The sequence below is a fragment of the Anolis carolinensis genome, chromosome 3 (assembly GCF_035594765.1).
Source record: "Anolis carolinensis isolate JA03-04 chromosome 3, rAnoCar3.1.pri, whole genome shotgun sequence".
In the NCBI taxonomy this organism is placed as follows: domain Eukaryota; kingdom Metazoa; phylum Chordata; class Lepidosauria; order Squamata; family Dactyloidae; genus Anolis; species Anolis carolinensis.
This window is the reverse complement of record NC_085843.1, coordinates 72,727,204-72,797,481: the sequence shown is the minus strand read 5'-3', so window position 1 is coordinate 72,797,481 and position 70,278 is coordinate 72,727,204. Positions and strand designations below refer to the sequence as shown.

The 70,278-nt window shown below is 40.2% G+C and overlaps 1 protein-coding gene across 1 annotated transcript; it reads left to right on the top strand.

Annotated features, from left to right (window-relative positions):
- Nucleotides 1-11,381: 11,381 nt before the first annotated feature.
- On the top strand, nucleotides 11,382-30,149 carry adamts1 (ADAM metallopeptidase with thrombospondin type 1 motif 1). The gene is made up of 9 exons (XM_003219047.4): nucleotides 11,382-12,525; nucleotides 19,427-19,773; nucleotides 21,357-21,489; nucleotides 22,742-22,909; nucleotides 24,539-24,825; nucleotides 26,197-26,383; nucleotides 26,489-26,664; nucleotides 27,441-27,616; nucleotides 27,992-30,149. Exons 1-9 carry the CDS (start codon nucleotides 11,943-11,945, stop codon nucleotides 28,731-28,733), a joined length of 2,799 nt encoding a protein of 932 aa, XP_003219095.1. The 5' UTR covers nucleotides 11,382-11,942; the 3' UTR covers nucleotides 28,734-30,149.
- The last annotated feature ends 40,129 nt before the right edge of the window (nucleotides 30,150-70,278 follow it).

Genomic DNA, 70,278 nt, shown 5'->3' with positions numbered 1-70,278 from the left:
AAGGCCTTACATGGTCTAGGGCCGATGTACCTGAGGGACCGCCTCACTCCCTACAAACCCCAGAGATCCCTCCGTTCTGAGGACCAAGACCTACTGGAAGTCCCCAGTTTTAAGACTTTGCATCTAACTGCAACTAGACGCAGAGCCTTTTCAGTAGTGGCGCCATCTCTCTGGAACACCTTGCCACCTGAAGTTCGTGCCTTGAGGGACTTGTTGGCCTTCCACAGGGCATGTAAGACACACCTGTTTCAACAGGCTTTTGAGTTCTGTTGTTGATGTTTTAAAAGGTGCTTTTAGGATGTTTTAAGATGTTTTTAAAGCTGTTTTTAAGATGTTTTTTAAATTATTGATTTTAGCCGGTTCTTGTAAGCTGCTCCTAGCCCTAGGGGAGTGGCGGCATATAAGTTTGGAAAATAAATAAATAAATAAAAATTAACCATGAAAGTTAGATTTTCTTGTCTCTTCCACATAGGGACTTGATCTTGTACATTTTCTTTATTATGATGATAATAATAAAATAGAAAAGCAACAATATTTAAAAGTTACTTTTCAAATGCATTTGATTTGGAATATCTTCTAATTTCTATGAAGATGGCTTGCTCATTAAGCTAACTAACATTTTTGTTGCCAGTCTATTTAAAGTAAATACCTTTTTTTCTTTGAAAAAAGGTTAAGAGAGAAGCTTTCCTTTTTGGGGCAATACATTGAATGAGGATATTTTAAAATGGCTTCTCTGTTGTGGCACCATATTTATAGAATGCATTTCACTTAAAGCACATTTGTCACTAACTGGCTTCATTTCTATGCCAAGTTAAAACAGCAGGTGCAAAGGCTATAGTAGGAAGAGAAACAGTGCAACTCCTGTGCAGTAAACAGGGGCAATAAAAAAAGAAAAGAAGCATCCTGTGCACAAGGCATCCATGGATTTCTCTCTTTTCACCACTCTTAAAACCACTCTCTTCATCAGTGGCTTTAAAATGCCACAGGTTTTTTTCCTACTTTACTATGTTTAACAGAGGGCCTTTGCCAGTCACATGGCAAGAAAGCAGAAAGGGGGCAGTCTAGCAGCAGGGAAGAAGGTGTGTTGGCTGTAGCTGGCAGTAATATGGGTGGAATAGGGTTGGCTTTTGAACTCTACCTGCTGAACCAGCTTCAACACTCCTGGTAATGGGTTTGTCCTGCTGCTGCCAAGGCATTTCAGGGTGCCCGTTGGGCTACAATGCAGGGCGGAACTGGCATTTAGGACACTGGTTCTGGTCCACATTATATGTTAGTGTAGAATCATCCACAGTTACCCCTTTTGGCATTGTTACTGTTACCTATTTGTTCTCTCCCCATGATAATCCCTCTACTTAAGCACTTTCCTTCCAGTCACACTAAAACTCCAGTCACAATCCACTTTAAAATGGCTCAGGAAAAAAACATTTGTCAGTGCCAAGAGTGCAGTTGTTTTCTCCTTTTCCTCCTTCTCCAACCTAGGCAGATGAAAGAACCCCACTGCAGCCAGCTATTCTTATGCCAAAAACCCCTTGCTCTCTTTTCTCATTTAACTGGGACAGTCATGAATTTGTGGTAAGATTTTCATTTTTAAAAATTTATTTCTAGAGAAATGTTCTAAATTTGAAATGTCGTAAATTAGAGCATATTTAATTGAGAGCTGCATGTATAATAAAAGGTGTGCAAAATACCAAAAATCTGCTTCATTTCTAATAACAAAGTTCAGCCCCCCCCCCAATTTGTTTCAAAAATATTTTGAAATATTCTTAAGGAAGCCATTTTGTATCTAATATGCAGTTCCAAACGTTTTGTTAGTTTTTCATTTTGTTATTTGCCCTTTCATGCCAATGGGGACACATCTGGGGCTCCTTTCTCCCTCGTTTTTAGGGCTATTGGGATAAACGAACTACAGTTGTAGCACACGTTTACCATTGTAAGCTCCCAAGTTTCAGAAAGTTTTGCTCATCCGCTGATTTTGGGAAAAAAATTGAAGTTTTTACAAACATTTTTTAAAAGATTACAAGGCCTATCCCCTGAAATTTCTTTACAATGGTATAACATAACTAGGGCATCACTACCCCTAAGTTTCAGAAAAAATTGCAGTCTAGAGTATTTTAAAAGTTTTGTTCTCTCTCTCCTAACTCCACAAAACACAGACACTGGGGGGGGGGGGGGGGGAGACACTTTACAAATCTTGAGCTTATACTCCTACATGGTTTTTCTCCTGTACGGCATATCTCCCAGAAAACAGAAAATAAAACAAGCACAGTACTTTGCACAACTGAATTACACTTTTTAATCAATAGAAAGGAAAGCAAGTTGGTATTTGGCAGTACTACAATTTGTCCTCAATATGGCAAAGGAAAGGAACAGGTTGGTTGGTCTTGATACTAGACTAGAATTCTCAGTTGACCTCAAAATGTTTATTTCTATTAATACTGGCCCTGCAGCAGCAGCAGCACCCTGGCAATTTGGAGTTTTAGAAAATAAAACAAGAACTGCACTTTGCAGAATTGAATCATACTTTTAAAACCAATAGAAAAGATAGCAAGTTGGTACATGGCAGTACTACCATTTGCCCACAATATGGCAAAGGAAAGGAACAAGGTTAGTTGGTCTTGGTACTAGACTAGAAATCTTCTCACTTGTCCCCAAAATGTATCTTTGTTTGCATTAATATTGGCCTTGCAGAAACAGCACCTTGGCAACTTGGGATTTTAGAAAATAAAGCAAGCTCTGCACTTTCCAGAATTGAATTATACTTTTGAACCAATAGAAAGGAAACAAGAAGACTAGACTAGAATTAAAATAGAATGAAAATATAATTTAAATAGACTAGAAAATAAAGAAAGCAGTTTATGGAATGAATTAGTTTTAAAATAAAGAAATCCAAAGGGGAAAAATGGGGGGGGGGGGGAACCAAAATGAATCCTAAACAGAAACACCACCACCACCACCACCACCCCCCCCACACACACATACACACACGCTCAAAGTAAATGGACCCTAAAAGGATCCTAAGCTCAGCTGTGCTGACAGCAGAAAAATGCGGTCTGGCTGCTGCTAAAAGGATCCTAAATGGAACTAAGCTACTGCATGGCACATGCAAAAGCATTTGAGAATGAACAAATTCAGCTCACTGCGACTTACAAAAAGTAATAAACTTCTTACGAAAACTCTGTAAATGGCTATTTGTGTTTGGGAAGGGGGCAGCTCTAACTTTGTAAATCAGGTTGTAAGTATGGATTTTCTGAAACACACCTTATGACCCACATCCTAATTTTTGTACAGCCCTAATGTACATGTTATTAGCTTTGCCCGACCACACATTGCTGTGGCTTATGGGAATCATTTATTGGCCAGGTGAAATAGCAGTGAATAGCCTTGTAGCCTCAAAGCCTGGATTTTTTTCTGAGGTAGCTGGAGTAGCACCCTCAATCAAAGAGCCGCTGTGAAGCCTGGCTACTTCCTTTGTAGGGGAATCATTGTTTGGCCAGCTTCAATTGCACTGAATAGTCTTGCAGTTTAAAAGCCTGGCTGCTATCTACATAGGGCATCCTTGCTAGTCCAATTGTATGGGATGGAGTAGTCTCATGCCTTCAAAGCCTGGAGGTTTTCCATCTAGGGGAAATCTTAGTTGGCCAGGTTGAATAGCACTGAATAGCCTTGCTGCTTGCAAGCCTGGCCGCTTTCTACCTTGCAGAATCCTTGGTTGGCCAGTTTGAATGGCAGGTGTGAATGCTGCAATTAGCTACCTTGATTAGCATGTAATGGCCTTGCAGCTTCAAAGCCTGGCTGCTTCCTGCCTGGGGGAATTCTTTGTTGGGAGATGTTAGCTGGCCCCGATTTTTTCCTTTCTGGAATTCCCAATTTCCCTGCTTTCAGAGTGTTGCTTTTTATTTACTGTCCTGATTTTAGAGATTATATTGTTCTGTATTATTATACCACATATTTATAATCTTATATATTATTAGAACTGGATTATATGAAGCCCCTTCTACACAGCTGTATAAAATCCACACTGAACTGGATTATATGGCAGTATGGACTCAAGATAATCCAGTTCAAAGCAGATACTTTGGATTATCTGCTTTGGCATTCTGGGTAAAATAGCTGTGTGGAAGAGCCTTGAGTCTACACTGCCATATAATCCAGTTCAAATCGGATAATCTGTATTTTATAGGCAGTGTGGATGAGGCCTAAGTGCACTCTGCCTCTGCCTTGGGCGCCATTTTGGCTGAGGGAGTTGCTAGGATACGAAGGGTGGGGCCTAAAGGCAGCGGGGAGGGGACCTAAAGGCAGCAGAGCCTACCTTTCTAACTGGCAGTTAGGGGGAGAAAGGCTCTTCCTCATCCTCTGTAATTTGGACTGTTTTTCTAGGTTTGTTTGATTGAAAGACATATCTTGGATGAGTGGCTAAATGTGGTGTGATTGGGTTCAGTGGTTTTGCTGTTTACTCCATAATATAGGGTCACATTACATTTTATATAGATAAATTGATCATTCTACACACACACACACACACACAATTGTATTTTCTTTTTTTTTTCAGGCTTTCATAAGCTCAGTACCTACATTTCAAAATCTCTTTGCTTATGATAGTAACGTTTTGTGTTCTACCCCATTTTAATAATTTTTGCCTTCTTGTAGCCTGGACACATTCTTTGGACCACACGAGTCCCATTCTTCATCTGTGAAGTGTTGGAGGCTATTAAGTGATGTCCACACATTATAGTATATCAAGATAAAGCTTTGTCACTGTAATTTTATATAACCCATTTTGCAAGCGGGCATTTCTTTCTTCCCTCTTTTATTAGATCCAGAAGGGTCTTAATGCATACTTCAACTTAGCAGTTGTTTGAATGGTTCTTTAGATCCAAGTCAGCTGTCCTTCTATTTACACAATGGCTAAAATCCATCTTTGAAGATTATTCTGTTAACAGATACAATATCATATATGTGATTCCTGCCTCCTTAGTGAGCCTACAAATTGTATTCTTAGTTGTACCATTTGTCTGGGGATTAATGTGTGATAATACTGGCATGAAAGGCCTCAGCTATCTAGGATATGTTCATATTAGACTTGGAGACATTCTAAGGTGCTATTTAATCAAAGGTACATTAATTTGGAAAGGGAGGCAGGGAAGAAAAAAAATCTACACAAAAAAGATAGCTATACTAATTTTTAAAACCCATTCTGGCCTTTTCATCTGAAATTGACTTCGTTTGGTGAATGCTGTTATTTCCTTTTATCTGTATAATGTTAATTTGTTTTCACAATTTTAGTTTATTCAGTCTTATAATCTTTAGCTGCCCCTGACTACTATTCTTTTTGGAAAGAGAGGATATAACTCTTAAATATTCTATGTAATGCACAGCAGAGCATACAAAGGAGGATCAAACATGTAAGATAGGAAATGAGAGGAAATGTGATAAGAGTGCCACATTTTAATGTTAATTTAATTTTATAAGTGAAAATGAAGCAACATAGGAAAAGACGGATACAGTTCAGCCATTTGTGGAGGAGTTAGCCGTGGATTCTAACAAACTCTACTGAAATGAATGACTTCTGACCCAAGAATAACATGGAGACACATTGGAGAACCTAGAAAATGCCTAGAGATTACACATTTTCTTAGACATTGATGAATGAAACTGTGGATACCAGTTCTGCAGTTCTGGAGACTGTAATGTAGAATCAGAAAATATATAGTGAAGTTTCCATATCCACAGAATCTAAGGGTTACCATTTTACAATGCCCTTGTATGTAATGGACATAATCCATGGATGCTTATGTCCATTACATACAAGGGCATTGTATGTAATGGACATAAGCATCCATGGATTATGTCCATGGGGGTGGGGTACTGGAACTGAACCCCAGCAGACACCAGAAGCACACTTTGAATTTAGAAAGTGGCTCTGATATAATAGTAAAAATAGTTGTGTCTTCATGTTGATCCGAGCTTATGGCTCAACATTCCCTTCCTCTAAGGCTGGCAAAGTGTGACCTGCCCAAGGTCAGCCAGTAGCTGTCCATGACTTGAGTTGGGATTTGTACCCTAGTCTCCCTGTATCATAGTACAACATTCCAATCATTACACCACACTATCTCTTGGTTTGGATACACAGTTCCCCCTTCTGAACACATTCAACATCAGGGAGATTGTGAGCATGAGACAATGGCACTCTATGCAGATCATTTCTGATATTTATTCCTAAATTTCAGGCAGTTCAATCTACTTGGGAAGTGACTGGCATGAAGCTATAAGTAGTATCAGTTCACACTGATGGCTGGAAAAGTTTTTTGAACACAGCAGTGTGAACTGACACTAATTTGATTATAAATATTTATATGGATTGAGATTCTAGCCTATCAAATTTAAGTGGATTAGCTTGTTCTGCAATCATTGTTTCTTTAACACTTCCAACTGAACTTTGAATTACTTGTAAATTCCAAAATTTTATCATTCAATCAATGTTGTCCTGTCAATGCACAGTCATATTGGCAAATACATTGCCCTGGATAAAAACAGCAAACATAAAAGAAGCATCAAATGTTTTAAAGTATTTCTTCACCAAGTGATTACCTGATATAAGTGAGCCATCTGGTGGTTTGCATTATTCATTTGCTTTCTACTTTCAGTGTTCTTTCAGTAGCTCCTCCCCACTAAAATAGCCATTGCCAGCTGTTTAGATGTTCCACAACACTTCTTCCAAAATGGTACACAGCTGGTAAAGTAAGAATGTAATAGCAGCAACCACTTCAATCATTGCCTCCATATTTCTTCTTTGTGGTTTTGTCTCATCAGGAAAACTAGTTTTGGACACTCAGTACTAGAACTAGCATGTATTAATAGGGGAGGAAGAGAATGCACAATGTTCTAAATTTATACCAGACTGTTTTACAAAATCTTACTTACCTTGTAAAATAACCTCAGAACATTATGGATACAGGGCTAACTTGTAAAGCAATCCTCCCCATCCCTGTGGTTTTACAATCAATGTCATATTACCGCTTGATAAAAACCCAATACTTCTGAGTTTATCACATAGATATCAAGAAGCAAATACAGTAGAGTCTCACTTATCCAACATAAACAGACTGGCAGAACGTTGAATAAGCGAATATGTTGGATAATGAGGAGGCATTAAGGAAAAGCCTATTAAACATCAAATTAGTTTATGATTTTACAAATTAAACACCAAAACATCATGTTATACATCAAATTTGACAGAAAATGTAGCTCAATGCGCAGTAATGCTATGTAGTAATTACTGTATTTATGTATTTAGCACCAAAATATCACGATATATTGAAAACATTGACTACAAAAATGCGTTCGATAATCCAGAACGTTGGATAAGCGAGTGTTCGATAAGTGAGACTCTACTGTACTGCTAATAGGTCAAATGTATAACCTCCTTTATTTTGGACACAGGTGAACGAACCAGGTCCAGGGTCTCTAACCAAAATGCATGATAGCTCCAGACCAGTGTCCCAATGCTAGTTACATCACCCTGAACCTAAATCCCATTAAGCATGATGTAACATACTTTGCCATAAATGTTGTGTGCCTTCAAGTTGTTACCAACTTATGGTGACCCTAAGGTGAATCTTTCACAGGGTTTTTCTGGGTTGAGAAAGTAAGACTCACCCAAGGACACCCAGTGGATTTCTGTGGCCAACCAGAGAATCAAACTTGATCTCGAGTTGTAGTCCAACAATTAAACCGTCACATCATGCTTGCTCCAAACTAGAGAATTACACTACAAGTTAATTAGTTGATCTTTATTCCCACTGAAAGCCATAGACTAGATTCAGATTTAGCTTTTTTTAAGCAAATCAATCTAAATGTAGCCCTAGCTACGTTGTCTCACCAAATTCAATGATCTGATCCAAGAATGGCTGAGTCTGCATCCACCTCAATGGGACTGAATCCATATCCATCACAATGGGTAATATTTCCACAGATTTCAGACTTAATCTGGATCCAAGAAATATGAAGAACTAAGGTTGAGATCATAGAATCATAGAGCTGGAAGAGACCACATGCATCATCAATCCCAACCTCTGCCATGCAGGAAAAGCACAATCAAAGAACCTCCCAACAAATGGCCATCCAGCCTCTGTTTAAAAGCCTCCAAAGGAGCCTCCACCACACTCTTAGGCAGAGGACTCTACTGCTGAACAGCTCTTAGTCAGGAAGCTCTTCCTAAAGTTCGGGTAGAATCTCCTTTCCTATAATTTGAACCCATTGCTCTGAGTCCTAGTCTCCGGGGCAGCAAAAAACAAGCCTGCTGTCTCTTCCTTGTAATCAATGGAACAATCCCTGTAGTGTATTTAGAGACAAAGCATAGGTTTATGAGATCCTTTTATAGCAGCCACCTACTTTAAGAGACAGATCAACCACAGTCTGAGAATGTTTACTAGTCTGAGGAATAACTAGGTTACCTCTTACACCAAAATCTAAATGTCTGTGAGCCATGTTCACATGAATTCATGTTCTGACTACTCCTTCTCATTTCTGTCCAATCTTATTTATGCAGAAGTAAACATCCACTTATTTCAGGGGATTACTCTCATGTAATGATGTATAGGATTCAGCTTTAAAATAGCTAAACTTAAACCAAACAAGAATATCTCTGAATTTTTTTCCTTTGCTTTTTAAGAGTTCTCATACAACATGCAAAAAAAGGGCTCTGTTAGGGGAAGTGATAATAAAATACAAATTATAGCAAATATCTTACAGCTTCCAACAGGTTTTCTTAAAACTTCCAGTATACTGCCAGAAAATGATTTTTAATAGAAGAGTGCCATCTGGTGGTGAAATTGTTAGCTTTTTAACTGTAAAGTATTTTTAAGGTGGTCTGTTATCTTTAAAAACATGAACAAGAGAAAATGATGAAGTCAGGATTGTAAGCATTGGGGTCATGTCACTACTAACAAGTGTGAGGTTTTAGTATACTATACTAATTAAGACCTAAATAGAAAAATGCCCCATTTATAGCTAGGAGCTTTGGTATGTGGATAAATACATGGATTTTGTACTCCTGAAATCATAAGTAGTTTGAAGTTTGTTTACATATTCCCTTTCCCTTAAAACACAGAGCTATCTTCCTAAGAGCTGGGACATATGTGCACAAAAAGGTTTGTCTTCTAGTATAAAGATGCCATGAGTAATAGCCTAAAGCTGTTGATAAATTAATTTCCAAGGAAACATGTTAATGCCAAGGAAAATATGTGCTATTTCTAAGGCATGTTTCCATGCATCCAAGAAAACATGCAGACACGAACAGGACAAATCTATGTGACAAATAATTCTGAGGCTGTGTGTGTCGATCAGAATTTATCAGTATTTTTGCGAGTGAGATTAAAGAGTAACACCTATTTTGAAATCACTTATTTTCACATAAAAAATCTGTAAGATATAAATTTATATGAGAGATTTCTATGGGAGAAAAAAAAAACAAAGCCAGGTACTGCCCTGGTGTCATTCAAGGCTGATACTTTGAGAACTATTCTTTTCAATCCGGGTACAGATAAATTGACTCAAGATTCCCCAGCTTTCAACCAAGTTGGTTCAGTAGATGAAAAGTTAGTGCTGCTCTGCTCACTTAAAAATAAATATACTTGAATCTATTACTGAGACTGAATTGATGCAATTTTATCTTATCAGATGTAATAGTGCAGAATGTACACCGGAACAAAACCTTCAAAAGCTACCTGAAACAACACTTTATAAAAATATATAGGCTATACATATACTGAATAGGCAAAGTATGTCAAAATGTCTTATCTGTAATGAAAGAGCAGCATGCTTTGTGGCATGGCTTTTGGATTTGGGGAGCAAAGTTTTTAAGTGTTGAAATGTTGTCATTGTGTAAAGGCCAAGTGAAAGAGAAATCCTCTGCTGTTTAATCTCAACGTGCAGCTGACGTAACTGAGAACTTTGGATTCAGAAGCAGCATTACTTATTCCAGACCTGTGTGTGTTTATTCTTAACTCTGGGTCTCCAAGAGGCCCCGTCTCCCTAGGGAACGTGAAGCTGAACCAGTGGACCACACAAATAGGTGGGATTAGCTGTACTGCTAAAGTTTAGCTGGGATTTTGAGATACATTTAGTGGCAGAATCCATGCAAATGTAGTTTGAAAGGAATATGAATTTCTCAAAAGGTACAAGTGTACGAGATATTGAACATGGGAAGGAGGAGGAGAAGCAGGCATGACCACACAGTAACTACAGATACTGTTGTCCTGAATAGTCTTATTTCTGAAGATGTTTGCTGCCTCATTAAACTGTAAAGTAGTTAGTCTGCTGTTCTGTGTCCTTCTGGTTTTCTTGTTCCAAAATTCTCTTGTTTTGTGGTCAAGGAGGGTAAAATAATACATTTCTCAGACCTAGAACTAAACAAGAAAAAAGGATTGCCCATATTAAGGAAGGAAGGGGAAAAATGATTAAATTGGTTGTGCTTTTCTGCCCTAGTGCTCCAAGAACTGATAAGTGTTCAGCAAAGTGAGAAAGAATACATATCATAGAATCATAGAGTTGGAAGAGATCTTGTGGGCCATCCAGTCCAACCCCCTGCCAAGAAGCAGGAAAATCATTCAAAGCACCCCAACAGATGACCATCCAGCTTCTGCTTAAAAGCCTCCAAACAAGGAGCCTCCACTGTTAGGGAACAACCACACTCTGGGGCACAGTTAGGAAGTTCTTCCAAATGTTCAGGTGGAATCTCCTTTCCTGTAGTTTGAAGCCCTTGTTCCGTGTCCCAGTCTCCAGGACAGCAGAAAACAAGCCTGCTCTCTCCTTCCTATGACTTCCCCTCATATTGATAGCAGCAGGTGGAGGAGGAGGCCAGCTCCATGTCTTGAGGAACTGCCTGCCCAGCAGGAGCCCCCAAGGCGGAGGGGTCCACTCAACCTTCTCTTCTGGGGGCTAAACATGCCCAGCTCTTTAAGCTGCTCCACATAGGGCGTGTTCTCCAGACCCTTGATCATTTTAGTCAACAAAAATAGGTTGTCAGGGATGATGGGCAAGGAGGTTAGTCCCTGGACAAGATTTGGGGGGGGGGGGGGTAATCTAGTCTGTGTGTCTAAATCAGAGCCTTTAGGAACCCTCCCAGTAGAGGCACCAACCTCCTCTCCCATCATGCCCTACTGAAGCTTAGCTCAGAACACAAGACCTGGAAAATCCTGTTCTAGAACCCCCGATTGTGGAGGGCGCCTTTGTGCCCCTGATTCAGAAACCCACCCAGGCAGGGGGAGAGGAGAAGAGAGAGGAGAGTGGGGGCGCTTGCCAGGAAGACGCACGCGCCCTGGCTCTCTCTTTTGTCCTCAAAGCCTTGGCTCCCGGAGAGAGAGAGAGAGAGGGGGGGCTTGGAAGACCGCGGGGCTCGAGGAGGAAAGGCCCTGGCAGGGAGCGAAGGGGAAAGATCCCTCTCCTCCTCCTCCGCCTCCCTTCCTCTGGAACACGGCGCGACCGCACCAGGCGCCTCCTACGTGGAAAACCTGAGCTCCTGGCAGAGGCGCGAGGGGGGGGGCGCGCGAGCGGGAGCTGGATGGCGCCCCGGGGGCTTTCCTGAGAAGTTCCTGCGCAAGGCGAAGGCAGGCGAGCCCTGGCCCTCTCCCTTCCCTCCTTCAAAGGAGGAGGAGGGCGCGGCGGGCGGCCAAGAGCAGGCGGCAGGATGCCAAAGCAGGACCTGGAGCCGCAAGCGAGAAAGAGGGAGAGACCGAGCGCGCGTTACGCAGGCAGTGAGCTCAAAGCCGGGCTCCGGGGGTCCCGCCTACCAGGCAAGGGGGCGGGGGCGCCGCCCGGAGAGCGCTATAAGAGCCGCGCGGGTTGCCCCGCTCCTCGCAGTCAAGGCGAGAGAGAGGCCTCGCAGTAGCAGGCAGGCACTGGCAGGACTTTGCTCCCACCGACAACCCCAGTCTCGGCGCAGCATGAAAGCGGTCCACGCCACCCACTTGGTGCTGCTGCTGCTGAGCGCGCGGTCTCTCTGCCTGGCGGCGCTCGGAGGACACGAAGAGGCGCTGGTGCTGCCCTTAAGGCTCGGCCCCGCCCTCTACCGCCTGGACGCCTTCGGGCAGCGCCTCCGCTTGGAGCTGCAGCCCGACAGCAGCTTCTTGGCGCCGGACCTGAGGCTGCAAGAGGTGGGCGGCCGGCCCCGCGGCTCAGCCCAGGAGCAAGAGGCTCCCCCAGCTCCACTCTACAGCTGCTTCTACTCCGGCACCGTCAACGGGGAGCCCGGCTCGGTGGCGGCGCTCAGCCTCTGCGGAGGGCTCCGCGGCGCCTTCTACCTGCGCGGGGCAGAGTACCTCATCCAGCCCGCCAACGCCTCCGCCTCCCGCCCCGCAAGAGGAGGAGGAGGAGGAGGGGGAGAAGGCCAGCTCCACGTCCTGAGGCGACTCCTGCCGAGCAGGAACCCTCGAGGCGCCAAGTGCGGGGTGGCCGAACCCAGCGAGCCCTCGCCCGCCCAAGAAGAAGGGCAGCCGCAGCAGGAGACCGAGGAGCCGTCTCGCCCAGGTATTGCCTCGCTGCGCTTCTCCAGCCAGGGGGGCGTCAGCGCTGCTGCCTCTGCTGCGTGGCACGCATGCGCCCAGCTCAGCGCTTTTTGCCTCCCCTTTCCCCTCCGAGGGCTTGGAAGGGTCCAGGGTCAACGTTTGGACGTGCAGTGGTTTGTTGGTCAGACTGGAAACGGCGCAGGAGGGTTGGGAGGGACTATAATCAGTTAAAGGAATTGGGCATCACTTTAGTCGGAGCCCACGGTGGCGCAATGGGGTGAACCTTTGTGCCAGTAGGACTGCTGACCGATAGGTCGGCGGTTCGAATCCCGGGAGCGGGGTGAGCTCACTGTCAGTTCCAGCTCTCCGTGCGGGGACATGAGAGAAGCCTCCCACAAGAATGGTAAAACATCAAACATCCGGGCGTCCCCAGGGTAATGTCTTTGCAGACGGCCAATTCTCTCACACCAGAAGCGACTTGAAGTTTTTCAAGTTGCTCCTGACACGGAAAAAAAAACCCTTTGGACGTGCAGTGCACGTGGTCAGACTGGTAACTGGGTGCAGGAGGGTTGGGGGGAGTATATGCAGTTCGAGCACTTAGGCACCACTTGAACCCAGGGCCAATGCCAGAAAAAAATTTCAGGGAGGGGGGTGGTTGAAACTTTTTTTAGCAAATCATGAAGAGTAGTTCCATAACGCAAAATAATTTAGAAATCAGGCTCCATCAATAAACTTCAGTGGACACCCAAGACAGATAAATTTCAGTGGACATTCATGGGGATTTGGTTAACCAGTTAAAATTTAAAAAAAAAACTGAAAAAAATTAGGGGGGGGTTGAACCCCTAACCCTACCCCCCCCCCCCCCCGCTACAGCCCTACTTGAGCCTCTGGGGTTTTGACATTTGCGAAGGACTTGGGGTTGGTTCATCAACACTTGAATGAATGCAGTTTGGCACCGCTTGAACTGCCATGGCTTAGTGCTATGGGCTCACGGGAGTTGTAGTTCTGCAAAGTCTTCTCTGCCAAAGAGGGCCTCGCTAAACTGCACATCCCAGGATTGCATAGTATTGAATCCTGGCAGTTAAGAGTTGTCAAACTAAGAGTTGCACAAAGCTTAGAGACAAAGTGTTGTCAAAGGCTTTCATGGCTGGAATCATAGCTTCAAAGCCTGGCTGCTTCCTGCCTGGGGGAATCCTTTGTTGGGAGGTGTTAGTTGGCCCTGATTGTTTCATGTCTAGAATTCCCCTGTTTTCAGAGCGTTGTTCTTTATTTACTGTCTTGATTTTAGAGTTTTTAAATACTGGTAGCCAGATTTTATTCATTTTCATGGTTTCCTCCTTTCTGTTGGAATTGTCCACCTGCTTGTGGGTTTCAATGGCTTCTAATATTAATAAAATCTGGCTACCAGTATTAAAAAAACTCTAGAATCAGGACAGTAAATAAAGAACAACACCCTGAAAACAGGGGAATTCCAGACATGAAACAATCAGGGCCAACTAACATCTCTCAACAAAGGATTTCCCCAGGCATGAATCAGTCAGGCTTTGAAACTGCAATGCTCTTAATGCTATTCAAGGTGCTTAATTTCAACATTAACACTTGCTTCCAACAGACAGGTTTTTTCTCCCACCCTGGACCTTCCACAGATATATAAACCTCAATGAACTAGTTTCCAACAGACCTCACAACCTCTTGGGGATGTCTGCCATAGATGTGGGCAAAATATTAGGAGATAATGCTTCTGGAACATGACCATACAACCCAGAAAACTCACAGCAACCCATTTGTATTTTCTATGAACCAGCAGAGACCTCTGCCCTGCCAAACCACTGTAGGATAGAGCTATTTTAGTCAAAGTGGGATCAAAGTGGTAGTTTGTGTTGACTGGGGGGTGTCCACTTTCAGACTTTTGGCACTTCACTTCTCATGATGTTCAACTTCTCAAACTAAACCCCAAAGAGAGTAAGAGCCTCTCTTGGTTTGTGATCCCCTAAGGATGTTGGTTTCAAGAAAGTCCCACCGGTTGCTGGAAATACCCTTTCCAAGCAGCTTTAGGACCAGTTTCAAGACAGACAGGCAAAGTACTTATTTGCACCTTTATAATTCATGTCATCTATAACAGAAGAACCCAAATGGACTCTGTATGCTGTACTTGAGAAAATTATTATGATGTTCAAAAGAAAATTATTGGCAGGAGAAATATAGAAACTAACTCATGGTCACCTATTCTAATGTAATTTTTCAGAGTTTATAGATTGGGATTTGCAGTCAAAATACTTATTCCATAAATATCTTTGCTGCCCTTTACCTGGTGAGAAAAGCATTATCAGGGTGCTCAAGTATGAATGGAAATAGCAGGCATGACATTCCTAATGACAGTTAACACACATAATCTCAGATCAAATGGTTGAGAGCGCTCTAACATTCAGCAGCCCGAAGGGAACAGCCAATTGGAATGTAACAAGAATTACACGCTAGAACACAGTCTGATTCTGTATATATTTCTTTGGAGATAAATTCCACCAAGTTAAACAAGGTCTTTCCTCCAAAGAAATATGCAGAAGATTGTAGCTTTAATACAGAGTTTTCAGGCTAAAGGTAGAAGTCTAGTTAAGTAAAACATAGTTTGCACACTTAATACCTTTTGAAAAACAAGGGGTAGGGATCATGTAGCATTCCGTATGTTGTTGGACTACAGTTCCCATTAGCCCTAGTCTGCATAGCTGGTAGGGAAGAATGAAAGGAATTACAGCCCAGCAAGACCCTGAAGGCTGTATGAAAATCTCTCTCACACACACACACACAGATCTTCAGAGTAAACAGAAATGTGCTGTAAGCATCTTCATTGCAATGTGATCAGGTCTCTTTTTAGTTAAAATGGGCGGGAACTTGAATCTGCCAATGAAGTTGCAGTCTTTTGCATATTTAAAGAAGCAAAACAGAAATTCATTTCTGTTTAATTTCTGTTTAAAAGTAGACAGTAACTCATAGATCAAGGCCAAATTCTATTGAAATGCACTGAGGTCTAAATCCAGTGTTAATCTTGCTTTGCAAACAATCCATTGATATCAATGATTCTTAAATTAGTGGTGGCTACATAGTATCAGTCATTTCAGATGGGTTTTCTAGAATGGATTAACACTGTATGTAGTCCTTTGAATTCTAAAGAGTGAAAGGAATTTCTTTTGGACAGTTTTGCAGACCATGTCACATTAAAAGAATTTGATTTTTTAAAATATGTAAATGAGTCATTAAAAAAAAAGCCAAGAAAATGTGCTCATTATAGGACTGTAGCCAGAATCTTTGCAGGCTTATTCAGAAATCTCAAGCCCCTTTTACACTGCCATATAAAATCCAGATTGTCTACTTTGAGCTGGATTATATGGCAGTGTGGACTCATATAATCAAGTTAAAGCAGATAATGTGGATTATCTGTTTTGATAATTTGGATTGTATGTCGGACTGACTGAGCAGCATATATTTTTGTCCAATGAATAAGTGAAAAGAGGCAGTTTAACAAATACTTTTCATTTCCACCAATGGAGCTTGAAAAGTGACTCCATTTTATCAGTCTCGCAGAATATTCATTTTTTTTCTGAAACTCTAGCAATAAGAGCTTCATTAAACAAAATTTCTTCTCTTCCTACAGTCTAAATCAAAACTTTTTTTTAGTTCTGGGCTTGGAGGGGGAGGTACAACATCTAAACCAAGATAAATAACTCTACCTTTTTCCAATGATTTGCATGGCATTTATGATGAAAAAAATCATTGCAAGTTACTCTCGGTGAAAAAAAGTACTGAATCAACTTTACTGTATCCTTAAGTGTGTGCTGAGGAAGAGGGAAGCTGTTGTTTGTTGACAGCCAAGTATCTGAAATGCTGGCAGTTGCATTACACTATGATTATTCATTGGGAAGAATATCCACAGCCAGCAGCCTTGATGCAGGTGCAGAAAAGGAGAAGGAAATTACAGTCTGAGCGGGGCTTGTGAGTGGAGGCTGTTTAATGTCATGCAGCCAATGAGAACACACAGGAAAAGATAGTTAAAGTAAGACAAGGGAACATTATTTGAAGTATAGAGCGCAGTGCAGTGAGGTCACAAGAAGTAGGTCACATATGCAATCAGCGGCTTGGCAAAGACTTTTATTCTTGCACTCTGGTTTCCACGTGGAGCCCCAACAATCTTAGTCAAGGGCTTTGAATATCCCGTGCCAGCATGACATAATCTATAAGGTTTTATGGCGGGTAGACAAGCCAGAGAGAAGAACTAAAACTAAGTCTTGCGAGTTTTATCAGTTTAATCCTAGGGCAAATTCTTTATGGAATGTTTGTTCCTGGTTCCAACCACATTCTTGTTCCTTTAATTTGATTCCAGTATGTTTGTTTTAAAAAAAAACACGTGGAAACCAAATTCTAGGATAAAGGGGGAGGAGTGCTTTTTCCTCAGTGGGTGGGACCGGGCTCCCACATAGACTGCTACTTATTGAATAGAAGATTAACCTTTCTTCTGAAATGTCTTTGTTGTAATGGGAACCAGAATCTGAAAAACATTGCTTTCTTGGACCAACTCCAGAATCGCCAAGCGAGCATCGCCACTGGGATTTGTAATCTAAAATAATAACACTTCAAATCTCTGAAGAAAAGAAGAGAATGGGCAATGTAAGTACATTGCAGAGCCCCTGGTGGTGCAGTGGATTAAACCGCTGAGCTGCTGAACTTGCTGACCAAAAGGTCAGCAGTTTGAATCCGGGGAGTGGGGTGAACTCCCGCTGTTAGCCCCAGCTTTTGCCAACCTAGCAGTTTGAAAACATGCAAATGTAAGTAGATCAATAGGTACTGCTCTGGTGGGAAGGTAATGGCGCTACATGCAGTCATGCCAGCCACATGACCTTGGAAGTGTCTATGTACAACACCAGCTCTTTGGCTTAGAAATGGAGATGAGCACCAACCCCTAGAGTCGGACACAAATAGAATTAATGTCAGGGCAAAACCTTTACCTTTTAAGAACATTGCTCCTCCAATCATAATTGTCACCGATGACATTTTCTTTGAGTACCCAATTTTGCCATAGTGGTAGTTTGCACAATTAGTTCAGCATTTACAATACAGTTTAGTCATTCAAAGAAAATGGGCAAGTTACTATGGAAATAAAAGCACCGTAATAGAAGAGGTCTAGATAGATATGAATAATATACAATGTCTTATTTTCTTCAAAGTTAGAAATTAAGAGACACAAGAAAAAAATCACTGGAAGGGTTGGATTCTTATGTGAAAAAGTTATCATTTCACTCATCAGAGGTTGAAAAAAAGAGGGATTTGGAACATCTCCACTTTGCAAAGTGAAAGTGACTTGTGAAAACCAACATTTAAGGTACTTTTGTGTCAAGCATAATGGTGCTCCATGCAGTCATGCTGGCCACATGACTTTGGAGGTGTCTACAGACAACACCAGTTCTTCAGCTTAGAAATGGAGATGAACACCAACCCCCCAGAGCCGGACACAACTAGACTTAATGTCAGGGGAAAACCTTTACCTTATGTCAAGCAGCAATAGCCTCTTTTGTCCTCACCAATTAGATGTGTTTCCGTTATTATTAGCAGTGGAGCAAACACTCTCCTATGAAAAAACAACTCTTTTCCTACTCTACAGGCTAGGAATTCCAGCCCAAAAACGCTGTAGTCATTAGGAAGCCCTGCCCCTTGTATACGTAAACATACATAAAAAGAGGGATATGGAACATCTCCACTTTGCAAAGTGAAAGTGACTTGTGAAAACCCAACATTTAAGGTACTTTTGTGTCAAGCATAATGGTGCTCCATGCAGTCATGCTGGCCACATGACTTTGGAGGTGTCTACAGACAACACCAGTTCTTCAGCTTAGAAATGGAGATGAACACCAACCCCCCAGAGCCGGACACAACTAGACTTAATGTCAGGGGAAAACCTTTACCTTATGTCAAGCAGCAATAGCCTCTTTTGTCCTCACCAATTAGATGTGTTTCCGTTATTATTAGCAGTGGAGCAAACACTCTCCTATGAAAAAACAACTCTTTTCCTACTCTACAGGCTAGGAATTCCAGCCCAAAAACGCTGTAGTCATTAGGAAGCCCTGCCCCTTGTATACGTAAACATACATAAAAAGAGGGATTTGGAACATCTCCACTTTGCAAAGTGAAAGTGACTTGTGAAAACCCAACATTTAAGGTACTTTTGTGTCAAGCATAATGGTGCTCCATGCAGTCATGCTGGCCACATGACTTTGGAGGTGTCTACAGACAACACCAGTTCTTCAGCTTAGAAATGGAGATGAACACCAACCCCCCAGAGCCGGACACAACTAGACTTAATGTCAGGGGAAAACCTTTACCTTATGTCAAGCAGCTATAGCCTCTTTTGTCCTCACCAATTAGATGTGTTTCCGTTATTATTAGCAGTGGAGCAAACACTCTCCTATGAAAAAACAACTCTTTTCCTACTCTACAGGCTAGGAATTCCAGCCCAAAAACGCTGTAGTCATTAGGAAGCCCTGCCCCTTGTATACGTAAACATACATAGGAATGTCTTTTCTTCCAAAGATTTGAATCTCTGCCCATGATTGTACATGATATTGTCTTGCTGGCAGCTAAGCAGATTGTATACCACAGTCTCCAGTGGAAATACTTCAGGGTAAGCCATCAGTAAATGGGCCCTTGTGAAGAATAAAACATTTACACTGTAAACTGAAACATTTACATATAGACTGAAGAAGCCAAAGAAAAATATAGAACTGTTGGGACTCCTATTTTAACTTTGCCTTTCATAATAATTTTTACAGTTGCCACTTTGCTACTGGTTTCATTCTTTGGGAAATGTCAGTTTGTAGATTTTGAGAAGCAATTATGTTCTCAGTTTGAAATAATTTTAATTCTTTTTAAAATAACAGGAAGTAGAATCACAAGGAGGAAGAGGTTTGTGTCAAGCCCTCGCTATGTGGAAACCTTGATTGTAGCAGACCAGTCTATGGCAGAGTTCCATGGCAGTGGACTGAAGCACTACCTACTTACACTCATGTCTGTGGCAGCCAAATTGTACAAGCATCCCAGCATCCGGAATTCCATTAGCCTGGTGGTGGTGAAAATAATGGTCATCTATGATGAACAGAAAGGACCAGACGTGTCTTCAAATGCTGCTCTCACCTTAAGGAACTTCTGCAACTGGCAAAAGCAACACAACCCGCCCAGTGACCGGCATGCAGAGCACTATGACACTGCCATTCTTTTTACCAGACAGGTAAGGGAAATGAAGAAGAAACCTCTAGTATTTTGATAATTTTTTTTGCCCAAGATCCTGCACTGGTCCTGGACTAAAATCCCCAGAATTCTCTAATCAGCATGTCAGATGAAGAGGTTGAAAGCTGTTCCCCAACAAATTAATTTTTCTCATCTCTGAAGAAGTGTAAGAAATAAATTTGCTGCCTTAAACTGCCCATTCAGAGATTTTTTTTAAAAAAATCCTGATATGATTTAAAATAAAATGGTCTATATTTTAAATGTTGATTAAATCATCACATCTATACTGTTCACAAGAACTATTACTGCAATCTTCAGGATCCATTATGATGAAACAGGCTTGCTCTCAGTTCTCAATTCTCTCAACCCTTCCAATGTTAAATGATAAATTTAATTATTTTTCTTTATTTTCTTAATTTCATCTATATCTTGATTTTTTGCAACAGTGTACTCAAGGTAACATACATGTCTCCTAAACACACATTTGTCCTCAATGAAGTACGTAACCAGTGAGTTTTGTATCTTAGGCCATGTTTACAAGGCCCAAACAATGTGAACTCACTTCTCAGCTGCTACATTCACAGCAAAAATCCTGTATCAAGCCATTAGTGCAGCTCAAGAGAAACTGCATTTACATTGAAGCTTTCAAAAATTTCCAGAGTGATCCTAGTGTTCTGGAGATGTGGAGAGATGGTTCAGGTTTTACCCAACCAGATCAATTGTCCACATGCCCAATTAACCCACTACAGCATCGCCTACAACCAGCAGTTTCCTGGCAGAGACATTCTGGCAATATCACTTCTGGTGAGAACATATTTGGGCACCCAGCCATGTGACCAGGAAATGTGACATTGTAAATAAGCATCTGCCAAGGAACTACTTTTGGCTGGTGACATGGTGGTTCCAATGTGGCCTTAGCCCATTCATGTGCCTCGATGAACAAAGGGCTCCAGCGATTCTCCCTTAGGGAAGCTCCAAAGCAGTTTACTCTGGATTAAGAAGGAAGACTTACTGACGGCAAGAGCTGTTTCAGTTGAAACTATCAATACTGGCCAGGCATAGATGTTGTTGGACTGTGACTTCTGTCAACTCTTGCCAGCATAGCTAGTAGTGAGAAATGCTGGGAGCTGCAGTCCAACATCTATAGTGCCATACAGTTCACATCTCTGCATTAAGGGATGTAATTTATCCACCTTGAACCAATTCACATGATGTTACAGGTAGGTCTTGATTGGCACACAAATGTAAGAAGTAGGCTGGAAAGACTGTTCTTGACTGAAATATGGAATTATTAACCTAAGAGTTAATTTAAAATACCTCAGTCGGAACCGTGCATTACTGAATTAGACCAGATTATTTTTGGCAGGTTTGCAGTTGCTCGTGGAGCAAAGCAATATTATTCTTTTGTGCAAGTCCTTGTCTATCCTCCAAGAGAGAATTATGTTTATACCTGTTGAAATACTGAGCAGTAATGTTCTTTCCATAAGGAGAGGCAGGTTGCCAAAGTAAGATTTTTTTTTATTTGCCAAGGTTAAACTCCTGACCTAAATAATAATGAAACTGGTTCTTCTTTTCCTTATATAGGATCTATGTGGTGCCAAGACATGTGATACTCTTGGGATGGCTGATGTGGGAACTGCTTGTGATCCAAACCGCAGTTGCTCCGTCATCGAAGATGATGGCTTGCAAGCTGCTTTTACAACCACTCATGAATTAGGTAATTGAGATTCAGCAGGGATCTGTGACAAGCTTATTTGTTTTAAAGCATGCATTATGCATGTTGCTGTATATTTAGGGCATTAAATCAGCAGAGTTCTTTCTGCTAACAGTGATCTAGATTTCACTGAGGTACATCTTGTAATGATCTTCAGCAAGAAGGTCCCGAGGCAGAGGTGTCAAACTTGTGGCCCTCCAGATATTTGGGCATCCAACTTCTGAAGCCCTGGCCTGTTGTCAAGTTTTGAGGAATTCTGGGAGATGAAGTCAAAAACACCTGGAGGGGACAGGTTTGACACCACTGTCTTAGGGGATTCGATCCTGGAACCAGGTGGTAGCTGACCAAATGACATTTCCAAAATGTCTCTGAGTTTCTCTCTTCTCCCAACTCTTTAAAACAAGAGCAGGAATGTGTTTTGTGTGCACATGAATGTTTTAAAAATGTAAAACCTAGGAAGGAACTCATTTAGAATAGCAAACTCCCCTTTCACATTGTAAGCATACACTTCCCATCCCCGTACACAGCACAATTCATTTCCCACCCTACACCCCACCCCCAAAATAATTGATCAGTCTTCCTTAACTACAACAAAGAACCTGTTGCCCAACCAAAAAAAGGGGGGCGGGGTATTAACCTTGTTTTTATTTGTTTTGTTTTTTTGTGGGGGGACACACACATAAATATACTTGCTTCTGAGACCTAAAGTACAATCAAGCTTTCAATGACGTGAATAGAATTGACTCCAGTGGGTTCAGTTAAAGTCACAGTTAAGCTGCAAACCAATACATATTTATTTGAAAATATATCCTATTATAATTTAAGTTGGGGTACAGTCTATAATATGCAGTGGGGTACAATCTGTAATATGCAGTGCTTCCTTCAACTGTGTTTTAGTTTCATGGAAACAGTATTTGAAGTGTTGGGTCCTGTTTGTAGAGATTATAAAGTGTATTTTGATTTCATTGGGAGATTGTCAAATAGTCATAGGGGCAATTTTATTTAAAAAGTTAACTTATATGTTCAGTAAAACTGTAACATTTACATCCTATTCTCCCTGAAAGCAATCTTCCCCTTTGCTATTTGAATTTCTCTAGATTTGCCAACATAATATCCTAAAATGTAAAAATGCAACTGCAGTAAAACAAGCTGTCAAATATATGCAAATGTTTATGACTGAAAAAAATGAATGGTTGATTAGATAGGTGTATGATTTCAAAAATATTAATCTTCTATGTTTATGTTTTTTTTAAAGGCCATGTGTTTAATATGCCCCATGATGATGCAAAGCAATGTGCTGGTATTAATGGCATAAACAGAGACTCACACATGATGGCATCTATGCTTTCCAACTTGGATCGAAGCCAGCCCTGGTCTCCATGCAGTGCTTATATGATTACTACATTTTTAGATAATGGGCATGGTGAGTTTTACTTTTAAGTTCATTTTTGTAAATTTGAAATTCTGAAGAATTCTTTATCAACTCCCAGAATCCCCTATACTGCCTCCAGAATCCTTAACCTTTCTGGATAGAAGATTCTGGGACTTTTAATCCCCCCCCCCCCAAAGTAACTTTTTCCTAACAAAAGTAATGTTTACATTAGTCATAGTAGCTAAAGAGAGTGTCTATATTCCTGTGCAGTGTGGTTCTGAATACTACCTACTTGAGTATTCAGAAAAGTGTGTCGGATTGATACCTGCATGTACTACCCATAATGTCCCTGTGTGTATGAGCCTTTGGATAGTCACACATTAAAACAGCACATCCCACTTCATTTTTGGGGGGCAGATGGTCCTACATTCACTTCTTAGTATTCCCAGGTAAGACTATAAAGATGATCTCTGATAAATTTAAGAGATACTATTAAGAGTAAACAGAGCTGAATGAAACAGAACGATTATCTGACTTGGTATTAAGCTGTGTACAATCTTCCTAAGTACTTAATAACGGGGGCGAGTTACAGGGAAAGATCCACTCCCTTGTTCAAGGATCGCCACTGGCTGCCGTTTATTTTCTGGTCCCAATTCAAGGTGCAGACCATCACCTATAAAGCCCTAAACGGTTTGGGACCCACCTACCTTCGTGACCGTATCTCCTATCATAAACCTGCCCGATCCCTTCGATCGTCAGGGGAGGCTCTCCTGTCGCCACTACCGATATCTCAGGCCCGCCTTGTGGGAACAAGGGAGAGGGCCTTCCCTGCTGTGGCCCCCCGATTGTGGAACTCACTGGCCGTTGAGATTAGGCAAGCCCCCACATTAGCAGCCTTTAAGAAAGACCTGAAAACATGGCTCTTCGGTTGTGCTTTTGGAGAGTAATTACCACATACATCTTTTCTGTTACTCCCCTCCTATATCTATCCTCTAGATTGCACCACTATTTTATGACCCTGTCCTTTGTGGTTTTTATTCCTATTTCTTTCTCACCCCGAGTTTTAACTTAGTGTTCATGTGGCCCGACCTTGTTTTATTGTTCTTCTGATTTTGCGCTGTAATGTATATGATCATTTATTGTATTCAATGTGTTATGATTTGTTGTTTTTTATATTTTGTTATATTGTATTGTTCTGGACATAGCCCCATGTAAGCTGCCCCGAGTCCCCGTAGGGGAGATGGTGCCGGGGTATAAATAAAGTTTTATTATTATTATTATTATTATTATTACTTTCCACTCATTCACTTACTAATTTTCATAACAGAGCCACAAGTCTGATTGTTGTTGCAATAATTTACTATCAGAATTAAAATCTAGATCACACCAACCCACTGAACTCATAGCTATACAGCACCTCCCCAAAATTAGGCATGTAGGATCCCTGACTCTTATACAGTTGAGGCCACTGAGGAACTACTAATCAGGCATGTCTTAGTTTATAACCATATTTATAGTCACTTAATAGGCCTCATATGCTTTATATACTGCTTCAGCATTTCCGTGGTGGCCATGGTGGGTGGGAGCTACAGTCCAGCATCTGAATGATTATACTCTTCCTATCCTTTGAAAGAAACCCTAGCTCATTTTGTAATAAAGTTTCTCTTCACTCTTCTTCAGGTGAGTGTTTGCTGGACAAGCCTCATAAGCCTATTCAGCTCCCTTCTGATTTGCCTGGAACATTATATGATGCCAACCGGCAGTGCCAATTTACATTTGGAGAAGATTCCAAGCATTGCCCTGATGTGTCCAGCACATGTACAACTCTGTGGTGTACTGGCACCTCTGGTGGACTGCTGGTGTGCCAAACCAAACATTTCCCTTGGGCTGATGGCACCACTTGCGGAGAAGGGAAGTGGTGTGTGAGTGGCAAGTGTGTTAACAAAACAGACAAGAAGCATTATGAGGTAAGCAATTTAAAATAAATTAAATGTAAATAATATGCCAGGAGAGAAATTGCATGTAAAAGCAGCTGTGAGTTGTCACAAAAAAAAATATCTTGTGGGCTATGCAAGTGTCATTTTGGACAACCTATGTATTTTTAAATTTTAGTCTCATATAAAAGTTTATGTTTCCGAATGAATGTGGATTAGTTGTTAGTAAGTGTGTGTGTGATCTGATAATCTGTGGAGAGATGGAAAATTCCACAGGATTGTAAGAGAACCAAAGTGACTACATTGGCAGGAAGTTCCACCATCTTTCTGCCAGAAGTTGCTGGAACTATGTCCTTTAGCTTTTCTGGCACATTTGGATTCTTGCACAAGTGCAGACTTGCATTTCAGAAATATATGTATCAGAGAGTCTCTGAAACCTGCTTATAGAAATAGCTATAAAGTTTACATGGCCCAGTTACACTAGTGTAAATCAGTTTGTTTTGCTGTGTATATGTTCAGTTATAAGCTCTCGAGGGGACCTTTGGACCTTTCATACATGTTAAGGTATGTGTGACTGCATCTCCCCCCCTCTCCAAATGTACCTGCATGAGCATTAAGATCTGCTGGGGAGGCTCTTCTCATGGTCCTGTCAACTTCACAAGCATGGTTGGTGGGGATGAGGGAGAGGGCTTTCTTGGTGGTGGCCCCCCAGCTTTGGAATGCCTTCCCCAGGGAGTTTAGGCAGGTACCCACCCTATCCTCCTTATGGAGGGAATTGAAGACTTGGATGTTTAGACAAGCTTTTGATAATGTCTAGCCCAATGGTCTGCAATTATGATACAGCACAGCACTTTTATCCCATTCCCTTGTTCCCTAGCTACAACTTGCACTATCCCTTTCCTTTCTTCTTGTTTACAGTTAGCCATATTTTTACAACAGATGACACTATTGGTTATTGGCACTGTTCTGAGTTCAAATTGTTTTATATACTAGTGGTTTTATTTTGTATTGTACTGTGTATTTATTTATGTGTTGTTTTAGACACTTTATGCCATATGTAAGCCGCCCCGAGTCCCTTCGGGGAGATGGAGGTGGGGTACAAAAATAAAATTATTACGTTGTTGTTGTTAAGAAACAAATAATAATAAACACAGACACTGTCAAAAATAATCCAATAACAGTAAAATAAACAAAGCAAACACAAAGCATAGTACATATAACTAAAAAAAATGGCAATTATAATCAAATAATTATAAAATATAGCGCAATTTAAAACATTCCAGGACCTACATTAGTTTTTTAAATGATTTACTTATAAAAGTTAATGAATAATAGAACTACAGTCTAACATTTCCTTTCTCGAAATAGCTTAACATTTTGTTCCTTTTTTGTTTCCAAATGTAGACTCCAGTCCATGGAGGCTGGGGCTTATGGGGACCTTGGGGAGAGTGTTCAAGGTCATGTGGTGGCGGAGTGCAGTATTCGCTGAGAGAGTGTGACAATCCAGTTCCAAAGAATGGAGGCAAATACTGTGAAGGAAAACGAGTACAGTACAGATCCTGCAATATTGAAGACTGTCCAGGCAATGGTGGTAAGTTTTTACCAGGAATTTCAGAATGGGTAAAAAATGTCATTATATATGGTAAAATGAAAGATGAGCCTACAGTGCCTGATAAATGTCTTTTCTTTTGTGCAGGCAAAACTTTCAGGGAGGAACAGTGTGAGACTCACAATGATATATCCAAATCTCCTTTTGGAACGGGTCCTGCAGTGGAATGGACACCCAAATTTGCTGGAATATCTCCCAAAGACAGATGTAAACTTGTCTGTCTTGCAAAAGGCACTGGCTATTTCTTTGTTCTTCAACCTAAGGTGGGTGTAAGTGTAGATGTGTGGATGATTCTTTAAAAAGCTTCAAATATGGCACTGCCTATTATTCCTACTAGGCTTGATGAAAAAGATAGTCAAATATCAGATTTAATCTTGTATTCAAATGACTTTATTCATCTAATTCCTCATACAATGTTAATTTTACCAGTTTTGAAAGAATTGCATACATACAGTCACTTTGTAATTTTCAGCATGTCACAGTTAGATCTGTGAAGATTTCTCATAAACTGCAATAGTGCTATTTACTTTTTATATATTGAACATCAGTTAATCACAATCATAGAGAGAAAATTGCACCATTTCACTGTCAGTGGGTGCAAAAAATTCAGCTCTTCTTGGTTTTAAAAAATATAGAGACCAGTTAATTATATACTTAAGTTTCTTCTATTGATATGAACATATCTTAACGGTGCTGAATTTACTGAATGTAGGTCCCATTGATTCTTAACAGAGTGATATCCCTTTGCACTATCCCTTTCCTTTCTTCTTGTTTACAATTGGCCGTGTTTTTACAACAGATGACACTATGTTATTGGTGTAGTTTTGAGTTCAAATTGTTGTTATATATATTAGTGGTTTTATTTTGTATTGTACTGTGTGTTTATTTTATGCATTCTAGGCACCTTGTGCCATATGTAAGCCGCCCCGAGTCCTTGTGGGGATATGGAGGCGGGGTACAAAAATAAAGTTATTATGTAGTTACAGTGCTGTTTTCACTTTTTCTAATCATGGATTCCTTGTTGTTATTGTTTTTAAAGGTTGTGGATGGAACCTTATGTAGCCCCGATTCCACGTCAGTCTGTGTCCAGGGACAATGTGTAAAAGCTGGATGTGATCGCATCATAGGCTCTAGTAAGAAGTTTGACAAATGTGGAGTCTGTGGAGGCAATGGATCTACTTGCAAGAAGGTGTCTGGGATGCTGTCTAGTTCCAGGTGTGTTTTCATGCTTTTATTGTGTTTTTTTAACCTACTTAATAGCTCACACGTCTTTCACTAGATTTACAAAAAAGCTTATATTCATTCTATTTGGAAACTAAATGCTGTTTTCTAAAATCAACTGCTTAGTTGAACAGTACTGCAATCCTTCCTCCTTTTGGTGGCCTTCAGGTGTTTTGGACTACCAAGGTCAAAAATCATGAAAAGAGTAATCCAGGTTATCTGGAGAGCACCAAATTAGAAAAGGCTTGTGATACAAAATCCTCTAATGTTGAATTTATGGAGATCCAACCTAAGTTCTTGTAGTTGCTGTGATTCTTGAAAAAATAGTTAAATGCTGGAGATTCAAATGCCTCCCTTTTTCCACTATAGACCTGGTTATCATGATGTTGTGGTGATTCCAGCTGGAGCAACAAATGTGGAAGTTAAGCAACGCAATCCCAGAGGTGCAAGACAAGATGGTAGCTTCCTTGCTATAAAAGCTGCTGATGGCACTTACATTCTCAATGGTGACTATACACTATCAACAATGGAGCAAGACATTACTCATAAAGGTAGTGTTTTAAGATACAGTGGCTCATCTGCCTCATTGGAAAGAATTCGTAGCTTCAGTGCTCTGAAGGAATCTTTAACAATACAGGTTCTTACAGTGGGCGATTCGTTTCGACCTAAAATTAAATATACCTACTTTGTGAAGAAATTGGTACAGCCCGAGACTGAGATAACTTCCACTAAGAAGACTGCATCATTCAATGCAATCAAGGAGACAATTTCATCTGAATGGATTATTGAAGAATGGGGAGAATGTTCAAAGTCATGCGGAACTGGTTGGCAGAGGAGGTCTGTAGAATGTAGAGACCTTAATGGACAGCCAGCCAGTGACTGTGCAACAGAACTCAAGCCCAGTGATGTCCGCCCATGCGCAGACACCCCATGTCCACGGTGGCAGTTGGGAGACTGGTCACCATGTTCTAAGACATGTGGGAAAGGTTTCAAGAAGAGATTATTAAAGTGTCTTTCCTATGATGGTGCCGTAATGTCCCAGGAAAGTTGTGACCTTTCAAAGAAACCTAAACATTTAATAGACTTTTGCAATGTTATAGACTGCAGCTAAACTAGAAATAGGTTGGAGAAAGCTAAATATATATTTTATTTTTCAAACCAAAGCACTGAAAATGAGAATAAGAGGCAGCAACTGTAACTTGTATGGGAAAAGTTACAGTGAATTTACTGAGATGGGACAGTGCAAATAATGTTAGATAGTGCTGAATCACTTAAAAAAAACCCTCACTGTTACCTGGAAATCTGATCAAATCACAAAAAGGCACTGGCTATTTCATCTTCAGCAGGTAAAGCCCTACGGCATTACAATTTCCTCTAAGTCTTTTACAAGTTAAACAAAACCTAGGCATTGACGAAAGCAAGTTTAAACAAACATGTCGATGTCATCACGAGGATTGGATTTTAGCCTTGTTGGACTTTTTAACTTCTGGTGTTTGTATTGTGGTACATTTTTTTTATCAAAGTTGGGGAGAAAAAGACAGTTTTTCTCCAAGCTTAATTATTGGTTGGGTGTTGCCTACCTCACAAAGAAGAAGCAAAACCACACTATTTGAGAATCTATATTGTTCATGGCTGCTATCATTTTAGGTAATATTTTTGATATAACATTAAATTTCTCCATCAGGAAAAAAGCAATACAATCATGGCTGCTTGGTCAGTCTCCTGGTGACTGAATGTAGTGCTCCCTGTGGCTGAAGTATCAAATAATTAATGATTTATTGTAACGAAATGTCTATTCTTTGCAGTTATTACACTCAGCCTGCAAAGTTAAAAAGGAAACAATTCCAAATTTGCATGCCACTCTGGTTGGTCTGGACTTACATTCTTTTTGTATATCTGTGCTTACTGCCTCTCCTCTAAAGCACTCCATCATGTTTAGCTTTGGAGCACATGCGTATAATTGGTTTCTTTGTGAAATCCAGTTTCATCATGAAATATTCTATTATGCTGCCTTTTGAGTTTATGGTAATGGTCACCACCTTCTCAATATGCAGCCTAGCCATGTGGTATTAGTACTTTATTGTTCTTCAGTAACACACTGTCTTCTACAGATAGAGAAACCTCTTATTGACAGCACCCAATACTTTTACACTGCTCAAGTCACATGTAAAGCAGGGATGATGAAGCTGAGGGATAGCAGGTCCATCCACAGCAGTATGCCGATACCTGCATATTTTTAATGTATGTGCTAGACTATAGATTATGGAAAAATATGGCTCTCCATATGTATATAGTAAAATATATTACTATAGGGGATACATACTTTATAAGTATTTCTGTTAAAAATGCCTTCTAAGAAGGGTTATAATTGTAATAAATGCATATAATGAACCTATTTATTTTTATATTTCTTGTCTAATATGATCTAAGTTATCACTTTTTTAAAAAAGAAGATGTATAACAAGGATAGAGTATTTATACAATATAATATGATACTAGAGATAATAAACACTATGAATTTTGGAAACGGTGTTGGATTTTTTTCTTTGATATGAACAATGTTTTTAAATACAGCTATTGTAAAGTTCATCAATGCCTGTAACTGAAGTCATATTTCATTATAGCTATCCATACAATTCCTGTCTGTAGGACCATCATCATAGGACCCTATCTTATTAAAATCAAATCTTCATGCTCAGAAAAATATTCAAGATTAGATGAGCTAGTTCACTGCATAACCGGTCACTCGGATAAGGCACCTTGGAAAATGAATTCATTTGTTTTCATCATATTACTGAATGTCTTACTGTGGAGAAGTGGAAAATGTTAGATCCTCCTGGTGAATTATTTTACATGAGTGCATTTCTAAAGGCAGCAGCTTCTGCACTGTTGCATTTCAATCAGCTATCATATTTCTAAACAGGAACGTAGCCCACAATAAGACTTTTTTTAACTTACACGCACACACATACTAGCTTGGATACCCGGCATTGCCTGGGTTATTTGAAAAAGTCAATTTTTAAATTGTATGAAATACATAGGGTTGTGGGTGAACTACAGCTCACATCATACCAGGCTAACCCTGAGAAACTCCATCAGTACTTAAAGATCAATCATTGTTTGGGATCGTAGTGCTTGTTGGATGTAGAACCACAACTCCTATAAATCCCTCCAAAGTCCTCCAGTATTTTTGTTGGTCATGGGGGTTCTATGTGCCATGTTAGTTTCAGGTCCATCATTGGTGAAGCTCAGAGTGCTCTTAGATTGTAGGTGAACTATACATCCCAGTATCTACAACTCCAATAAATTATGGTGAATTCTCCCCAAACCTCTCCAGTATGTTCAGTTGTGGATCAATACATCTGTTTGTTGTGTGCCATAGAAAAGAATAGGAAAGTGTTACGGGAGAGGCAGTGGGCGGGGTCATGCAAATTTCATACCAATGGAGAGAGTCGGGAACACTGGGATGTCTGGTGAAAGAAAAACAAAATCTAGGATGTAATTGTCCCCTATGAATGCCTTCACTTGGGTGGTGGGCAGAATGGTGTTTGTGGAGGACATAATGTCCTGTTTTGTCTTTCAAAAACAGCCTTAAAATAATGTGGTAAGTAAATGAAAACTGCTTTACTTCAGCAAAACAAAGAACAGCACACTCAGTGGTATAATGCAAAAGAAAGCAAAGAAATCTTAGGGCAAACACAGTTCTTAAATCTGATCAATTCCCAAATCAAGTAGCAGTCTTACTTGAGACAAAGAAACAGCAATAAATCCTTAGGAGCAGTTTCCCAGATGCAGACTCGAAGCAGGCACAAGGGGTCAAAGGCTTAGGCTTTAGAGTTAGTTTGTTACCAGCAAAAGCTGGCTGCACCTGCTTTATAGCCCTGAGTTCCCTCACATCTGCTAGGGCGGTTCCCAATTACTCAGCTGCATTTCTGGCAGCTATTCTAGCTGAACGACGTCTCTGCTCTGTTTCCTTTCGCCTCTCCTGAAATGTGGGTACTTCAAAATCTCAGATTCCAACTCCCCCTCAAATTCATGAACACTTTCCTGCTCCCCTTCCTCTTCTGAAGAAGAGGAATCCCTAACACATAAGCAGGCTCTTGGACATGTTCACGGCACTTGTTATAACCTGCAACGTCATTGGAGGGAGGGACATTGGTGTCTCCTGAGTAGTGGAAGCTATAGCTGTTTGTAGAGGAGGGAAGCTGTCTGTGTAAGTGGACGCCCCAACCACACACATACATATTTTCACTTTTATTATGAGTATACTATCTATATATATAAAATGATAAAGTTGTTTGCGCAGTGACTATAACAACAAAACTAAACATCCCAGAAATACGAAATTTGGCAACACAATGCAAAAGGCTTGCCTCCAGGTTACAACAACACAACCACACCACAAAACCACAATCCAGACCCACAAAACGCACAACAACGCATCATGCGATAACAACACAACTAAACGCCCCAGAAATACAAAACTTGGCAACACAATGCAAAAGCCTTGCCTCCCAGTTGTAACAACACAACCACACCACAAAACCACACAGGACCCACAAAACTCACAACAACGCATTGTGACTGTAACAACACAACTAAACGCCCCAGAAATAAGAAACTTGGCAACACAATGCAAAAGCCTTCCCTCCAGGTTGTAACAACACAACCACACCACAAAACCACAATCCGGACCCATAAAACTCACAACAACGCATCGTGACTATAACAACACAACTAAACGCCCCAGAAATACGAAACTTGGCACACAACTAAATGCCCCAGAAATACAAAACTTGACAACACAACGCAAAAGCCTTGCCTCCCAGTTGTAAGAACACAACCACACCACAAAACCACAATCCGGACCCAGAAAACTCACAACAACGCATTGTGACTATAACAACACAACTAAACTGGATGGCCATCTGTCTGAGAAGTTTGGGTGGGTTCTTCCTCCATGACAAAAAGAAAGAAAGGGGTTGGACTGGATGCTAAGTACAAATTCCAGCACCCCATGGCATGGAGTCCATGCATTTCAATTAGAGGCCTCTTCCTTCTCCCTTTCCCTGCCATCCAACCCATTGACCCAGTTCCATGGCTCCACAGGCAGAAAAGGCTGGGACGGATAGAACGAAGGAAGGAGGGAGGGAAGGGAAGCAAAGGAACGCCAAGTACAAGAGCCCTCCCTCTCTGCCCGGAAGGCCAAGAGCAAAAGGGAGAGAAAGACCATTGATCCGGTTATATTTACCCTACTTTCTGACCAGTGTGTTCTTATCAGCGAGCTCAGGATCGGAGGAGAGAAAGGGAACAGCATAGGAATAAAGGAAACAAGGAGAGCACCCACTCTATCTATCCATCCACTCATCTATCCATCCACTCACCCACTAATAATAAACACCTACACAGGCAAGAATCAGCCATGCACTGAGTCTACAAGGCCATTCAGTGCTCATCCACCTTCCCAATCCCTACATTCACACTTGGCCTCCAAAAAAACAATTACAATAATAACGATGACAACAACAACAATAAGAATCTACACCATCACAGGCAAGAAGCAGCCAGGCACTGAGGCTGAGAGGCCAATCAGTGCTACACTGGGCCTCCAAAAAACAATACAGTACCATCTAACTTATCCAGCCTTCATGACCACTACAACAACAACAATAATAAACACCTACACAGGCAAAACAAAACAAAAAACTATTGTACCACAATAAGATGTAAACCGCACTCAGCAGAATCAGACATCACGATTAACAACAAACAAAACACAACAGGGATCTCAAGCAATTATCAATCAACACAAAAATTGAAGAAGGTAACAGACTTCAAATACTACTACTAATGTGAGTATATAGAAGGGTGGAGGTCACAGCATAAATACAACCTAATGTAGACTGACCAACACCACCAGACTAAGCCACAGCAAAGCGTGGCCGGGCACAGCTAGTAGATATATAAAGTGTGTGTGTGTGTACACATACACATAGGATCTGCTTTTCCACTTACCGAAGGGCCCCACACCTAAGTAAGGATAGCATGCCAACACTGCACATCCATCACCCACTAGCATTTTCAGAGAGAGGTCTGGGTGCCATGTGTAGGAATGTATCTATAAGTCTGTTTCTAGAAGTTTAATTGCCTAAATCTACATCCAATTGCATCCTTTCCAATCTGGATTCAAGCCAAGTTTCAAAAAGTAGTACTGTGGATTTCTATTGAGCTTTAGGACATTTGGGCTGCAGGATTCTAGAAGGTTCTATTTAATCACCTATATGCTTTCATATCCATATGAAATACTGGATGGGGTCAGTTAAAGTGAAGCATCATCATGACAGTCTGAAAAGAAGGCAGGTGTTTTGAAAACTACCTGTTTTAATGGATATTCATTTGGTACTGAAAACTAAACAAAGTTGGTGCTAGTCCACCTAGGAAGAGAGTCCTCAATTCTTGTAAGGTACTCTGAAAGCTTTCAATCCTTGATAGATGATTGTATAAATAAAAAGTTAAGCCATCTCAATTCAGTAATAGGAAAGGGGAATCCTTTGGCTGCTTATGCTTTAGCCATTTAGTATTTCTGTATCTCAACAAACATAAATATCTCTGACAAATAGACAATGCCACATTTTTAAGGGTTGGTGATCCAGCAAATATTTCCAGAGCCATGAAAAATGTCCAAGCCTCTGTCTGCACCTCTGATTTCTTCCTTACAGGAATGCCCCTACATGATGATGCTAGAGGGATTAGAAGGAAGGGAGGGAGGGAGGGAGGGAGGGGGGAGGGGGGAGGGAGGGGGGGGAGAAAAGAAAAGATAGAAACCAGCAAGAGCAAAATATCAATTTTCAAAACATAGTTCCTATTTTCTTTTGGCTGTTTAGTGTACTTTTATTTATTTGTGATATGAATCAGGATAATGGTTAGTGTCATGCAGGAAGGTCCCTGCAGTATTATTTGGCCATAGTTCTTACAAGATCTATCCAAAAAAACACTCAACCACTACTTGGCAACTGCATGAGTAGGCATGAAATTGTACTGTAGTTTACATATACAAACCTTGCATGAAATGTGGGATTTAAGCCTGCCAAGTTCAAGCACTTTGGAATTCCAAATATCTTGCTGTTGTTTTTTAATCAAAACTTTATTTTGTGCCACCAGTGTCAGCAGTTGGCCTGCTTTGTTGTCACATAAGGATAATTATTAAACCTTCTAAAATCAGATGTTTGCCATTCTGGTGCATTTATATTCTCCTTTGGAATAGTTTTCTTGGAAAAATATATTGTTTTTAATTACCATAGGCCTGCTGTGCAGATGTTGCTGCTCAAGATATTTGATTTATAAGCTCTGGTCCTGTCTTGCCTTCTTTTTGTTCTTCCTGTGTTACACTTCACTTTTTATTGTCTAAAATGCTGCTCTCAGCAAGGGGTAACCATTTTGGCATGTTGCAGCAAAAGAAACACACTGTCACCTAAAAGGCCAACGAATTTCTTATGGATTCAATTTTAATGGATTATGAAGTGTTCCAGAGTCCCCAATGATGCAGCAGGTTAAACAGCTGAGCTGCTGAACTTGCTGACCGAAAAGTCGGTGGTTCAAATCCAGGAAGCAGGGTGAAGTCCTGCTGTTAGCCCCAGCTTCTGCCAACCTAGCAGTTCGAAAATATGCAAATATGAGCAGATCAATAGGTACCGCTCAGGCAGGAAGATAATGGCACTCATGCGGCCACATGGCCTTGGAAGCATCTATGGACAACGCAGGCTCTTTGGCTTGGAAATGGAGATGAGCACCAACCCCCAGAGTCAGACACGACTAGACTTAATGTCAGGGGAAAACCTTTACCTTTACTACTGTAACTACGAAATGTTCAATTGAAGTTGGATATATGTCTTATTTAGACTTATTTAGATAAATGTCATTCACAACATTCAGGGCCGGCCGGACATATTATTTTATATAAAGCGGGGAGGGGAAATTGCGCCCCCCCCGCCTCCTGCGCCCCGTCGGCGGGCCCCGCCTCCCGCGCCCTGGCCCCGCCTCTCACGCAGCGTGAGAGGCGGGGCCAGGGTGAGCTGCGTGGGAGGCGGGGCCAGGGCGTGGGGGGCGGGGCCAGGGTTGGCCCCGCCTCCCGCGCAGCTCAGCTTGCCAGTCTGGCCTTTTCCAGGGGGCCAGACTGCAGCAAAGGTCCTTGCAGGCCACGATCGCGGCCTGCAAGGACCTTTGCTGCAGTCTGGCCCCCTGGAAAAGGCCAGACTGGCAAGCTGAGCTGCGCGGTATGCGGGGCCAACCCTGGCCCCGCCCCCACGCAGCTCATCCTGGCCCCGCCTCTCACGCAGCGTGAGAGGCGGGGCCAGGGCGCTCAGGCCGGGAGGCGAGGCTCCGCCCAGACGGGGCCTTGCCTCCCTTCCAGCGCGCTCTGGCCTTTTCCAGGGGGCCAGACTGCAGCAAAGGCCCTTGCAGGCCGCGATTGCGGCCTGCAAGGGCCTTTGCTGCAGTCTGCCCCCCTGGAAAAGGCCAGGCCAGCGAGGCTGAGCTGTGAGGAAGGCGGGGCCAACCCTGGCCGCGCCTCCCTCGCAGCTCATCCTGGCCCCGCCTCTCACGCAACGTGAGAGGCGGGGCCAGGGCGCGCAGGCCGGGAGGCAAGGCTCCGCCGAGACGGGGCCTTGCCTCCCTTCCAGCGCGCTCTGGCCTTTTCCAGGGGGCCAGACTGCAGCAAAGGTCCTTGCAGGCCGCGATTGCGGCCTGCAAGGACCTTTGCTGCAGTCTGGCCCCCTGGAAAAGGCCAGGCCAGCGAGGCTGAGCTGCGCGGGAGCCTCCCATGCAGCTCACCCTGACCCCGCCTCTCACGCAGCGTGGGAGGCGGGGCCAGGGCGCCTGACAGCGCCCCCCCGGGCCTGCGCCCGAGGCGGCAGCCTCACGTGGCCTCCGTGTTGGGCCGGCCCTGACAACATTTATAACCACTCATCTTAAAATGAGATCAATTACTAGCAACACTCTACACTGAACAAACAGGCCTTCTTTGCTAAAGAGTGCTGGTCATCACCAAATTACAACTCCCAGGATTCCATAGAATAGCAGTAAATGTAGTGTCAAACTGTATTAATTCTATAGCGTAGATGCGCCCTACATTATTGTGTTCCAGGGTTCCTAATTCTAATCTCAATTTCTGTTTTCTCCATGTCTCTCTAATCAACATCTTAGAACCATTTTTGTCATTGTTTTTATTCTCAGTTGACTGGAAGTTCTTCCTGAGTAGTCTGTACTGGTCCTATAACCTGCATGGGCAATCTGAACTCAAAGACAAATTAGTATAATATTCACAACTACATACATATCTGAAAGGAAAGCCACATATTGCTGCAAGAAAAGCTGTTCTGACATCTCTACTCACCAAAATCTGATAGGAAATGCATAGCTCATCCACAGTAAACAAAAACAAGTGATAGCCTCACTCTCTTGATCATGTCAGTCAGAGAGTGTGATATAAATGATGCACAACAACTACAGAAAATGCTTTTTGGGTGGAGGGGAAAGCTTCATTCCAGTTAATGAGCACTGCCATGCCAGATATAAAATCCATCCAGCTCAGCATTTTGCTTTCTCTAAGCATCCTGCCAGATGCTAGGCAGGAAGTTAAGAAACAGACCATGATGGCAATATTCATCCAATACTGTTTAATCACAGCATCTGGAAGTCAGAAGTAAACAAAATCAACAATAGAGGTGGAACTATCCACCAACAGCCAAGGCTCATATATCTCAGCAAAGGACCCTTGTCTAACTCCCAAAACCAATGCTTTTCCTTCCAGATGGGTATGGCTCCACTGCAATTTCTACATGGATAGAAGCTTTTCAGAAATGCAGCACTCCATCTAAATCAGCCCTATTCCCACTGGGAGAAAGGAAAGGAAAACCATTATTGTTTTTGATTCACAATAGAGAAGTGAAGAGAACCATACAACATTTCATCTCATAATCTTCCATCTGAAAGTGATAAAACAGTTCTATATTGATTTTCCCCATTCCCACCCCACTCTAAATGTACAATATATAAGAAATGCTGCATCAGGTTCATTGGGACAAAGTCATAAATTATATGCCCACTCCTTTTTTCTGCAACAGAATTTATGATGGAAAGGCCGATGAAGCTTTAATAAGAGGTGCCCAGCTCACTCAGCAGTGTTGTATTTTAAGAGCATAGCAGTGTGATTTTTGTTCTTGGAGTTAATAAACTGCTCCATGCTATTTCAGACAATATTGAATTAAAATCTGTTGAGAAACAAATGGGAAAGAGATTGTTCTCTTACAGAAGCACTAATTATAGACTCCCACATCCCAGATATATATCAACATCATATAGTCTTATAAACTGACTTTGTTCCTTAGTTGTGAGCATTCACATTGTTCAAAAGACATCTTCACAGAAGGGAGAAAAGAAAAAGCTATGTGACTATTTGAAGAAAAGGTTTTATGACCATGTAATTTCCTAATAATGGTTTGTGGTGCTGTAGCTTAATACACCGCAAAGCTAATATTGTGTGATATAATGGGTTGCACAGTTATTATTTACATGAAGCCTATGGCTCAGCAAAAAAATCAGTTCTTTGATTAGTCAGTGCTGCAGTTTTCTACATATTTATCTGGGAGTAAGCCTTAATTAGCCAGCACAGTATTATGGGGCACATCTACACTGACCACTAAATGTGGATTGCTCAAAAGCACCATGTTTTAATGATACCTGATGCAAATAAGAGCAGCAAGGAAAATTAGAGGCTTTAAACCAGGATAATCAGGGAATACTGCAAAATAGAACTTGCAATGTGCATCAGCAGATTTATGTACAAACAACATTGCATGGTGAAACAAATTAAGGGACAGATACTTCAGCAATTTGCACATGCACATTATGGCAAGGGATGGGAAGTTTTAAAAGAATCAAATCCCTTGTGACTATGAAGTCACAGAAAACTTCAGATACTAGAACTGAGTTGAGACCAGCCTCCATAGTGTGTATCAATCCATAGTGTGCACAATCCAGGTCGCAGCTTGGTTCCTGAGCTTCATAGGTGATCAGCTCAATTTTCAAATTGCTTCCTCCTCTGGCTCTTTCATACTACTTTAAGTGGTCAGTGCCAATGTGCCCACTGGATTCTGGAAGACCAAGGTTCAAATCTCTAGTCAGCCATAATAGTTGAGGTGAGGCTAGCCCATTCTCTTAGTCTTAGAGGAAGGCAATGGCAAACCTCATCTGAATATAGATCTTGTTAAGTAAACTATTTGATGAGATGACCATAATTTGAGTTGAAGGTATATAACGAAAGTACATTATGACTTGGTTCTTGTTATGGACCTTCAAACCATCATAGTCTTGATTAATTATGTGGGCTACTTTTAAATAGACATATTGTGTTGTAAGGCTCATTTACCTGGGGGTAAATACAACTGAATGAAGCTGAAACTAGCTGTGAATAGATAGAATACATCAAGGCTTTTATTTGCTTGATGCATCTGTATATCTATAATACAGTCTTCATCTTTTCCTGCTGCCTTCTACCTTACCAATTCCATCTTTTCTAGCAACCCATATTTTCTCACAATATGACCCAAGTACGACACTCTCGATTCAGTCATCTTGGAATCTAGGAAGAGTTCAGACTTGATTTGCTCAAGGACCCATTTGTTTGTCAATTTAGCACTCCGTGGTCACCATAAAACTCTCTCCCAACACCACATTTAAAACGACATTATTTCCCCTGTCAGTTTTCTTTATTGTTCAGCTTTCACATATAAATTAGACATACCATGGTAAGAGCATGACTTTTATGTTCAAAGAAATAGTGAAAAACAATTACTAAATTAAAATAGATATCTAAAACACCACGCTACTGTGGAAGGCTACAATCAGGTAAGCTGCACAACACTCCTTAGTTTGTTGTCCAGTTACCAAATTCTGGTGGATACATTCAAGGTTGCTATTTTTCCTTCTTATACTAATAACACTTGATTTATATTCCGCCCTATCTCCCCAAGGTGACTTGGGGCAGATTACAGTACACATACAGGGCAAACATTCAATGCTGTTTGGACAGACAGGACAGAACAGACAGAAAGGAGGTATGTTGTGTCGATGTGCTGTTTTGGTGCCTTGGAGGTTGTGCTCAAATACAGCCACAGGGGATGCTGTCGTTCCATCCTCTATGACAAAGAGCCTTCCTCCTTCGTTTTGGTTGCTGGGCATTTTCTGGACTTTTTCTTTTTATGGTGTCGTAAAATACCTCCCCCGTTTTTTAGCAGTACCTAATTTCTCTACTTACAGCTCTAAGCTGTTTTTGAACTGCTTAGGTAAACAGTGAGCTGGACTGTTAGTCAGGTGCTCACTCCAACCCAGACTTCAAACTGGCAACCTTTCAGTTGGTAGATCTTATCGCTGCTGGTGATTTACCAGTTATGCTAAAGCCTGACCCTTATGGCTGTTTATATTTAAACTGGGCTAGACAGCCCTCCAATAGTGTACTCATACAAATAAAAAACATGGTAAAACTGAACCAAGGTAGTTCAATATCCAATGACAGTGGAGCCTAAACCTGCAATAACACTTTACATCTTACTGTCTCAGCTCTTCCATTAATATTATTTGAACATGGTAATTTCCATTCAGGCATGAGGAATATGCAACAAAAAAGAATGGAAGGCAAATTAAAACCTTATATATATATGGATCTCAACCAAACAGAATGCCATAAGAGTGTAGTGTGTTTTCAAAATGAAAATAAACATTTTGAATAGTCTCTTCCAATGATAAATTCTCCCTCGCTTTCTCTCTCACACAAAGAACAACATATTTATTTCATACATAAATGAAATAAAAACATATTGGTCCCAACTTCTCTAGACAGCATCTTTTCAAAGGCTCTGTTTAGTTTCCTGTTTTCCTTTCTAATGCTCTGAAGTTGCATACAAAAAACTTAGCAATGTTGGCCCTGCCTTTTTTAATCATTTGAAGTCATCTAAGGAAGTAAAAGGTGCATACTTTGTTGCAAAAGACGACAGATTAAACAAGTAACATGGATAATTGCAGTGTTATGCATCACATTTTTCAACAAAGGAAAATGATCATACCTCTCCATCTGATCCATATATATGCAACCCTTGTGCCATACTTGATACTTGACCTAGGTACTTTGGTGCAGTTTATTTGAAAACTAAAGACCTGAAAGATAGCTTTCAATATGAATTTCATATTCAACAAGTGCTTTAATATCTCAAGTGCAGCAAGACTGAGAGAAAGAGACAGATCGATCACTTCCCTTGGAAAACATCCAAAGCAGAAGTAGTAATAGCTATAGAGAGAATGGAAATGAGGGCTTAACCTCTAAAATAAGAATTCTCCTCCTCCTACACCATGTTTCATTTCCCAAATTTCTAGCATTACAGAGAGAGGCCACACTAAACTTCATCCACACCTTACAGTCTTCTATTTGCTATTCTCACATTTGCTAGCTCACAGGGAATGGGAAAATGCTATCCCTTCTTTTTGGATGATTATACAGTATTTATAAATTCTACACTGAATGTTTAAGCTAATGTGATGCTAGGGATTTGGAGAGTGAAAAAGTTTCATTGGGTGGGAAAGTCCTCATCTGAGTAGTTGTGGTCATAATCACAATCACTTATGACAATATTGGTCATCATCTTAATAGCACAAGTTGTGTCTGTTAGGTACAGGGAATAGAATCATAGAATAATAGAATAGTAGAGTTGGAAGAGACCACATGGGCCATCCAGTTCAACCCCCTGCCAAGAAGCAGGAAATCGCATTCAAAGCACCCCCGACAGATGGCCATCCAGCCTCCAGTAGAATAGACAGGATAACTTAATGTACAGGTGTAAAACGTACAGACTAGGTTGTGGGTCCCCATCTGTCCTGCCAATTTTTCTGTTCTTACCTTCATTTAGTAAGGAGTAACAGACAAGGGGTAAGATGTTTAAAACTTTTTAAACTGTTGCCTGGGAGGGAGCTCCACTTTGCAGTCTGGGAAAATCTTGCAAGTAACTTGATAGAGAAAAAAAGGCATGTAAGAGGGAAAGTTCTCCCTATGGCTACAGCGAAGCTATCATTATCATTTGGAAATGTTTATTTCTTGAACAATGGCTAGAATTCTGCCAGTGGTATAGGAAATTGTAATCCCTTGTTACACCTGAATTCTTTTATACATCGTATAAGAAGCTATTATTGTATAAAGATATCCTTACCCTGATGCAACAGGATGTTCAAAGATCCACCTCTTTCCTCTTGGCTATTTATCTATGCCAAGATTGTGCCTGGGTATATAGTTGCCTTCCTACACTGGCGGGGGGGGGGGGGGGACGGACAAGGACAGACCAAACACAGCCAGGAACATCCCATATCCAGTTTGTGGGGTGCACACACGTGTCCATGAACCCACCAACTGCTGATGCACAGCTGGAGACGGATTGGCAAAGGGGAAGCAACCTCTGCTTCTAAGACAACAATGTAGGCATGTTGGTGGTGACTGTCACTCTGTGCTTTGCCATGTTGGTTGGGAAATTCTGGGGGTTGTAGTCCAAAAAGATAACTTCTCCAAAGCTTTGTCTCTAACTATAAGCAATTCTCAGTGTCCAAGTTGAATATTCTTGTTAGCTTTTTTTCAGTAATTCCTGGGGCCTATTTGAATCAAGAATGGCTCTGGGCTCTCTTGAATATCTACTCCATCAGAAGTGGTGAATGTATTCAGCACTGAAGGCCACCTCAGAGTTACTGTAAACTACAGAAGGGGGATAGCCTTTGCACTTGCCTATAGTTAACATGAGGAACAACTCAATCACTTAAGATTCAATTACTATATTGGGGTTGTACCTATAATTTCCAAATCATTTTCAATGCTAATATGGTGTGTACTGTTATCCAAAGCCCAGAAGACCACACAGTGCTTTGGGAATTTGAGGTAGACCATAATCACCACACTATTCAATGTTATATTTATATTTGCCAAACAGCACTATATAATCCAGTCTTTTCTTTAATCAGCTGAAGTCTTTGTTTCCATACATTTCTTTCCACAAGTTAATGAGTTTTGAGTGACTCATTAGGGTACTTTCTCATGCAATGCTAAACTATTCTTAACATTTCATATTCATATTCTTCTGATTATTTTCATAGTCAAACTACATGCAGCATCAATGTACAGAATCTCAGGAACTATTTAGTTGACTACATACATAATCAATATAGTCAACTAAATAGTTCCTGAGATTGGCCTTATGAGATCAAATGTGAAATTGTCCCAGATTCATAACAACATTGTTTTAGATGTTCAAAAATGTTTTAAAAATTCTATTACCACTGACAGATAAAGGGAGTAAGAGAAACAAGTCTCAAAAAGTTCACATTGCTTAGAGCAGACTAAATACATTCTGCCCTCCATAGGTTAGTAAGCTATTACTCTCATCCTGCATCACTATTTATAAAACTAGTGAAGGCATGAGAATTGAAACTCAACAATATCTTGTGCAAAGCTTGGAGCTTCCTCTTTTGGACTACAGCTTCTGTCATTCCAACTCAACATCTAAACTTCCCCATCTGGGGTTTTCAAGTCTGATTTTGCCTTGTTTTGCAAGCAGCACCAGGACATCAAGCACATGGTCTTTTCTTGAAACTGGAAGTGTCAGTTGCAATTGCCATTCCTTAGATTTGGAATCACCTTATTAGTCATTTCCACTCAACAGTAAGTCTATAGCCCACACATTTGTTTACCTATAATGGGTTGCTGTCTTGGAGTGTCAAATAAATATATTTCTCTGAATTAAGTAGATTTGATTTTATGTTCAAAGCTATGTAACTATAATTTCACAGCATAAATTCTGTATCACAGAGCAAGTGAAGACAGATGTGTCTAAAGCAATAAGCTTTTTAATAGGTCTTATAGAACCTTAGGATAGTCACTTTTCACCCTTTAAAAAGGTAACAAAATTACAACTGCAAATGTTTGTACCAGGTCAGTTACATAATTTCCCCCTTACCAGAGTCTACAAGAGATTTTAGTCCTTTTCATCATATTTGGCATATATTATCTTGCCAGTGCATTCATTTTCAATTAAGTTCTGTTTCTTTGCAGTATATTAAATGGATTCTTAGAGCTAGAGGAAAAGAGTCAGAATGTTCAGGATCAACACATTTCTTTATTACAGTTTTCCTCACTTGGATAAAATAAGCAGAGCTGAATCATCTCTGCATTATTTCTACAGATGGAGGCTAAATTAGATGTGATGTAGAAGACCCATGATGATTGTCCCCAAGTTCAGAGTAATGTCAGAGTAATGGTTATTGTAGTGTGTGAAATGTTCGCTCATTGTTAAAGTGAATATGTGTGTGCTTCGGTAAGCATTCCAGCATAGGAATGGTTAATTGCATAGAGAGACAAGAATGGAACTCTGTTTTGCTTACATAGCGGACATAAGTCACTGAGAATGGAATTTGGGAGGTGTTAACTTTACTGATAAGGTTCTTCGCCAGTTGCCATTAATTCTGCTGGAGAAGAGACATGGGTGTTAGCTGTGCATCTGTACATAGTTGTAAATAAAGTTCTGAACTGTGACTTTGGTTGACATCTGACTGATAAGAATTTTATTCTTTCCATGAGACTGGACAGATCACCAGATCTTCGGAAGGAGCAGAATTGAGGGGGGGGGGGTATATGTCTCAATTAGCTTCTCACACATTGACAGTTTTGTTCCACTGAAATGTTGATTCTCTTTCTCTATATCTATATCCAGCCAAAATATCTCCGGAGTGCATAATCAAGTAGACATACTATGGCCAAAATCCATTTATTAGTCTAAGTAGATAATAATAATAATAATAATAATAATAATAATAATAATAATAATTTATTTATACCCCGCCACCATCTCCCCAATGGGGACTCGGGGTGGCTTACATGGGGCCATGCCCAGGACAATACAATATAACAAAATATAAAAACAACATATCATAATACAATTAAACAATACAATAGATAATAATGTACAGTACAACACAAAGTCAAGAAAGCAATATAACAAGGGCGGGCCGCATGAACACTAAGTTAAAACTCGGGGTGAGAAAGGGATAAGAATAAAAACCTCGGGGGACAGGGACATCAGATAGTGAAACAGTCTAGAGGATAAATGTTGGGGGGAGTAACAAAGGAACTGTTACTCTCCGAAAGCACACCGGAAGAGCCATGTTTTTAGATACAATGGATCATTGAGAATTTGGGAAATCTATGCTTACACACATTTCATGAATTCAACATCTACTTCCAGGTATCACATAGATCATCAGAAAGGGAAAACCTATCATCTTTCCCACCTTATCTTTCATATCAGGAAGTAATTGCACTTCGTATATGGTTCAAATTATTTAAAGAACAGCATTCTCTCATACAAATTAGCTCACATTTTTAGATTAACTAAGGAATCTCTTCTCTCTGTCCCACCACCTTCATGTATGCATCTGGTAGGAACATTGTCAAAGGCCTTCTTGGTGCTGCTTCCAGGCTCTGTAATTTTCTTACTAGAGACTTTAGATTGGTGCTTTCTTTGATCTCTTTCTGAAGGGAGGTAAAGACTTTTTCAGTTTCAGCAGGCTTTGGAAGATTGGGTTTATATGCTGCATTTTTATTTGCTGCCTTTCTCTTAATGATAGAGCTGGCCCTAGGTATTTTTCAAGTGTAGGCGAACAGAATTTTGACACCCCCCCCCAAACCAATCACTGAAAAATAAAAGTGTTGGATAAGCAAAAATGTTTGATAATAAGAAGGAATTAAGGAAAGGCCTATTAAACATCAAATTACATTAAGATTTTACAAATAAAGTACTAAAACATCATGTTTTACAACAAATCAACAGAAAAAGCAGTTCAATACCTTGCGGAGGCAGGCCACAGGAGACAGGAGTTGCCTCGATGGCGCCCCCAACAAGATGGCGCCACAGGCAACTGCCTAGTTGGCCTGGTGGTTGAACCGCTTCTGCTTAATGATACATGCTTTTAAGAAGTTTTGACTTCAACAACAACATCTTTAATTGCCTCCTTCTCAGCTCTCTCATATACTTCCAAAAAGAATGACTTGCATACAGTGATATTGAAGCTATCAATAACTGAGCAGTTGTAGGAAAAAGCTCTGGGGGACAAATGGGGATGATGATTGTAAAGAAGTGTGATGTTTTAATTTATGGATGACATGTTTATTTGATTTTGTTTAAACAGTCAGGTTTGGCTAAGTTTAAAATGGTAGGTATTGGAGTTGATAATACAGGAAGGTAACCATCTTAGCATTCTAAGGCAGGTTACCCTAGCAACGGGGGTGGAGCCAACCGCTGTTTGAAGGAAAAAGGAGGGAACGTTTTAAAACCCGGTCAGTCAGTGAGAGTCTGTAATGGTGAAATTACAGTGAGGACTGATTCTCAAGTGGAGAATCAGGGTGGCTCAAATGAGGGAATTTGAGTCAATTCTAAAATAAGGTGACTTATTTTAGGTAGTCTGTGATTTCTAGTCACAGGGGACAGACTGGTTCCAAGTTTAAGGAAACCAGGGAGGCAGACCTCTAATAGGCCAGACTAAGCAAGTTGGGTGACTTGTTTAGGGTTATTTGTAGAGGCTGTGGAGTAAGGGAAATCAATCCCAGTGGATCCAAGTGATTAGTTTATAGAGTGGTTTTGAGAGAAGAAAGTATTTTGGAAGTTAGAACACCTCAACATCTATTTGTAACAGTTATTTAAGTGCCTTAAAGAAATTATTGAAACCACTAAGCTTTGTACTTGAAATAAACTTGTTTTGTTCTTCAAACCATCTAAGTCTCTGTCACACCTATATTCAAGCTAAGCAACGTTACCATCTGAAGTAAATAAGAACAATTAAAAAGAATAAATTATCCTCTGCCTGACATCTCCACAATTGGTGGCAGCAGTTATAACACACACACACACACACACACACACACACACACACACATATATATATATATATATATATATATTTAATTAAAATCATCATCCAGACACCTTTACAATTGGTGGTAACTGTGTGGTGGGATTAAAAGCATTCCTTCCTGCCTCACATCATTGCAATGATATAGAAGTATGTGTATGCAAACCTTGTCATGACTGTCTTCCATCTGTAAATCTATGTCCTCAATGTGAAACACCATGGTTCCAGAATAGGTTTTCACAGTAATTCATGGACCCACCATCAAGACTCTATCCTGGAACAGTCATATTTGGCCATGAGTGATCACCCATGAGTGTCTATTTACTTTTACAAATGTTGAATGTGTTGTTGGGCACTAATGATGAATAGAAACAGGAGTGTTGTGACTTTCCGTGGGGGTGTCTTGATCTCTTATTATAATTCTTCCTTCTCCTCCACTTTTCCTACCTGATTTTGCTGTCCTCTTCAGATTATAAGACAAATCTAACCAAAAAGCTTGGTGGAAAATAAAAGGAGAAACTCCTAATTTAAGTGATATTTTCCTTCTATTTCACAATGTGTTGCATGTCATCTTTCTTTAAATGGCAGACAAATAATCCATGCTAAAGAGAGGAAGTTAATCAATTTAAATCAATGACTAGCTTGCTAAATCCAAGATGTATTCCAGATGAACTCATATTCAGATCCATTGAAAATGAAGCAGAGCAAATGTATATTAGTCAAGCTGGTAATGGAAGAAATTTATACTTTAATCTTCTTCCAGATATATTACAAGGCAAATAGACAAAGGCAAAAAAGATCCAACTTTCCCATGACTAATTATATAGTTTGACATGCTACTGTGATAGCCAAAACATTTTTCCTTAATTAAATATAGTCTGTATGTGCAGAAAGTTAATGGGGCTAGAAAATGTAACTTCACAGTCATAGTTACAATACACAAAACTGTCTTTATTTGTTGTGTTTTTTTATTTAAAATTTATATTTTAAAATTGTTTTAAATTCTAGTTATGGTTTCATTGTGTTTCATGGTGTTGTAATGATATGAATTTTATCTGTCCTTGTTTTCATTTTTTAAGACTCCACGAGTTCCAAATCAAAGAAAAATGTGATATAATATCATCGCACTATCATCAAACTGTTAGTCTCAATTGGAATAGATCCAACTGAATCAATACGTGCTGCATAAGCATTGAGTTAAGAAATTCCAATCATTTAATTATTAGTCATTTAAGCTGTGACATTTGCCATCCTAAGCAAAAATTCTGGATATTATTATTATTAGAGAAAGGAAATTACTGTCTTATGACTTTATCACACCAGGCTCTACAATAGTTTTGTTTCTAAAAATGATATTCAGTTGAGATTGCTTTCAGGCCTTTTGCACTTGGGGAAGCTTTCCACAATTGGGAAAGGTCTCTGCCCTCTCTCACATTCTGGCGCGCACACATGTATGTACACACACATACAATCATGCCCCCCACATAAGTATAAATTAAAAGTTTTACATTTTAAGACATCTCTTTAATCCGGGGTACTATCTAACCAGGATAAACTAGACTTCTAGCTAGATTTAACTAATATCTGGCAGACAAAAATCAGCAGATATTATTTAGTGATTTTTACTAACCATTAGATGTGGGTCTGAAGTCCAGTGCATTTTGCTACTCCAAACACCAGATCAAGACACGAATCAGGTTTGAAGGCAAGAAATAGAAGTTTATTCTTTTTGTTCAAAAAGAATGTCAGTACATAAACTGCACTCTAAAAGAACCAACATAAAACATGCAGAGAAGTACAAAGCATTTATCTACTTTGACAGTCATTCAAAATACCTGGGACCTCCCCTGATTGGTGGAAAAGCTATCCCAGCTTGATCCAAGTTCATTTAAAGGTCCACCCCTGTGAGGGGTGTGAGTTCAGGAATATGTTGATGCCAAATGCAAATAGTTTCTCAGCATATGTAATTAGATTGGGGGAGAGGTTTGTCAATGGAAGGAAGTTGTGGTTTACATAAACATAATAGATATCCCATCAATGAGATTTGGGCACATCCAGGTTTGCATACATTAGCCAGTTCAGCTCATTTCCTGTCCCAAGGCATAAGATTATGCAAATCAGTTTTATAGATTTGCAGTTCCAGTTACACTTTAAGGTTTTGATTTCATTTGATATAATTTATACAATTTCATAAAGGTGGATTTCATACATAAGAGAAGATCTAGCTGGCCAGATTTCCTGGAGTTGAGGAGGAGCAGCTTTTCAACATTGCAAAATTGGTAAAAAGGAGAAAAATATTTAATATCTGTCCATTTGTGTTCATTATTGGGGGGGGGGATTTTTTGATAACAGTACTGATCTATCTGTCTGAGCTATTCCAATACTGGCTTTGATTTGCCAGTAGTTAAGTCTGAAGAAGTCTGAAGAAATCTAGAAAAGACTAAGGAAGAGCATGAGCGTTAATGAAATAAATGCTTTTTCAAACTGTTACTGTTCATTTGACTGAAACTTTTTGGTACATTGTAGGAGCTTCTTCCACTAGGAGGACAAAGTGGAAGTAGAGTGAGCTAAATATTATTGCTGTATATTTCTGTTTTCATCTTGGTCCCTATTGCCCTATTCCACAATCTCATTTGGATAAGGATTAATTTGTATTATGTCCCATTTCAAATTGTCAATGAATTGGCTGTACTAGATATTTTACATAATAAAATATTTAATTTTTTTAAAAGAGAGATTAAACTGTCCATGGGACCAAAAGGAGCATGTTAGTTCCTCCTGTTCTTTTTATGTAAACAGTAGGAAAAGGGAAGCCACCACACCATACAAAATGCAGGTTTCTTAGAGAAAACACTTCTCTGTGCATTTGTTGGTCCTCCAGCATGATTCTTTTGTCAGCTTTCAGCAGATGCAAATTATAACATTGTGCTGGAGAACCTAGTGATTCCCAGAGAGGTGTTCTATCAGGTAAAATAGTAGGAAAATAATAGTGTTTCTTTATTCATGGTTTTTCCACTTTTACAGGAGCCTGCACTTCCCCCCCCCCTCCCAAAAAAAATTAAGGGTCTACATTATGTGATATTTTCTATTGAAAGTGACTGAGTTAAAGTCAGTAAATAAATCAATTTTATATCTGAATTGGAAATGGTCTCATGGATAGCTCTCCCACGATCTTGTAGCACTTTATCAACTAACTCATATTTACAAAACTCACTTGGCGCACTTTTGGCCAGTTCATTTTTATGATTCTATTTTGGTGTTTTAATTCATGTTTTACTAATGTTCGCTATTTTATCATTTTATGATAATGTTTAATTCTTATTTTTGTACGTGGTTCTGTTATTTGATGTGTTTTATGTTTGTCGTTGTATTTGCCTGGGCTTTGGCCCCATGTAAGCCGCCCCGAGTCCCCTTGGGGAGATGGAATCGGGGTATAGAAATAAAATTATTATATTATTATTTCATGACCTGAACAATTTATTCATTGGTTCTTTATATTTTGTTGATTTCAATATAAGGAATTATTTTCTGAATGTTAGAATTTTATATGGTTCATAAAAAGTAATAGAAATAAGAGTCAATTACAAAGAGGAGTTAGTTTTCTGGATGCTGGAGATACTAATACTTCCTCCTAAATCCTTCTATTGAACTACAATGTGAAAATGTTCCTATTGTCTGAGCCTGGGTTTTAAAATTTGGAAACTCGAGTAATTTTCCAGATTAGGAACCAGGCTGCAAGGACAAAGTCAATTTCTTGCACAATATTGCTTGGATGTGGCCAAGCATAAAATATCACAAAAATATTCTTCCTTCCTCCCTCGTAGCAGCATTTAGATACATCTGTTTCTGATCTTAAGCAAGACCAGGAAGTGGAGATGCAAAGAAAGATTAAATAAGTCAGAGAAAGAATGTTATATCTTTTGCTAACTTATAAAAACAGCTGATCAGTAAATGGTAGGGAGGTACCGAAACAGAATCTGCAGGAAAACCATGTATATCTTATCCTAAGATTTAGAGTTAATTGTTCCTATTGGATAGAAAATCATGGTGTCAGGAAAGTATGGCAGAGAAATTAGAATGAGAGTGCAAACCTAATACAATCTTTCTAAGAAAGGCAAAAGAACATCTTGATCAAAAGAGCAAAGAGCAAAGTGTGATCCTCCAGTTGTTACTGTACTGCAATGCCCATCAGCATCAGTTCGCATAGCCTGTGGTGAGGACGTCCGGGAAGTCTTTAAACAAAAGTTAGCTAACCCTAGTTGTGTATTCTTACAGATCTTTCCAACTCTATGACTCCATGATTCTTTGAGTAGTATAACAATATCTGGATGGCAAGGCTTGATTCACCCCTGCTACATACCATTGCAATTAAGTCAAAGAGGAGAACCCTGAGATTGGTTTCCAGTTCATTTATTTGCAGTTTCAAGCTTCTTATTTGAAATAGATCATTAAAGATATGTTCCTCACACATTATGAAGATTGTCCCCTACTTGCTGATCTTTGTTATTGTCCAGCTAAAATCCCATTTAAGTACAATACTCTTAAATGGCCAGATCTTTCAAAACCTACTCTCCCCAATGGGCTTTCTATGCTTGTGTATTTCTTGGGATTCTCAACTGGCTACATTTAATGTGTCTTATGTTTCGTCTTTGGTTATCAGGAGTACTGGCTTCAGATAATAGATTCTGGGCTGGCTGAGACCTTGGTACTGTGGTCTCTTTCATATTCGGTGAACTTCCTTGATCAGCTTTGTATGATTTGAGGACTGGTCTGAATCACGTGTGACTCCTTCCTTTCCAAGCACTTGTTGGTTATAAGTATAGGGCAGTAGAGGTGGATGAAGAAGGAAGCAAAGCACTCTCAGCCAGCATATCCATGAAATTCCTGGTTGAAAGGGGCCAGATTGATGCCTCTCTCCTTCTTCCCCACATGAAGAGTGGTATGTCAGCTAAGCATCTCTCGAACAGTGTTTACAAAGAGTTCCAATGAGAGTTAGCCAAATGGTTTCTTTCCTCACAACTAATATTTTCAGGGTCTTAGAGAAGAGTCAATGAGGAACCTCTAGTGAACCAAACTACAACCCAAGGTGAGATAGGTTAGGCCCAAAGACCATCAGTTCTGCTCAGGTGAATCTCCTGCAAAGTACTATTCAATCTTGATCTTGTTATCTTTACTTGTTATTTTGGGGCATTGGTAGAACCAAAATATTAGGAGTCTCCCTGCTGGAATCTTTCCAAACAGTATGAATCACAGATGAAGGCTGAGCAAACAACTCTGACAGGTGAAACCCAAAGAATGTAATCTCTGGATATAAGCATATCATTGAGTTTAGCTATTGGTATTCAAGGCTTTAGCAAAACAACAATTCCTGTGTTATATGCTGAAAAAACAAACCTGTCCTATTCTGATTGTAATCTGCATGTATAACTTCCAGTCAGAAATAGCTCCTTTTATATGCAACATCTGTGGGAAAGGCTGCTTCCCAAGCTGGCCTCATGCCTGCCAAATAAAACTCAGAGGAAATTGCCCAAGCTGTTCTGAACACTATTGTGAGAGAGGTCAAGGTTTAGGAATGACCTTTGATCCAATGACCTTTGGTTCCACATCTGAACTCCTTCAATGGGAAGTGTCTAAAAGGACTGGGAGCAAGACCCCAAAAGGCAACATAATTTTAAAAAGTGGCCTCGTGGCTATTAATAGCTTGGCAGGCTATTCCTGGAAAGCATTATCATCTGACATTTTAGGAAATGGCTCTGATGGCCAAAAAGATAACATGTTGAATTGCTTGGCTTTTCATAGACTTTCATAAGACTCTTAAGTAATAACATTAGGCATGCAATGGTATTACCGAAACAACATTTATACATGGTCCGTTTCACATCCTGTGCGTAACCTAAGATTAAGCCTCTGTATAACCCAAGAAACCTACCATATCCAGGACCCAGCAGCTGTCCTTGAGCAAATTGTTTTCTTGCTTGACTTCCTCATCTATAACTTCAAGACCAGTGATCTATCTCAGAGGATGGGTGGGGGTTTTATGACAGGATGAGCCTTCTCAGTGTAATGACAGAACAAGCTCAAAATGTATTAATAACCATAAAAATGAATACACTCTTATACAAAAGCTTTTGATATTATGACAGTGAAGTCTTTATCTTTCAGGGAATATGGAAACAACATACTTCCTGTTACTCCTTGGAATCTCTCTGTATTTCCACACATTTGGGCATATTGTGAATAGCTGTTCCCAATAATAAACTCTGTGTCAATTTAAAGCCTTAGTTTCCTTCCTGCTTCTTCATTCTGGGCTATATCCAACTGTGCCCACCCATTAGAGGAACAGTTTCCTTTGCCACACAGCAATTTGCATTGCGCTTTCCACAGCTATGCAGCAACTGATGTTGTGTATGTGTGTGGGAGGGGGGGGGGGGGAGAGAGCACCTGGAATTTCAGGCAGAAAAAGAGAAAAATCTCTTGTATAGCCAGAAGTCTGTTCACACCATTTTGGGTCAAAACTTCTATTTCTCTTGAACCCTCAATGAGAGGATTAAAATTGTGCATTTATCATGATCTGACATAATTGTAGGCTTTATGTCATTACAATGTTTTTAAGTAGTTAATTCTCCATTACTTGGTGTATGTATGTGTGTGCGTGTGTGTGTAAACACAAGTGAAAAGTTGCCAAAACTCCACACACAAAATAACATTATAGGCACACAATGTATAAATATTACAAGTCTTATTGTTTTCATACCCACCCACGCCTGAAAAAATGCTTTTTATAGATTATTACTGCGGACGTGTTAATTCTATGTGTTAGTGTATTCAGTATTTAAATGAATGTATTGCTTTAGGAGGCTATATTGTGTAAAGTATATGTATTAGACTTGTGCGCCACAGCATCAATATACTGTTATCTATTACAACCCACATCTGTTTGGACTTGTTCCACACCTTCCCTTACCCCGATGTTAACTGCAGACAACTTTGTTTTGCTGCCATTAGCTCTTCACAGAGAAATCATTATATCTTTGATTTCCCCATGTTAAGGCGGATTTGGAAACTGTTAATGGCACTTTCATTGTGTAGGGCTGAATGGGCAGACATTGCAATTCTGTGATAACCTGTTTTTATCTCTCTGTGTGTTTCTGCTTCTTTCTAAAATAGGCCTCATATCCATTATTGAGTGAGTTATTTATTTTTATGACTCTTCAGTACAGTGGTTCTCAAACTATGGGTCCCTAGGTGATTTGGCCTACAACTCCCAGAAATCCCAGAAAGTTTACCAGCTGTTAGGATTTCTGGGAGTTGAAGGCCAAAACATCTGGGGACTCCATAGGTTGAGAACCACTGCTTTAGTAGATTCTAGTTGTGGAGTGATTCTTGTCCACTATATTCTTTGTGTGTCATCACATCCTATGATTTAGGCTCCTTCTACACTGCTATATAAAATCCAGATTATTTGCTTTGAACTGGATTATATAGCAGTGTAGACTCTGATAATCCACTTCAAAGCAGATAATGTGGATTATCTGCTTTCATAATCTGTTTTATATGGCAGTGTAGAAGAGGCCTAAGTTGTAGGTGAATGTTTTCCATCAATTTCATGCAAATACATTCTAATTAATGGATAGACAGGAGCACTTATATTTTCCCTTTTAAACTTCCATTAAAAAATAAAATGTTAACCTTCCCTCTGGTTTCCAGATCCTATGATACAAAGATAATGAAGCACCAGCATGTTGAAAGATGTTGATCTGAGCATGTGAGCTTCCTTTAACAGTCAGGCCATTGGTCTGGCTCAATGCTCTCTTTTCTTTCTGTACCAGCAGAAGAGGTCGTCTTTACATCCTTTTAGTTAGAGATGCCAGCAACTGATTCTTGGCCTTTCCTGTATAAGAACTATGGTCATTTCTCAAATGAGAGCATATGTGGTGTAGTGCTTTGAGGATTAGATACACTGGAGAACAAATTCCTACTCAGACATGGAAACCTATTAGGTGACCTTGTCATGTCAAATTTTCAGAGGAAGGTAAAGGCCAGTTACCTCTGAAAAAATTGGGCTTAAAGTTGCTATAAGTTCAAAATGATTTGATGGCACACAATAGCAACATTCTAGAGATGAAGTGATAAATAACTAGTTACTTGCCATTACTCAATTGCCACAATAACTAAGGTAACTAAAATACTCAATGGGGAATAACTACACTATTTTTTTCCATTGCAGGGTCATATATTCCCAAACAGGTGGGAAAAAGATAACCATGTGGTTCTAGTGGTAGTTCATATTGTTTCTAATGATGCCAAATAAAAGATGTTAATATACTTTCCCAAATGTAATAATAAACAATGGTTTTAGCCATTTTCAAAAATATGAAAGGAAAGAGGATTTTTAAAAAATGTAACCATAATGACAATTATCTTGTGTGAGTCCTTGCAACAATTACATTGCTGTTATTCTGGTACCAAGAGAAAACATAGTGGGACTAATCATTTTCAACTGTTTTTAATCGGTTATAAATAATTGTAATTTAACATGATAAATTGTTTAATATGTGTTTAGCGTTTCAAATTATTTTATAGTTTATATTGTTTAAAATTCATCAGGCTGATTTTCTTGTGTGTTGCTATTAAGCTGTTTTTAAAATGTTTCAATTTCTTCCTCCTTCTTGGACATTTCTCCCCTTTCCTCACCTTACTTGAATTGCTGCAAAATGAGTTTGCTCTCAGCAGGTAGAATCCTGCCAATTTGAATCATGAATTTTAAACTTATGTCATATGTTTAATCTTTTTTGGGAGTATTTTAATATGTATTTTGTAGAAATATGTTTTAATATGGGTTTTTGTATGTTTTCCGGGCTGTATGGCCATGTTCCAGAAGTATTCTCTCATTCTGTCATCTTGAGCATACTTTGTTGCTAGCCCACACATGTTACAATTTTAACATGTGAAATACATTGAATCATTGAGTTGGAAGGGCCCTCACTTGGTTATCAAGTGCAATCCTCTGCTCAATGCAAAATGTCCACCCACTCATACTGTCAAAAAGTTCATTTTAATGTTCAGCCTACTCTCCTGTAACCATTAGACCTTTTCCAGACCTTTGGTGCATGCTCACTAAGGACCTCATCCTATTGATGAGGTCCTGCGGGGTGATTCGTCATCCTTCATGGTGAATTGGCGAGGCAGCAGGACAATCTCTGCACCCCATGCACCACCTTGCTCACAGAGATGCGTTCCCATCACATGCGGGGAAGCATCGCCATGCAGCATCCCCCCATGCTGGTGCCTTGTTTTCAATGGAATGTGGGAAGCCTCTCATGTTCTAGGTGCAGTGTCATAGGACACTTGCACCCCAGTTGAGCCACAGAGCCCCACTGGAAGTGAGCCTGCATTGTGTGATGGGTGGTGTGGGGCTCTGTGGCTCAATTGGGGTGAAAGTGTGCTAAGATCCTGCTGAAGACTCATCTGATGAAGTCCTAGGATTATGCTGCTGGTGACAGGTCATCTTCAAAATTGCCTTTATTTTTCAACAGGTGTCTGTCTTTTCTTAAGCTTTTGATGACACAGAAAATTTTCACAGCAGGCATCCTTGGAATTTTCTTTTTTGGAACAGGCCTTTTCTCCAACTGTGCTGCTTCAGCTGGGTCAGCTTTGGGCAGAGCTATTGTTGCAATATGTCCTGATTTATTAAGAAGTTGGCATGGCGGCGGCAACAGAAGCACCTGGTATTTATAAAGGAATGACTCATGACTTTTCCTGATCTAGTCTTAGCCTTTTTCTTTGCCCTGAAGGCCCTCACACTGCTTCTTCTAAAATTCCTAACCTCAAATGACCAACCAAGCCACGATTCAGCCTGATCAGAAACATAGCCAACTGCAAGAGGGACGCAGGCATAGCACACATTTCTCTCAGGAGAGAAAGGTCAAGTCAAGGTTATTACATCTCACAGGGGGATCAGAATGAGACAGCAAAGAAGTTTCTTAGATGCATACCATTCTAGAGAGTTTTTTGGATACATGCAAGAAAAGTCAGACAGATGTAGGGAATGACAGAGTTCCTCCTACCAGCCAGAAAAGACAAAGAGGACATGAAACAGACAAAAAGCTCTTGCTCTGAGCTTCCTGTGAAATAATAGGATCCACCAACCCAGGACAGGTTGAGCATCCTTTGTCAAAAATACCAAAATCCAAAATATTCCAAAATCCAAAAAGAAAATGTCTTAATTGGTGGTTGAAATAGTAACACCTTTGCTTTCTGATAGTTCAACATACACAAACTTGATTTCTTGCACACAATTATAAAAAATACTGTGAAGAAATTTACCATCAGGCTATGTGTATAAGCTGCATATAAAACATACATGAATTTATTGTGTAGACTGGGGTCCTATCTCTAAGATATTGCATAATGTACATGTAAGTATTCCAAAACCTAGGATAAAATCCTAAATCTAAAACATTTCTGGCACCAAGCATTTCAGATAAGGAATACTAAACTTGTATTGCATATCAGTTCTCTGTCAGATAGGATGCATCTCAATTTCAAGGTAGGCACAACCCTCATCATCTCACTTATACTGATAATTTCTGCAAAATAGGTATCTGATCCTTACACAACCATGGTAAGCAACCAACCAGATCCTCCATTATAATAATAAATATATACCATACAGTTTCATGAGTATTTTATTCATCTTAGCTTTGTTCCTTAGCCCAGAAACCTTTTCACCGAAATGATCTTTGTGTCACCATTTATTTGATAAAACACATATTTGCAGTTTCTTGGCCCAAGTTGCCTCCTTGAAAGATCCTTAAAGTACCATTCAAAAGTCATCCTCTTTTCATCACAATCTCTGGAGAAGCTATTAAGCATATTCAGTAGCTGGGGGAAAAAACAGATTAAAAGGATTATAACAGGGTAATCTACTGTTTTTAATTGTACTATTTTAAAACTGCTTTGATTTTTTAATTGAATGTTTTCACTTGTAATGTTATGGGCAGTTTATATAACAGTTAAGTGCTACTTTTTGGTTTTTAGTTTTTAGATATATAGTATTTGTTTTCATTTGAAAGCCATCTTGAGTCCCAATTGGGAGAGAAGGAAAAGATCATAGAATTGGAAGAGGCCTCATGGGCCATTGTCTCCAACACCAACTCAGTGTAGGATCGTTAGCTAAAGCAGCAGGTAGCCTGATTTTGAAGAGAAGGAAACTTTCCTATCACCCTAAGTAATAGGTTTCATTGCTGAATCACTCTTACAAGAGCAGCAAAAACAATCTTTGTTGTGGTTCTTGTACTTTTGTTATCATTCAACGTCTTCCGTGCTTTGTTTTTTATAGCCTTTCATTCCAAAAACTAGGATAGTTTAAATTATATATATACACTAGCTGTACCCTGCCACACGTTGCTGTGGCCTAGTCTGGTTAAATGGGAAAGAAAGGATTGAGAAAGAGCACGTTTCAGATACAGGTGATTTCACAGTGCTTGTGGGCAATCTTTGAGGTTTTTCAATTGTCTGTGGTGATATAGAGATTGTGTGGTTTGGCGACTGTGGAACACACAAGATATTATTGTCCATTTGAGAAGCAATCTGTGTCTACATGTAAATTACAGAATTCTAAAGATTGCCCCTTAGTAGATGGATGGATTGGATATAGTTCTCTTTCTTTCCCTGTCCTCCCTTTGGGGAGAATGGTAGGAAGCCATGTCCCCATGTTATTTTCCTGCTGGGAGATGCCATAGGCTCCTCCCAGGGAGTAACCCATGCCCCTCCTCTCTATTAGTGCGGTTGTAGTTCTTTTTAGTGGATGGGTGGGGCCTCAAAGATGCCCCCTCTCCATAAATGTAAGGAGGGTTGCAGAATTTTAAAGATTGCCTCTGAGTGTAAATATTAATAGATGGATGGATGGATATAAATCTCTTTCTTTCTCTGCCCTCCCCTTGAGGAGAATGAAAGAGGTGTGGTTTCCAGTGCCCCCTCTTTCCTATTATTGCTGTTGGTGTGTTGGGCCCCAAAGACGCCCCTCTTCCCTAAGTGCTAGGAGGTCTTCCTAAATGTCTCCCTTACCTTCTTTTTCCTATCAGTCACTCACCCTCAGGCCTCTGGCCTCCCTGATGCCTCTTCCGCCTCTGCCTTTACCTTGGAGGTGACCCCCCCCCCCAAAGTGGAAGGAGATTCTTCCTAAATGCCTCCCTTCCCTTTCCTGTCATCAGATCTCAGGAGGCAATTCCTGTTGTGACCCCTCTAAGGGGATGGATGGATTGGATATAGTTCTCTTTCTAAGGGAAAGAGGGAAAGGCCCTTCTTCCCCTTTGCTGCCTTCCTCCCTTCCCTTTCCCCTGCCACTTCCAGTTTTGCCTCAGCCCTGGCTGTCTCCACACACCTTGTCCTCCTTCCTGACACAGCCATTTGTAGTACAGCAGCTGTTGCTTGTTTGTCCAGCAGATGGCACTGTTTGTGAACCTAAGCATGGTTTTACTTGTCTCAGGTGTGACAGGGGTGAAATAGTAGGAATGTGGATACCCTAAAACATTTGTGAGTTTGAATGTTATGTTTTGTCCATATTTCAAAGCAATTGGTGAAGTGGCCTAGTTTGGGAGATATGAGGTCTTTCACAAATGGACATTACATTTTTATTTATATAGCTAAACACATTTAAAAAATATTACTTGATTTCTTTTAGTAGATTATGTTTAATTGCTTTTATGTATTTTGTGATAGGTAATAAACTTTATTTTAATGAATAAATTAAATAAATATGGAAACTTCCTTTAAGTGAGTCTTTGCTCCTATGCATAAAAAACACAAGGTTTCTTTTTCATGGTTTCAAAATGCCAATTTTCTTCATGCTCATTATACACTGATAAACTTTTCAAAAAGCAACTGTTCTAAAAACAACTCAGTTTTCAACACCACACTTTTTTCTCTGCTACAGGAAACTGTAAACATGATTATGCAGATAATTTTTCTCTGCATCTAGATTTTCTTGGTCGATGACAGGCCCGACAATTTTCACAGCAACTTACATGTTTCATATGCTTTCTCAGATGACAGCTCATGATGGAGCAACTGTTTTGCCAATAATGCCTGTGTCCATCTTAAAATCACCGACAACAGCAGTGCAATAATGAGGTATTTTTCCAGCAAGTGCACATACAAGTGACATCTGTCCAATGGCCTCAGATATAAGTCAAACCATTTCCTCCAAACAGGAAAAGAGCTTGCCTTATTGCTCAGTCTATCAAAAATTTCTAGCATGTATGCACACCACTGCTCTTGAGCTTAATAAAGCTTCCATTTCAACTGATTTTTCAACTGCTCAATAGCAGAGGAATGCCAATGAGAGGGAGAAATTGTTTTCTTACAAGGGCTAGAGATTATCCTTTACAAATAATCTTTTTGTTGTTATCATTTGTCATCAGGTCAAATGCCTTGGTAGGTAAGGCTAATGCCAAATGTATAGGAAATTAGAGCCTAAAGAGAGCAGAACCAGTAGTTTTATTTTTGTCACTTTTTCTGCTATAGATTATTCTTGCTAGAGATCTGCTTCATAGAGGGTTTTTTTTTCAAAATGAGGCCTATGCCACCCATGGGGCAGCACACTGTTTACGTCACACTCCAAGAACTTTGGGCTGTCCACCCTACTTGTTAACCTGAACCTGAGTCAGAACAAAATGACAGGAAAGGCTCATCCTGTTTTGTAAGGGAAATTTGTCCAAGCTTTAATGTGTATCTGAATTGCAATATTATATGTCTTTTTATAGCACTTATAACTATTTGAGAATTTGGAATTTGAAGAATTCTCTGTTGAATAGCAATAGAACTTTCTAGCAGTGAATTCTAAGTAGCACATCAAACAAATACCAATGATCCTTGGACTCTTTATACTAGTTAAAGTACAGTTAGTACATTTGCTGGTTTTAGGGGTGAAAGTGAAAAATCAAAAATAATAATGCTATTTGTAACTTGTGAGAACACCTATATAGCAATATCCAGGTCCTCCAGCATGATTCTATGGTCAGCTTCAGGCAGATATTGACCATAAAGTAATACTGGAGTACTTAGAGATTCCTAGAGCGAACATTAAAATCAAATACATGAATAATCAAATCCAGAAAAATTAAATCCACAGTTGTGATGGGCCAACTGTAGTATGAATCTGATATAATGTGTAGTGCAAATAGATAACAAGAAGAAGCATGTGAAGCTCTGAAGGATATGGTACCAGTTAACCTGCACAGAAAGTGATGAAAAACTCCCACAGTTTATCATGGATTTAAAAATGGACATTGCTTCTGTAGAAGTAAGATGGAATTCCAAATCCTTTTCTCTTCCACATATAATACTTTATTCACTGAAATCTGGTAGGAAATTCAGAAAAGATACATTTCATACACCACATAATTAACTTGTTGGAGTCAGTGCTATGAATGCAAAGATAGCTTGGCTGACTCTAAAAGGGGACTGCATACATTCAACAAGGATGTGATTATCAATGTTTACGAGTTAAGATATCTCTATTTTATATTACCTTAGACAGTACTATTCTGTACACAAGTTGATGGGAAGCAAAAATGAAGGGTGTTATCACATTTGTTTTTGGCCTGTGGGCTTCCCATAGGCAATTGAGTGTCCAGTTGCCAATCAAATGTTTGACTATAGAGGTCTTGGTATGATCCAGCATGGGTCTTTCTGTTTTTTATCAGAGAAAGGAATTAAGTTGGTGATTAAGTTTCTAAATTATTAAATGGCTCATTTTTCTTGTGATTTCACCTTACTTTCTAGATTTTTCTGTGCTTTAATGAACTGGGTCATTAGAATTTGTTAGGTTAGCTGTTTCTCCCTCTGCCACATTCAGGGAAACAGGAAGGCCTGCTGCCTCAAAAGAAGAAATATTAGAATTGGAGCAAAGGTATCATGTGGATTTGTGATTCGTCATGCTAATCCAAGTGATTTTGTTGGAAAGATGGATGACATCATACAGTATGAAAATAAGTTTCTTCAGGCAAATGGCATCAGGGTCAAACTGGGGCTTCTTTTAATGATGCTGAAATCATGCCTTCTTATGAAGCCATTAACAACATCCTGTATCCAGTCTTATAAGAGATTTAATAAACTACAACAGGAAAATATTTACCATATAGAATAGAACAGAATAACTTTATTGCCATTGTACCTTGTACAATGAAATTAAATGCCATCAACAATCAGAGATACTACTTATTAGTTAACATTCTTATCCAGGCATCACAGCAAGGAAAGAAGCAAAAGGACACAAAAGACACCCTGCCAAACTTAAAAATTCTAAATCTAGGAGGCAATGGCAGCATTTTAATATTTAGAATATTTAACATCATAGAATCATAGAGCCAAAAGGAACCACGCAAGACTGTCTGGCTGAAGCAAGGCCCAGCAGAAACATCTGCTGCCTCCAGAGGCTGGGGTATAAAAGGAGGATGGTGGCAGGGGCCCAGTCACCCAGCACCAGCCAAGAGGGCCCAAGAACAGGGAGCTTGGAGGAAAGGGCAGTGTTTGTCTGCTGTAGGCTGCCTTTGACCTCAGCTCCTGATGACCAGCTCCTGTGATACTCTAGGCTGCGTGAGCACTGGAAACCAGACACCAAAGCCAATAAACAATCTAATATCTTTATTAAAGAATTGAAGAAATAAAACAAAAATAAGCAGAATATATAGTTCAACAGTAGACCTTCTGGGAAAGGTCAAATATAGTCCAGTATTATAAAGTCCAATGTCCAGTATTAGAGTTTAAAGATGATAATCCGATTAACCGAAACACACTCAAACTTCCAAGCAGTTTGAGTGGGGAATAATCCAGGTCTTTTGCAAGAGTCTCAGGAAGCTAGTCCAAGGCAAAGGAGTTCAAGGCAAGGCAAGGAAACAAGGCAAGGCAAGGCTGAAGATAGTGGATCCAAACGTGGTCCAGACTTGACTAGAAGGCGAGGCGCATCGCCCGGTCTACTTGAGAGTAGCGCGCCACAAGGAACTAGAAGCGAAGTTAATCCTCCAACTGACATGTTGACACCGCACTGGCCAGCCAGCACGCAGAACTTTTTAGGGACTTCAAATCTCCCTTCAAAACAGGTGTCCAACACTTTTCCCAAGGGAAAAACTGGCTAGAGACAACATCTTCGCCAGATGCAAGCCTCCCTGGAAACTCTCAAGGGAAACGGGTTAGTCAGCAGCTTCTCTGGCTGCTAATCTCGCGCTCCTCCATAAGTTAGCCTTCTCCGAGCGACTTGATTCCCAAAACACCCTCGTATCAAAGGGAGGGGAACCACTGGGAACAGGCTCGGCCTCAAGGCCTTTTTTAATGAGCTTTGGGCTTGAACTGTCAACAGGGAGCATCTGGAAGGGAACGGACTCTTGCTGAGTCAGCATAAACCCTATATCCTCGTCGCTCTGGTCCGCAACGAATACAGGATCATGACCCGAGGGACTCTGGGACATCACAGCTCCTTGCAGACTCGGGCCCTGACTGTCTGGCTGAAGCAGGGCCCAGCAGAAACACCTGCTGCCTCCAGAGGTTGGGGCATAAAAGGAGGATGCTGGCGGGGGCCCAGTCACCCAGTACCATCCAAGAGGGCCAAAGAAGACCTTAAGATCATGACAAGGAGGGGGGGGGCCTAGTAGGTTATATCTAGATGCTGTTTTTATGTTTTAATATCTTAATATTAATAGTCTTAAACTGTATTTATATGTTGATTGTTTCTATTGATTTTATGTTATGTTTTATTAGCTTTGTATAATGAGGCATTGAATTTTTGCCTAAATGTATGTTGTATGCTGCTCTGAGTCCCCTGTAGGATGAGAAGAGCAGGATAGAAATGAAGTTAATAATAATAACAATACACAATCAAAGCACTCCCAACAGATAGCCCTCCAGCCTCTGTCTGAAAATCTCCAAAGAAGGAAACTTCATTACATTCAGAGGCAGCATATTCCACTATAAACAGATTTTACCATCAGGAATTTAATCCTAATGATTAAGTGCATCTCTTTTCCTGATGTTTGTACCCATTGCAATGTGGAACAGTAAAAAACAAGCTGTCCCTATCTTCAATATGTTATCCTTAATGCAAAATGTCAAAAAGACAGCTCTATATTGTGTTCTATCAGTAGCTGAATCTCTTTGATTGAATTCAATAGGTCCAGTGGGCTGACTATTTTTCATCTGTCTTTACCTCTCCTCATTCAAAATAAAATCATGATGATGTGACTGCTGTACATATCACATTGTATCACAATGGTCATCTCATATTACAATGTTGAAGCTATTGACTGAATGAAGTGAAAACAAATAAAATCTTCCCTACTGAAATTCTACTGATTATGCATCTGAAGAGTTGATTGTAACAAAGACTCTTCACAACTATGAAATATGTGTACCACAGATGTTTAGCTTCTATTGTATCATAATTGTTAGCTTGGTTGCTCTTTACTGTCTCTGTTAGATAATTCTTTAGACTATGTAAAAACAAAGTACCATCCTTTGAAATTCTCTAGAATACAGTCATCAAACACAGCTGGGGAATTGTGTTTTCTAAATAATTTGATACATGGATAGGCTGGAGCTGCATAACAGAGAGGGGTAGCAGTAAAAAGAAATGATAGAACAGTTTTCAAAGTAAATCCCAGGGGAAAAACTGGTAGAAACTGGAAAGCATCTGCTTGAGGCTGAATTATCCCAAAGGGATGAAGGTGAAAATGTTTCTTATTGTCCAAATGGGGAAGAGAGACAAACCACAGGGCTAGGTAAAACCTGTGAGCCAGAGGGATGGCTACCCACCCAGTTTTACCCTGGTTCTAACCCTTGTTTGACCCAACAATTCCAGTTCACTCACCTTGTCTTTTATCCACTATGATTCCTTCTTGATCTGTTATTTGAGCCTCAAGGTGACCATTATATTGGACAAGTGGGTATGTGGAACTAAATCCTCCTTAACAATTCTAAAATGAAAGCATTCAGACAAAATTATACAAATGCAAAATAAAAACAGCAAAGAACTATTAATTATTAAGCATGAACTCCCTGAACTCTTTTCACATTCTTATTTCCCATGAAACCAAAAGCCTATTCAGATTTCATGACTCCCTCTCTTCCTAACTGGGTCTGTTTCTCATTTGTTTCTCTCAAGATCCAGCTCATTCCCATTTGACCTTCTCCCTATTTCTATTTCTACCTGGCCACATCCAACTGTTTAACTGAGAACTCTTTGAATGAGATACAATCTCTCTGGATACCAATTCTAGAGAAAGATCAAAAAGGCTGTACTGGAGCTGGAGTTACTGTGCCATTGCCCCAAAGAAGATATAGTGTCAAACACATTGGAAGCCTCAAAAGAACACAATAATTTAACTATTGAAACATGCTCTCTCTCTCTCTTGACCAAAATGTTTGGTGTGACCTTGAAATGGAAGGTGAAATCAAGAAGGTAACCAAGGTGGGAATTATAGCAATAGTTAACTAACCACACTTCACACTGATTGAATAAATATGACAAACCATTCATGACAAACGGTTAAGATTTCTACATTTTTGACTCTATGAATGAAACTGGATAGGATACTATTATTGTGGCCTCTTTCATATGATATAATTACAGTGTCCACTCACTTTTCATGGGGGTTAGGTTCCAGGCCTGCCCTCAAAAAGTGGAAAACCGCGATATAGCGGCACTATATTTATTTCAATAAATATAGCCTCCCTCCCTATTTTCCTCTTTAAATATACTGTTCTGTCTTCCTTGTTGTTCCTGGGGTGATGAGGTGCAGGCAGGGCCTACTGGCGTTGCCTGCAGGTGGCTGAGGAGGAAATGCAGGCCGGGTCACGTGACTCAAACTGGGTCCTTTTGTGCCTGCAAAGCGAGGATGGGCTGGATGGAAAAATCCACAATACAGCGAATCCTCAGAACTGCAGATTAGCGAGGGTGCACTGTATATCACTTCAAAACCACTTTAGAGAAATTTCTTGTATCCGACAAATTCCTGGAATCTATGGTTTGGTGAAGGACTAGAGCGGTTTGCACTACCCTCAAATGCAAATCCCAGAATTCCATTAAATGGAATCACAGTAGTAAAAGTGAAATTATAATGGTATAACTGGGTTAAGTGAAACCATTCTAAATTGCTCCCTATTCACTGGGAGCCCCCAATGGCACAGTGGGTTAAAGCATAGAGCTGCTGAACTTGCTGACCGAAAGCTTGGCAGTTCGAATCCAGGGAGCAAAGTGAGCTCCTGCTATTAGCCCCAGCTTCTGTCAAACTAGCAGTTTTAAAACATGTGAATGTGAATCTATCAATAGGTACCACTTCTGTGGGAAAGTAATGGCGCTCCATGAAGTCATGCTGGCCACATGACGTAGGAGTTGTCTACGGACAATGCCAGCTCTTTGGCTTAGTAATGGAGATTAGTACCAACCCTCAGAGTTGGACACAACTGGATTTAATGTCAGGGGAAACCTTTACCTTTACCTATACTGTCTCCATGACATCCATCATTTGGTGGAGGGACATTCAGAACAGATATAGACATTTTTTTTCTCACACCATTAAGATTCCAAGTTCATTGCTTCTTGCAGATGCCTTATAAAGTAACTGGGCAAATCCATGGCTGGTCATGAGCTGCTACTCAATATGGCTATTATCTTTAGTATAAGAGATAGTATGCTTCCTACTTCCAGTTGCTTTTTGGTTTCTGCCAGCTTTTCACTAGGATTTAGTTCATGCCCTATTAGAGTAAATTCACACTACAGAATGACAGCACTATTATTCCACTTTAAACTGCCATGGTTCCATCTGCTGGGACTGGGACTAGAGAAGGGAATTTCGGCTTCCTAGACTAAACCCTCCAGTGCCTCACAAAACCACAAGCCCCAGGACTTCATTGGAAGGAACCATGGGGGTGAGATAATAGTATTATAGTTCTGCAATGTGAATGGGCCACTATGGTATACTTCACCAAATAGGTATTTGCGGCTATCCAGCAGGACTCTTTTTTATGTTGTTATAGTGAGAGGAAGCATATTTTGCTTTTCTTATTAATAGAAGTTGTTTTACTTTGTAAAGAACCTAGTGAAGTAATAATAAGACACTTTAGAAAAGAATGAAATCCCAGGATACTGTAACAGGAAGAGGATACTATAGTGGAATACTACTAGGTTTGTAAAAACAATAGAAATGCTTTTTCTTGCCATAGTGTCACCCAAAGCATGTAATTTAACATATATCTCTTGTTCTGAAATGGTGTTGTGGTTTTCATTTGTCCACAGAGACCTCCATTTCATGCAATACTGACATTCAAAATGTCAATATACTGGAAGATTTTGTTTTCCTTTCTATATGATACCTTTTAATACCAGAAAAAGATCTATTAAGGAACAGAATACAAAATGTATTGTGGTTGGTAGCACTGGGAACTCTACGTTTGGGAAAACCCAAGGAATTGTGCATTTGAGAGCCAAAATTAAGATGGCAGTAAATGATATGTGATTACAGGAAAACCAAAATGTTGGTTTCACAGACTGCTCTTAAATATCTGTAGCATTAAACACTGCAATGCCTCCCGTGACCATTAGGTGGCATTCTATACTCAGATTCCTGCCACTGAGATCTTTGCTTCCCAATATTAATGTAACAATGGCACCTTTATGGAGGCAGAAGAAAGATATTTTGGAGTGTATTTGAAGAAGAGTGCTACATTCTAAAATCTTAATTTTAAATCAAACCCTGTCTGGGTTTTTATTTGCCAAACAAGAGCTGCATTTCACAAACCACTAAAATTCAGAATGTGAGTATATTTCCAAGGTCTAGAGGAGACAGAAGATCAATAGAAGGGCTGTTTATATGAGCTGGTGTTTTTACCATCAGTGAGAGTTCATCTGCAGCTTCTTCTGCCCCTTCTCTTAGAACAGTGATTCCAAACCTTTAAGAGACCACAGACCACTGAGACAAAAATTGGATACATAGTGGACCATCAAGATGAATCAACTCCTCTTCTCACCACCCACCCACAAAGGTCTCTCTTCCTTTGGCCTCCGTCCCTTGCCTCCTCACAAGGAGCCAGTGATGGAGCATCACCTTCACTGGCCTGCAGACCTCAGCTGTCTCCTCCTCCTTGAATCCTTGCCTTAAAAGCAGGTAAGGAACAAAGAACCCAATGTCATCATTCCTGCTCCTTCTCTTTGCCCAGCATTCGACCTCACTTTCCTTACCTGCTCTTGAGGAGGCTGCTGCAAGAATACGCAATCAAAGCATTCCTGACAAATGGCCATCCAGTCTCCATTTTAAAACCTCCAGAGAAGGAGACTTCATCACCCTCCTAGGCAGTATATTTCAGTATCAAACAGATCTTACCAACAGTTCTTCCTAATGTTTAGATGGAATCTCTTTTCCTGTAGTTTGAACATACATGTGTTGTATGAAGATAGAGATGGAGTCCATACTTTCTATAAAGATGTGTTGTAAGGATAGAACATATATTTCTATGTTCTGCACTTACTTTGTATAATATCCAATTTGTGGTTTGAATATATCTTTTGGTTTCCTGTCATCAGGAAGAAACTGTGGTTTATTGACTAGTCCCAACCAGAACAGGCCCATTAAGGACATTGCTGAAAATTGAGTCAATACATGCATGAATCTCATTGATTCAGCGGGTCTGCTCAAGTTGAGACTAATGACAGAATTCAGGCCAAAAGTGACAGGTTGTTTTTCTTCCTTTCAGAATTCTAAGCAAATAAATGCCAATGACTCAAATGTACATATGTAGAAAATGAGCACAGCTTGGTCATTGTGGAAAATTGATATAAAAATAATACAGGTTAAGTGTCTCCGCTCTGAAAATACTCCAGAACTGTCCACATGGATGGCTGAGATAGTAACACCTTTGTTTTCTGATGGTTCAGTGTACACTGACTTTTGACCTCATCACACAGGCCCATTATGGGGCCCATTACATGACATAAATCTACTTCTGGTAGGGATCCATAGCAGAAGGGGAGAGCAAGTGGTGTACGCTGCCACCGCAGTAACACAGGAGCTTTGCAACAATGGGGGGAAGCCAGGTGGCAGACGCTTCCCTCATGAGATGGGGCCATCGGTAAGTTGGGTAATACGGGGTGTTGAGCGATGGGTTCTCCATGCCCCTCACCGGGATGCATCCTTCCAAGACACAAGTGTGTGCTTTCCACCTACGTAACCGTGAAGACAACAGGAAACTGAAAGTTGCTTGGGAAGGCCAAGAGCTCGAACACTGTTTCCATCCTAAATAACTTGGTGTCACTTTAGATCAAACACTAACATATAGGAAACACTGCAGGAACACCAAGCACAAAGTAGCTGCACGCAACAAAATCCTGTGGAAACTTACTGGCAGTGCATGGGATGCAGACCCACAAGTAATAAGAGCATCAGCCCTGGCCTTGTGTTACTCAACTGCTGAGTACGCCTGTCCTGTCTGACACAAGTCTGCCCATGTGAAGCAGGTGGACATAGCACTGAACAAAACATGCAGAATAATCACAGGATGCCTTAAACCTACACCTGTTGATAAACTCTACAAGTTAGCTGGCATTGCCCCTCCTGAAGTGCGAAGGGAAGTTTCTGCTAACTGTGAGAGAAATAAGGTCGAACATTGTGAAAGCCACCCACTGCATGACTATCAGCCTCCTCCCACCGGACTCAAATCAAGGGCTTCATGAGAACCACCACTCCTCTTGATGTTCCTCCAGCAACAGCAAGAGTTTCCCTCTGGGCAGCTAAACCAGGCAATTCCAACTGGCTGGCCCCCCATGAGAGGCTTCCTCCAGGGGCAAACCAAGAATGGCAACTTGGAAGTCCCTGAACAGACTCAGAAGCGGAGTGGGCAGATCAAAAGACAACTTGGCAAGGTGGCACTACCTGGAAGAATATTTCACCTTGTGTGACTGTGGAGCAGAACAAACAACTCCTCATATGTATGCTTGCCCACAATGTCCTGCCTCATGTACAGAGGAGGAGTTGTTTAAAGCTACAGACAATGCGGTTGCTGTTGCCTGCTTTTGGTCTAAAACTATTTAGCTGCTTGTGATTTTCTTTATTTCATCACTTTTAAATTTATTTATTATGCAATGCTTTTGACACGAAATAAACCAGGATTCATGGCAAATCCCAACCTTAATGTGATAAGGTCCTTAGTTTCATTATATAAGAAAACTTCCAATAGGGTGTCTGTGGTAGCAGCAGTGAATAAAAGAGGGGTAATGTCCAGGGAGGATTTAAGTTGCATAATGATAACTGAAAATTAGGCTTCATGAAGGAAAAAAAAAAACATACAGATTAGCTATTCAAATAGTCTGTGCATCAGCGAATTTAGTTTGATAGTGTCAAGATTCTATTGTGGGTTCCTCATGATTGCAAATTTGAAAGAAACATTATTTAAAAAAAAAATAAAAATAAAAAGCCAGTGTGTGTGTCTGGGGGGGGGGGGGGTGGCGGCAGAGGGATTAAATGACAACTAAGGTTACTTTTGGTTCTACTTTGAAGCCCAAATTGTGAAATGAATAACTACTCCTAAGATGATTTCTTCAAAATGTGAAGATGGCAACCTGTTCTCAGTGATATCATTTCCTTACTGAGCATTCTTTCCTGACATTTTGCCTGCATCTATGG

Excerpts from the sequence above, each read along its gene's own strand:
- adamts1 (XM_003219047.4), top strand. The coding sequence starts at position 11,943 with ATGAAAGCGGTCCACGCCACCCACTTGGTGCTGCTGCTGCTGAGCGCG. Across the intron at positions 22,910-24,538 it reads ATTTTTAGATAATGGGCATG|GTGAGTGTTTGCTGGACAAG; the intron begins GTGAGTTTTACT and ends ACTCTTCTTCAG. Across the intron at positions 26,384-26,488 it reads AGACTGTCCAGGCAATGGTG|GCAAAACTTTCAGGGAGGAA; the intron begins GTAAGTTTTTAC and ends TCTTTTGTGCAG.